Source organism: Diadema antillarum, unplaced genomic scaffold, assembly GCF_040938485.1.
Source record: "Diadema antillarum isolate AM-2024a unplaced genomic scaffold, OU_Dant_1.0 scf00000035, whole genome shotgun sequence".
NCBI lineage: Eukaryota > Metazoa > Echinodermata > Echinoidea > Diadematoida > Diadematidae > Diadema > Diadema antillarum.
In genome coordinates, this window is record NW_027270924.1 from 1,938,953 (window position 1) to 2,011,041 (window position 72,089).

The 72,089-nt window shown below is 39.4% G+C and overlaps 1 protein-coding gene across 2 annotated transcripts; it reads right to left on the reverse strand.

Moving 5' to 3' along the window:
- Positions 1 to 14,205: 14,205 nt before the first annotated feature.
- Positions 14,206 to 56,197, reverse strand: LOC139744147 (protein crumbs-like). 2 transcript variants are annotated; one of them, XM_071654603.1, is made up of 13 exons: positions 55,639 to 56,197; positions 54,938 to 55,060; positions 53,369 to 53,590; positions 51,692 to 52,472; positions 41,005 to 42,359; positions 39,458 to 40,213; positions 36,192 to 37,108; positions 34,676 to 35,015; positions 32,161 to 32,280; positions 22,391 to 22,630; positions 21,269 to 21,490; positions 15,210 to 15,463; positions 14,206 to 14,647 (listed from the first exon to the last, which is right to left on the reverse strand). In XM_071654603.1, the coding sequence occupies exons 1-13, from the start codon at positions 56,057 to 56,059 to the stop codon at positions 14,435 to 14,437; spliced, it is 5,964 nt and encodes a 1,987-aa protein (XP_071510704.1). In that variant the 5' UTR covers positions 56,060 to 56,197; the 3' UTR covers positions 14,206 to 14,434. The 2 variants fall into 2 exon arrangements, with proteins under 2 accessions (XP_071510704.1, XP_071510712.1); XM_071654611.1 differs by lacking the exons at positions 15,210 to 15,463; positions 21,269 to 21,490; positions 22,391 to 22,630; positions 32,161 to 32,280; positions 34,676 to 35,015.
- Between the last annotated feature and the right edge of the window lie 15,892 nt (positions 56,198 to 72,089).

The window sequence follows — 72,089 nt, forward strand, 5'->3', positions numbered from 1 at the left end:
TTGTAAGAGTGCTTTGTTTCCATGCTGTTTCAATCATGTTAACAATCATTCTTTTTTTGCCTGGGAAAATTGATGTATGTCTGATGTGTAGTTTTGTTTGTTTGTTTTTAAAAAAATATCTAGACATTGTTTTCTTCCGCAATGCCATCCGTATGTATAGCATGTTGATTAAAAGCGATGGTTGTAGGAGAAGTGACCACGAATTTGACATTCTTGCCTCTCGCTTTGACGACTGTTGGGTATGTACTGAAAGCTTGGATTCAACGCAAGACAAGACATTCATATTGCTGGGAATAATGATGGTGTACACTTGTTGGTGCATCTTGGACAGTGTCGGTTTGTTTGTATTCCAGCGACATCATGATTTCAACCCAGGTAGAGAGTAAAGTTACTTCTTCACTTCTAAGCTCTTCTCCGATAAAAACCTCAAACTCTTCTGCCAATTAGCATTTAGATGGCTACAGGTACATAGTATGTGCATATCTGGAAGCATTTGATAGAAATTGTTTGATTCAGTCTGATAAAGATCCTCGTGTATGAGCAACACTGCAGAGTATGTTAGCAAAAATAAATGAATGAATGATTAAAAGCCATGTCAGAATGACCAGTCCAGAGTAGCCTTTTGTCAAGGCACTCTCGCTGTATGGTGAAGAGAGCCCAGCCGAGTGGGGTTGCGCGAGGACCTTTTGAGACCTGCTTCGCATCCGTTTGTTAGCCCTCTGAATTACCAACTTCTGCTCCCTGATTTTGGGAGCAAAAGTTGATAAATCTGCATGTCTGTCTGCTTGAGCCTGATTTGCATACAGCAAATGAATGCCACAGACCTCCACTGGTGGTCAGTGATGCATGTGAACATGCCGGACAATGCCAAGATGAAGGATGTGGGGAGCGCGCCATTCCATTGGTCCACCGGAATCCGTTAATATGACTATTCAGTAGGGTTCATATGTGTTGTGAATAATAATGAGTGAAGCAGATCACAAAAGGCCCTCACACTGTTGTACTCGACTGGGCTCTCTTCGTTCACCTGTTATAGCCATTATATAGCGTGAAGGCCATGTCAATAGGCTATTGTCCAGGGGTGCTACAAGTACTTTACATCCATCAGGACTCAAGATGTCATGGGCTAAACCAATTGCCTACCCTCGGCTTAGCAGTAGTTGTAGTGGTAGCAGTAGTAGTAGTTGTTGTTTGGCATGTTTCAAATCATTACTCATATTACTACATCAGAGCACTTGTTAGAAAGTTTTTGATTTGGTAGTCTTCTGTTCATGTCAAGACCCTTGTTATGATTGGAGCGGCAGTGTTTGCGCTCCTCGAGTAAAACTGCCCGTCTTGTTTAGATTGGGATACAATTATTTTTTTATGCTCGGCACATGAAAGTACCTTTGATATTGGCATTTTGTGTCCTGGGCATCCATCATACCACAATACTATTTCACAGGCAGTGGCATTCCCCATTATAGCTTTTGCAAATTGTGTTGATTTAACACATTGCGCATGTGCATTTTATGTAGATACTTTGTAGCATAGATTTTCAATACATACAGTGCAGGGATCGAGCAAAAATGAAACAATATTTAAGAATCACGCTCTGTTTTTCACCGAAACATTTGTTGTATCAATCTCTCTTCAAGAGATTGAAAGTAGAATATTGTATGTTCCATGAACATGCACAAATTATTTGTAGGTGAGCATGTACATGGTCATATTAATCCAGGGATCTGTTGTACATTTATACTGCAGTAGGGCCTATACCCAATTTATTGTTAAATTCTTGGATAATGCAGGGAGTGTTTAGTTAACTGGAATATATGTTGAGAAATTGTTGAGTTAAAGTATGTGTTTAAATTGTATGTTCCTTCATTTACTTTTTATTTTACTATACTTTTTTTGTACGCAAATCTTGTGTGAACTTCAGTATTTATGTTGAATGATACATTGTTCAAGGTACCTGGTATGTCAATCACTTAAAAGTAGGAGTATGTGATTGCAGGCAAGATTACACTTCTTAAATTTAAGGGGGGAAAAAGACCAGAAAATCAATCTGAAATACACTTTTCAGTCAGAGTAATCCTGTCTACAGAGCTGCCAAGTCTCCCTGATTCTGCAGGAGTCTTCATGGAAATGTCAAAATCTGTACATGTTTGAATTAGAGAATATTAAAATCTCCCTGATTTGGGAATTATTTTTTTGCCCCATTGAAATGCTTGTAACACACACACACATCTCCCTGATTGCTGTATGGAATCTCCCTAATTTGGATGTGGGAATGTTGGCAGACCTGTGTCTACGACTGAAAAGCATGTGAAAATTTTATGCATTGTCACACAGTTGTAGCATATATTATTCTTGATAAAATGCTTGTACAAATTCATGTAGTGCGTTAATTTTGACACTCATCACATTTATTCGTCTAAGTTATTCATAATTTGTGCACTCGACACAGCTCAAACTAGAGAAGCACTCTGAGAGCGCAGACCTCCGCCAAGTATGCAGCTCATTTCCACCGTCCCACTGATCTTGTTTTCAATAGTTCTTCCATAGCTATAGTGATTTCCACCCATACGTAGTTATTGTGTGCCGAGAGTCGCCCGATTTCCCAATATATAGAAGCCTTTGTTACGTCATAAACCCTCAGCTGCGCGGCGCGCCTCGCCCTAGCAGAAACTAGAGTACGCACTTTAGTGCGCGCATGCAAACCTCAAGTACGCGCAGCCTGAACTCCCAAGTTCATTAACCCTACCTGCCAAAATATCAAAATCCTTCATAAATTCCCCCAAAATTCTCGGATCACTACCAAAAGTTATCATTTGTTACTCGTGTCATTCTCAACCTTTCCTGCAATTTTCATCCCAATCCGTTAACTACTTTTTGAGTTATTTTGCACACGGACAAACTAACGAACGAACGAACTAAACAAACAAACCAACGGTAACGAAAACATAACCTCCCCCCTTGGCGGAGGTAATAATCATCATATGATTTTACCACGGTGATGTAATTATACATGTATAATGAAAAGGGTCTATAAACCAATTGTCTCTCAATTTCCAAAGGCTAATTACAGGATGCATCGGGTTTGTGGTATAACAGAGGGTTAAGCTCCCAAGTTGCGATGATAACCTTTACCCTACCACATGCCTTTTATCAAGAAGTTTAATTCATGTGGGCTCAGGAGAGGCTGTGTCTGAGTAGTGAATTTATTACCGGGTATACATGTATAACCTCTGTACCTCACCAGCTACACATATTACCTGTCTGTGGAATATACATGTGTTGTACCTTTGTAAATTATTTGAAGTAGCTAGTCTTCATGCAAGACTGATGGGCAGGTATGATGCACAGAGACATGTACACCAACTGTCAAACATATGACAAGTATCAGCTGTGATCTTTAGAACTTCTTGAAATGAGCCTATTGGAGTGAATCAATTTCTGTGACAGGATACTTGTGTTTGCGGAGAAGCCAGCTCTTTAGATCCATAAATTTGCCAGAATGTTAATCAAATGTACTGTAGTCAATGAAATGGCAAGAATATTATTGTGTAGTTGTGTTTTAATTTTCTATGTGTCCATTCCAAATAATCATGATTTCATGTTATGGCAGATTGCAATCGTATCACCTCATTTCTCCCCAACGCTGTGTAGTCCCAACGCTGTGAATCAAATTCTGTGTATGTCGAAATATCCCTGATTGAACAAATGTAGTAGCGTTTGCTCAGCGGTCGGTTCTTGATTGCAAACTTGAAGAATTTCACGTGAAATAAACATTGCCTCGATGCCGACACATTGCTAGCACGCACAGGCTTTGGTCTCATTTGTCGCTATGGTAACAGAAAGAGATTACTGAGAAGTCATTGTCACCATTAACTTTGATATTCTTTTCGGTACCTCTGTAGCTTCATTTGTGTGTGTGTGTGTGTGTGTTTTGTTTTTCTTCAGAAGCCCCTCGGGCCCTGTGGTACAATATAGACTGGGTCACGATACTTCGCCAGACTCTTGTTGAGAGAAGCTCAAAGTACATGTATTAGGTAGCATGGGGGGAAACATGGGCAGTCCGATAGAATTGATCTCCATGCACTGCCCACAATGGTAGACTAAAAACCACTAATGGCACCCGTCAGCTAATTTGCCCATCAAAGTCAGTCAGCCAATCTTCCACCACTGCCCAGTCATAAAACGGGTTGTAGATCACTGGTAGAAACTGATACGACATTGAAAGCTCCTTCACATCATTTAATTTACAACGTCTCTGTATTAAAGGTGATTCCCTTTTTTTGTAAATCAGATCGTATTGAAGGTTTACAGGGATGGTACAGTTATGGTTGAGATGGGGGCTTCAGGTTTCCAACGTTTTTTTAATGATAATTCTTTGATATGATGAGAAACCTCAGGTGCGAGTTTCTTCCTTTCTTCCTTTCAATGAGAAACCTCTTATGAAATATGAAAGAGCATGTAATTCTAACACTCAAGAGGCATTCAAAGCTTATTTGATGAAAATTGCATTTTAAAAGGGCTGAAATATCCAAAACAAAGCAATCCCATTTAAAGGATTAGGATTGCTTTGTTTTTCTTGTTTATTGATATGTCAGCCATTTCAAAATCAATTTTATCAAATATGCCATACAGTCAACACACACCCACACAGGCATACAATAGTAAATACAGTACATGCATACATACACACACACACACACACACACACACACACACACACTCAAATTTACCTTGCCAACAAAGCTCTAACTAGGTTTATCTTCCAACAATCGTACAAACCCTATGCAAACAAACTTCCATACTTCCATCTCTTCAACATGTACACACTCGTTATTGTCATCTTTAGGTGTCTTAGAATTCAAGCATGATAATATATTTGTTGCTGGTTTTCCTTCTGTAAATGAATCAACTATTTCTTTATTCACAGAATTATTATTATGTACAAAATATCTTCTAGGAAATACAATCTTCTGAATACAAACAATCATACCACCAGAATGGCCATATAAATATACTTTAGAATACAGCACTGAAATTGTGACCAATATATGGAGAATAAAAGTACATGTACAGTGTGACAAATGACAATAATACAGGGGGAAAAACAGTTTACACCTATACCATACAAGAAAATACACAGAAAGAGTCAAATCCCTGGAGTACATAGTTTTGTACAAGTATAAATGAAATATAAAATTCTCTCAGGAGACAGATTGGATATGTTCGGCTCAAATGCTGCTTTAGACAAACAGCTATGAGAGTTCAGTCAAGGGTTGTTGTTTGAAATACTTGTAGCCAGATGATGCCATGTTTCACTGCTTTATGAGTGGATGGATATGCACTTCATACACCACGTGCTTTCGAGCACAAAGTTCTTTCACAACAGTGCATCAGGAATGGTGGGTGACCCCTCATGTGGTGGCATACGAAAATGTGTAAGGGGGAAAAAGAAGGAATAAGAAAAGGAGGGGAACAGGAAAGAAGAAGAGGAAGAAGAAGAAGAAGAAGAAGAAGAAGAAGAAGAAGAAGAAGAAGAAGACAAAGACAAAGAGAAGGAGGAGGAAACGAAGGAGAAAGAAGATGAAAAAGAAGATGTCCAAGGGGAGGAAGAAGAAAAGAAGAACAAGATAAAGATGGAGAGAAAGAAGAGGGGAGAAATGACAAAGCATCTCACACAAAATTATTGCAAAACAGATGCTAAACGGATGCTACAATGAGTTTTTCTTTGTTCTATCTTCTTCCCGTTTCCTTCCTGGCATACATGAGGTGAAAATAACATAACAAGAATGAACCACATTTTTGTTTTTCTTCATACATGAGATGCTTGAAATACATGCTTCATTTCAATTCATCAAAAATGGCACTTGATGATGTCATATGTGCAATTTTCTTGGGGGGGGGGGGGTGGGGAAACGCAATTAAAAGCTTATTATCAAGTTTGTGGTCTCCAAACCTGTATAATGATACACACGACATAAAAAAAGGCATTCTTACAATCTTTTCAGTACTGATTGTAGGCACAGCTATTACACATATATTGTATAAACAGGAAAGAAAGAGAAAAAAATGTGAATTTGTGGATGCAATTAAGTATGAGAATGCTGCGATGGAATTCCAATCAGTGCTGACATTTTGAACACTACACATGCTGTCTGTTTTCTGTTTTTCTTTCCCGGAGCAGCAATGCTTTTGGACTGATTCAATGAACATTTACCATGTAGTCTGTAGTCTTATAAGGCATGGTACACAGCAAGAACATTATCACAGTGTACGCTTGATTCCAAACTTAACTTCCAATGTAAAGCATTTCTGTTTCAAAACAGCTAAAAAAATAAAAGGGACACTTGCTTCGATTTCAATTACATTTGTCCACAATGACAGCAATTCAATGAAACAAAAACCAGTACATCACAGTACGAAAACAAAACCAAAAAAAATCCTCTTTTATTTGGAACTGTTCTTTCCCTCTTCCAAAGTCTTAAAGATATTGATGGTGAAATCAAACAAATTACTTAGGATGGGCCAGAGAAAGTCCAATTCATCCTTGTTTTCACATTACAATAAACCTCACGTAAAATTCAACATCACATAAGTTGGAAAATTGCCTTTGTTGACGCAATGAAAAAATCCAGTAGTTACCTTGTTATTTCTCTTTCTTTTTAAATTTGTTGACTCAAAACATTTGCATGAACTCAAGAGATTTTCAACAGTCCTGTGCATGTGGACTTAAATGAATATGCCTAATTTTCTGTGCTTCAGTGTCCACAAATTTCATATACATTGATTATGTTCTCTCTGTACAACCCAAAGGATGATTAGAATGATAACCAATCTCCTGCAATTAATTCAAAACATGCTCAAATTAAGCTGCATTTATTTGGTTGACTGACAGTTGACCTTATACTGACAGTTGTATCTGTTCGAAGCGCATCATAAGAAAACAATGAAATCTTTGGCTCAATATCAGCTGGATCATGCTTTAGACTGATGCATTCATTTAATAGCAGATTTTAGATTTCGGACTGCGGTACAGTAATGCAGGGGATTTTACATTTATTTTAAAAAAAAAGAAGCTTCTGAATACATTCTCAAGCTGTTCACACGCAGAATACACATTTTTTTCGTCAAAGCTGGAACAAAATACATGTACATTGCTATGAACGCCAACAGGACACACATACATGTGTATTTCATTTAATCAAGAAGACATACCGGTATTTTCTTTGGAGATCCAAACTCACATGGACTATACATCGGTCTCTGATCATGCCTGAAATTCATAGTTTTGCATCTTAAAAAAGAATATCATCTTTCTCACATTCTCTTATGACGTATATTCACCCAAGTTCCTTCTACCGTACAACCGTAACAGTAACACAGGTAATAAATATGCCGAAACGTATCATACACATTGAGGATAGAAGTATTAGTATTTCATATTTGTGCTTTATACAATACGAGATATCTATTTACAAGTTTTGATGAATTGGCAAAATCACATTGTAATATTCCTTGGGCGAACGATGGGACGTATTTCTCACGAACCGCGAGAAACAGTCACGACAATAAGCTGGAACTTTCGGGAAAACACTGTGAAGACGTCGTCGAACACCAAAATCCTAGCGATCATGGTGGCTTTTTGCTCTGCGTAGCAAGAACTATGGCAAGTATTAAAAATCAGACAGCACTAGTGTAGCACCTATGTCTACCAACAAACGCATTCACTCATGTCAGACGCAAAATAAGTACCAGTGCCTTGGTATACAGAACAATGTGACCTGAACCTACAGAAAAATAATAATAATGATAGAGTGATAAGAATTTGGAATACTAGGCTGGCGCAAATATCCCATGTTTATATCAAAAACACACACTAACAAACAAGCAAGCAAACAAACAAAAAGCCTGTTTAAACCTGACTTTACGCTGGAGACTAAATGTTGGTACTGACACAATTTTGTTGTCACCTTGACTTATCAAAGGCACTTAAAATACAGTTTTCAATGACATGTAGTCTGCATGAACTCATACAGCTCTGGGCTTCAGCTGGTTACACCTATAAAACATAGGATAAACATAACAAAATCACTTCTATGAGGATAATTCATCTACACATGTTAGAAATTATTTGGTAACTGTCACAACAGGTCAGCAAATTTAAGACTTGACATAAGGTAATATTCAAAATACATAAATGCAATTTTTTTCATCAAGGGGGCTACCAATACTCAAACAACCCAGCACACACAAAGCAAGCTACAAAATGATTTTAACAAGGAACAACGGAAATCCATGTGTTTCACGTAAGGCTACTGCGAAATTTTGCAGTCGTATTTATGCTATGAATTTTAGGTGCCACCTTTGTAGCATAATCTGACTGCTATACAAATTGGGAGTTTTGGCACAGATGTGCATGTACCACATAGATTTGCTACCAGTAACCATAACAATACATACATCATTCCCACATTTTTCATGAAGAGTTGTAGAAGCGTGCATACATGCACAAATGGCCAACATGGATACAAACGAGATGAGATCACCATAAAAAAAAACTATTAAAAATAATTGATTTCTAATCTTGCTCTGACAGCCTAACATCCTTCTACTGAGTTAACAATAAATCAAAATAGATCTAAGGCTCTCCCTGCTTCCATCTTTACAGAGGCATTAAACAACAAAGGCACTTCAAGTACATAAACTGATTTCAAATGGCTTCAGAACAGTTTAATGTGCTTAACACACAAACTACAAAAGAGTTTGTCTCCACAATTCAATCCTTTCCAACCAGTGCCTACAAAACTGTGATGATACACAGCAGGATATCGCTGGTGATCGAAGAAGACACTACAGGGGTCGGTTTCGATTCTCGTGGAATACGAGGAACTCGAACTCCCGGCTCACTATGCCAAGTGCGTAGAGTACTGGATGTCCAACAAGCGTGCATTATTTCAGTTTTTTTCTGTGAATCGATGGCAGAAAGTTGTGACAGTTACAATTTTTAAAGGCAATCACTGGTAAAAATGCTTTCTCGCGTGCTTTCCTAGCAGCAACAAGACAAGAGAGGAGTTTTGCTAGATTGGAGTACAAACTCATTCTGGCCCCTAATTTCCACCTTCAGTCTCTCTTTCTTCTCTTTTCATTTTTCTTTGATGCAGAGTAACAAACAATCAAAATAGGAAACTTTCTGGTAATGGACAGCCTCAAGCATCTGCAAACCCCATATGCCATTTTTGTCAACAGCCTGCATATTGTTGATTAAACTACGGACACTGCACATGTAAACTCATTCATGCCTGCATGAGGACACAGCAAAACAATATTATTGCAACTTCAAACAAAACCTGAATGTCGATGATGCAAGCTATTTTGCTTCTCTGAGTACAATGGAAAACAAATCCAAAAAAAAGTCTGAGTTGTACTACCACAAGAGACAAGGAAACTTCAAATCAAATCTTCATCTGGGCAGTGTCTCATGAAACTTGTCAGTCACTGACAACTGTTATAAGCTACTGAAATCTTTGCATCTGATTGGCTGAGAGCAAATGCCTCATCTAATCTGCAAACAGCGAGCAACCTGTTACCCCAAAAGTGCAAGTGACTCACAAGTATTTCTGAGCAATTCCATCCGTACATATTCAAGGCCATTACCATATGGGGAAACCCATCAAGTCTAAACTAGCATGTACAATCAATCGTGATAACAGCACAGTCTGTAATATCAGTGTATCTAGTCTTCCATGTGCTTACTTTATATGTGCTGGTGGGCATATACCAAGTAATCACTTCTTTTACCGGTTATACAAGCGATGATACATGTATAATCATTGCATCGATCATTATTTGACAAGTACAGTCAGCACCAACATACGTACACTACTGCCAACATTCTTCAATCCCAACCACCTGCTACTTGTACAAACAACATGGATAATATGCAACAGCATGAATATGCAACAGCATGAATATGCAACAGCATGAATATGCAACTACAGCATTACTATGCAAAATCTCTCACCAAACCAGTTGACCTCTGACCCCAGGTCAACACACTTCCATTCTCTTGCCAAAGGTAAGAATGGTTATTGGCTGAAATGGTTTCCTTTTTCTTCAGCTGCATACATGTCTAGCTGGCAATGACATTGACTACACGTATTTCCTGTCATTTTGGCATCAAACTCACACAGAAGGAAAAACAAAATCTCAATCTTTAGCACATTTTATGCAAGATTATTATCTGGAGGAGTAGAGGATGGACTACATACAGTACCATGTGTGGCTGGATGAAAGACTATCTATCACAAAATCGCAAGTTGGAATACATGAAGAGTTCAAATGCAAAAACCCATTTCTCTTAACTTGAGGTATTTGAGATTGAAGCAGGTTAAAAACAAAGAAAATGATCCAAAATATATATTTGATAATGTTAATGATATCTTCAAAACTTTTTCTTGCCATGTAAAGAGTAAAGTATCATTGAAAAGATTATTTTTTTCTATTTGATGAGGACATTACTTAAACATTAAGAAAAAAAGAACATAATGTTTATCAGTTCTTGCATTGAAACATTATATGGTTTTCCCCAATCACTAAAATCTATTTTCAGAATGGAAATAAGGTCATGCACCGGAAGGTTAGACATAAATAGATGGGACGGACATATTTCAGCTCTTTTGGTTCCTTTTTCCTTTAATTTTCTTTTCTTTCTTCTTTTTTTTTATATTGTTTATCATCCTTTAATTTTCCTATCCAAATAAGTGAAATGAAATATTCTTTCAGAGGATGACAGTCTGGGAAGTCCAAGCCTCTCTGGATGGAGAAAAACTTACCATGATGAGTTAATAATGAAATAAGCCAGCTAACAAGATGTGATTTGTGCATGTGCAGAACAAAGGTCAAATGAGAATGTCTGTGAATTTCCCACTGACTTCAAAAATGGAAAGAATCCTCAGGCAAGCTCTATCTCTCTATAGAATGTCTGTGTTTCACACTCGGAATTTGCAGGTGAAACTAATTCATCTACAATGTCGAACAAAAGCTCTCTAGATGCATTTCATTTACAATGCTTACAAAGATGCTTCATAACAAGACCTTTCTATGTTACTTGAAAGTCTGTGGTGCAGGGGTCCTTTGAGACAAAGTACTACCTGTGAATTGGCTTATAGTTGAAATACAAACCTCAGAGTATTGGAAATGACATTGACATGGCCTATTGTATGGAATACTCTCGTAATAAGAATACAGAAGATTCACTATGATACACTAACCAGCCATAGAAAAGTATACATGCTTCTCATTTTCATATACCGTAAAGTTCCGTGTATAAGACGCACTATTTTTTCGTCGGAAAACGTTGAAAATCGGGGGTGCGTCGTATACACGGGTACAGTCGAATCACGGAAAAAAATCCATCATGTACACCCAATTTTATAAGGCCAATTTGGGGCCATGTATGCCCATCGACGTTTGGAAGGTAAGCAGTCACTAAAACTTATGGATAAAAGAGCGATCTTTCAATCTGGACGCACACAAAAGCTGCAAATACGAGATAAACTTACATCGTCCTTGTGCAGTAACGATGTATCAATCTGGCCATAGACAACAGCTGTAACAGCACTGCTGTATGCTACCAATGTCAGTCTACCAAGCCACCAACAGCCAACCTAGTAGCTGGAATACGCGATGTACAGGTATCATTACTAAATTACCGATACCGTAAAACTTATCAATGTACTAGTATCAATATGGCCATAGACAAAAGCTGTAAAATACGGAGTAGGATCGACACTATGTCACCGTAAATATATGAACGATGTGTGAAGCATGCATGCATATCCATGTCGTTCGTTTGCTCTTCATTTCACGAGTGCGAGGCCAGCTAGGATAGCATAGCTACACTGTAGCTAGTAGCTAGCTAGCAAGCCTTTGGCAAAGGCAGCAGCTGCAGAGAGGCTTTTGCAATGGACTCGCGTGCACACAGCGATCGGATCGAAGCGCGCTTGCCCGTTGCGCGCTGTGTGTGCAAGTCCATTGCTCTCTGTGTGCGTGTGCTGAAATTATAGCGAGCTGCCTTTTGCAAAAGGCTAGCACTGTGCATACAAGCATGGTACAAGAGACACACATGTTACTGGTAACAGTGCATGAGTGTAATTACCGTACGCACCGTACGTCTTGCCGTATGATCCCTCTGCTACACTTGTTGATGTTTTTCTTATTTTTCGTAATGAACCTTCCAGTCTGACATGTGTCAATATGCGAGACACCCTCTGCTATGTATGACAGCAAAGATCGTACCGTACACTCATGAGTACGATATGCATGACACATGTACCACGATTGAAAGGCGAAACAATAGCAAGTGAGTACCGAGACAAGTCTCGCATTTTGCGTCTTCCATATTTTGTTGATGTCCGATGAATACCGTTAAAAGAAAATATAAAAGGAAACGAAAAATAAAGCAAATACATGCTGCATTCTAGGGAAATTTTGAGCTGAAATAATATGTATGACACACGCAATATTTGCGGGGACATTTTCGTGTTTTTTTTTTTTTTTTTAATTCTAGGTCCGAAATTAGGGGTGCGTCTTATACACGGGTGCGTCTTATACACGGAACTTTACGGTAGTCATCTACAAGAAGCCTAGTGTGCACACACAGTGGAATGGAATGGCATCTTTTGAATACTAAAATATCTGAATTTGTCTATGAAACAGGATGTGAACAACATTCTAGATACCACTGCGTATGAACAATATGTGCTTTAACACACAAATATATTTTTCTCTCTCTCACACTCTCTCCCTCTCTCTCTCTCTCTCTCTCTCTTTCTTTCTCTCTATTGTGTAGCAATAGGCACAGTTCTACTATTCATACTTTGGTGAAGAAGGAAATAGTATATCAAAACAAGGTGATAACATGGCAGCTGATCACGCGAGAAACCAAAGCATGTAATCCAGCCACAAAATCTAGAGCTTCTTCATCATCCTTCACATATGATGAAAATCAAATCCAGATGAATCAAGGAATTTCATAAATTCTTGGGCAAAGTACTATTGAATACATCATAAGTCTCACTATATCTTTCATAGAACAAAATCCTTCTATCAATTCTCTTCAAAACGAGAAATCTGGGCTCTGTTTTATCAAAAGATATAATCAATTATACATTTCCTTTACCACACAGGCTGCCATAGACTTATGATAGAAGTCAACTATATAATTGATTATAACTCTTCACCGAAATAAAACATGGCCCTGTTGTTATAAACATTTTACACCAACATAGCAGATGAAATGACCAGCTGGTGACAAGAAGAAAATCGATCTCAGTAAAATCTATAATCAAAATTTATATGTTCAGGTTGATGAAATGAATAATCAACCACTGTTATCAAACTTGATACTCACTTCCCACACAGTCAAATTTACTAAGGCAAAGGTGTGGTGACACAGTGGCATTTACAAGTAATCTTCACACAGAGTTGTAAGTTTTGATGGCGCCACTACGTCTTTTCTGATTTTTTTTATCTTGAGAAGAATTGAATACCCAAATTCACTGATTTGAAGTGAATATCAGGAATGCTTGCTGTTTATGGCATCACTGAATATCTACACAGAGCAGCTGCAGTCTAACACATCACATCATATCAGATCCATAGACGTCGAAATCAGGACACTAAAAGTGGTCCAGAGTTTCGGATATCTTGGCTTCTCTCCCACTGCCATCTCGGCCACAGAGGGCGGGCTTTCCTCGGATCAAACGTGGGGGGGGGGGGGGGGGAGTTTCGCCGCAAGTGAGGACTAGCAAGGGAGCAGTCCTCGGGCCATGGTGCTTAGCTGCACACATGCTTATCCTCTGCATCCGCGGTCTCCACGGCAACTACAGATCATCCCACCTCACTCAGTTGTGGTATGTCCTATTAAAAAACATTATCACCATTCCCATATAAACACTGTGAGGCGGAGCCTGCACGAAGGAAAACAACTTTTGGCGCAGCCAATCCTAGTACTATGGTTCTTGCGATGCTGCACCTGCGATGTGCATACCTGAACACACTGGCATCCAATGCAAATATTACACATTTGTCAAAAGTGTTTATAAAACATCACCTCCTGTGTATACTCATATGTTAATCCATCTGGCGTACATTTCACATAGTGCTCCTAAAAGATTGCAAATGCAAAATTACTCTCATACCTCTATTCCGTCTTTGGGTCTTGTCTTGTATCGTTATATTTCTTTTGGTAGCTCGCACAAACTGGAATGCACAAAAAAATCTGCGAAATACAACAGCACGTCCTAGAGCTAGTGACAGCGTATAGCGTTAAGTCCGCTCGCAGGGACGCCTCTGTACGCTGCAGGAAGTACGTCATGGGAGCTGCACGCATATTTAATCGTCTCCACAGAGATTGTTCGGAGTACACTCGCCTCCCTCATATTAGTCTCTCCTCGGGGGGCATCTTGAGGACGTTGTCCATCTCCACGAAGGAGCCGGACATCTCCTGCCGACTGGGGCTGTAGCTGCCCTGCGTCGCCCGCTTCTTCCTCACGGAGCACACGAAGCAGGAGATGAGGATGATGATGATGATGAGGATCACGCCCGCCGCGATGGACGCGCCGATGATGATCCACAGGTTGATAGGCGCCTGGTTCGATTTTGGCAAACGGGAGAGTGAGACAAAATCCATGGTAACACAGCAAGTCATTACAGCAAGCCTTTATTTCTTCAAAAAAAGTAATCACTTCACACTGGTTCACCTGTAACTGCCAAAGTCCTTACCTTCAATTTGGATACCATAGAAGTGATTCTTGAAATGGCAAAAATAACAATCCCAGCAGACCATACTTCTTCTTCTTCTTCTTCTAGGGTATGGCACAATGTGCCTGGTTGATACTGTTTAAGTTTGCAGACTATTGCTAGTACAAGATCATGTATGCAACATCACAAAATTTACAACTTACTATAGAGAATCAAATCAAACTGTAACAAATGATGCCAATGCTACTAAAAACTAGGTTATCATGAACAATATTTTTGAATGAAATGGGTTGCTTGGGTCTGAGGGAGACAGTGAAAGAATGTATATATCAACAATCTCAAGAGTAAGGACAAAGGTCATTGCTTGGTTGTATTCTTCCATCTATGCAATTTCACAAATCCCCCTCTACCCCCACACCCCTGCCTGAACACACCCTGGGGGCACCCACCTCTGTGCAATCCGTGCCACTGTAGCCGTTGACGCAATCGCACTTGTACGTCGAGCCAGCGTTGGAGCACTGGCCCCCGTTCTGGCAGGGGGCGCTGAAGCAGTGGTCCATCTCGTCGCACACCGTCCCGATAAAGCCGTCGGCGCACTCGCACTTAAAGCTGCCCGGCTCCTCTTGACATGTGCCCCCGTTCTGACAGAGCGTGGTGTCGTTACAGTCCGGATAGTCCACTGAGCAGTTTTTACCCAGAAAACCTAGAGATTGCAATGGAGGGGTGAAGGAAAAAAAGCATGTGACAGTTACATGCTTTTTTTGCAAGTGTCAACTAATACAAACTCCATTCATGTGAATTCATCTTCTGGGCCCCATACCACTCCATGTCAAGTTGTCAATACCACAAAAATCCTACCTACTCACTTGGCAATTTTTGTCATCCAGCAGCAAATGATAGAACTAAAAATAAAGAAACTATCAAAGAGGGGGGAAAACCACATCATTACTTTGCCTTGAGCAGATACATTCAATTGGAGACAGCAAATAAAAAATCAAAGGTAATTTATATGTGGTGAGCACTCTAACACAAAAAAAAGCAGTAACACAACTACATGTACATTTGTATTATCACTTCAGATAAGTTTAGTTTGCTGACTTTCGCAACTTTCCCATGAATTTGTAAATCACACAGCACCTGCTTCTTTCTTTTCTCATGCCATTCTCTATTCAATTATCACATTTTGACAGAGCAAGTGGCAGCTGTTCACAATCTACATGAGACAGGTTTAGACATGACACACACACACACACACACACATGATATAATTAGTAACAATTAGTAGCCCAAATCATACAGCGTGATCTGTTGAATGACAAGAAACTATTCTTTTTCTTTCTTTCTTTCTTTTTTCTTCTTTTGTTCAGGCTAAGAGTTACTGGTTGCTTAGAGAGAGTTATGAGTTCTTGCTCTCAATGTCAAAATTGACAACCTGTTTGTGGTGAGTGATGCCATTCTGAGGCCCCTGACTCGGAAAAAGAGACACATAAAATGTCTCTCTGCTCTTATCTTGTTAGCACATCAAATAATACCCTGTGCATAAGCTGCAATGTCAAGGCAAGATGATAGAATCAAATGTTGATAATAGCACGGATGGAAAGTTGATAAAAGTTGATGATAAAGACTGAACAAATTACTGCCAGAGATTATACGCTCGACCATGAAACTATCAAGTAGCAATTATCAAGCATTTTTTGACAAGCACTGTTGGCTTTCAGCTGCTCCCATTACAGTCACACCTGCACAGTTAACATATATGTACATCATTCTTGATTTAAGACTATCACCAAGCAGAGAACAGCAGAGAAGATATGCAACAGAACTTGCTCCGCTCAACTTTATGTCAACTATTAAAGCACAGGCTTCATCTTAGCTATGGATATTTGAATGATAGGAGAGTACAGACTGTTGAGGTCCAATTTGAGGGAGACTAGAGTCAAATCTGTATGAAAATTTGAAATAATAAAGATGTTGCTAAAATAAGATCACAGCAGCTTCAGCAAGATTCTGGCATGCACATTCTTTTCAACTTTCGTACGCCCTTGGCCCAGATGTGAACCAGATCTCGCCCACACCTGAGGAACCATATTACGAGGGGGGGGGGGGGGAGTCGGTCTTCTTAAAAGAGGGGATGTGCACGCCTGTTACAAGAAGCCAGGTGGGTCCTGTGCTAATAAGATTCCATGAGGCCCCCCCGGGTGGGAAGCGTGCTACATCCTGAATGGGTGATGCACTCGGGAGGTAATAACATCCCAGGCAGACTTAATCAAAGAATGGCCAAACACCTTGGCCTACGGCAAAATGACAGCAAGGTCAACACCCCACCCCAGCCCCCTACCCCCCCCCCCCCCCAAAAAAAAAAATCCACCCAAACATGTACAGAAACACATATACACACACACATACATTATACATCCTACTGCTCAAACCCGTAGATACCTACAATATCACTGTATCATCTCAATTCTATTCCAGAGTAAAACAACTTTCCTACTTTTCGGACACTGCAATAGGTACAATGATATGAGTCATATCATGAAATTATACTCAACAAATAAAGGGAAAAAAATAAAGGATGAGTGGCAGCTTTGGGAAGTAACCCAATTGAAGCGTCTTTGTCTTGCATGGTTGCACAAAAATGTCTTTTGATTTACCTCAGCTTGGCACATAGACACATACAAATGAAAGCACGGAGTAACTCACTATTCATGCCACACAGCAGGAAAATATTTCTTTACATCGTTTTTGAAGCACTAGTTCCTTCAGGCTGGAAATCTATGAAAACCAATATCCCATGGATCCCATATACAGTTGTACTTGGACAGACATCTTATCAAATCACTCCTAAATAGCAGTACAATATGGCATGAATGTTCACACAAAACAGACAAATCAAAACTGCCATTCACACATACCCTTGCACTTTAACACAGAAGAGTCAAGCAGTAGTATATATTCTTGTGTGCAAAGAGTTTGTAAAGCAAGCCACAGACATTAAAACATTGGTCAGCATGGCTGGGTCAAAATACTGAGTGCATCCTCAATGGGCCTTCTCTTAACCCACTTGACCGAGAAGTTTGACCCTTTTCTGGAACTGTGGCCATTTCAGTCCGTGAGCAAACATCTGTGGTGGCTCTTATCACTGTAGGGCAGGGAGATCCATGCTTGGTGTGATGTACAATGTATGGCACATTTCATGACAATGTTGCGGCACCTCTCTCAATCCTTATGCCAACAAAATCTTCCGGCCTCCCTCTCCTTACAAAAATCCTCAGTAGAGGCGCAGAACAAGCTACTGACCTTTCAGTGTTGATACTCCTTTGACCTGACAATTTATAGCCTGGGGGTTTTCAGTCCATTCAAATACTGCACAATCTTGATAAGGGCAGTACATTTGTGTGTTATACTTCCAGACCAGACTCTTAAACGGCACAAAATCACTCTTCTACAGCGCTGTGGCACCCTGGTACAGACAAGCATTCACAGATTTTCACAAATACCATGGTGCTTCAACTCCAGTCACCCTCTGACGATGACTCATATTGACAATGAAAACTAAAATCACTCAAACTTCCCCAACCTCTCAAGCCCCTCCCCCCTCCAGAACAAAGCAAAAACAACAACAACAACAACAACAAACAAAACACAAAACACACAAACAAATTAGACAACCGTACTTTTTTCCATACAACTTGTATTCTATATTCCTCAGCTGTGCTGCCTACCTTTTTCCTATGAAGCCTTTTACAGGTGTATGTGGGGTATTGCTCTACAACTGATACACATTAGCATGACAGGTATTTTTATGTGTCATAAATACATAGCTGTAAGAGCAATGAGTCTACCATTGGTATTTGGAAAAGAGCACAAAGTCCATGACGGGTCCAAATATCTCTCTTATGTACACAAAACTGACATTTCTACTTTGGAACGAAAAAATAATTCTCTATAAAATTAACATGTCTACATAGAATACACAAATAAAATTGATATTTCTATGTAGAATTAATGGATAATTTTCAAATTGACATTTTTACGTAGAAGTAACAGATTATTTCAAAAAATAAATAACATTTTTTGTAGAACTGAAACACGTTTCAAGTGGATCAATGCTTATCTGTACGTTTGTTTCCCTTGTTTTGATTTGTCTTGTGTTCAAACAGAGAGACAAATTATTAGAAACTAGCACAGTTAATCATTGCATTTTCCGCACTGCTGCCTCGCCCCAAAATGGCGACAGGATCTAAGACACAGCAAAAAAATACAAAATGAGAGAACCACAATAATTTTGATTCAACTTTCATTTTAAATGTTCAATTTAAGCAGAAAGACAGGGAAACTGACCAACAAGAACATTGCTTGATGGGACTAACACAGAGCTGCAATGATTTAGGCACCGCTGATGGCACATGAAGGGGTGCCACTGGTAGCTATGGGCAGAAAACTACCCTCAAATGTCTCCAATACAGCATAACTCTCCACATACTGTACATAATTTTACCCATACAATGGACACCACAAGAACAGAACAAGGTTCCACAAATGACTCCAAGGTTTCAGGCTTCATACCCAGGTTGCCACAGAAAAAAAACTGCCAGAAACAAACAAGCAAACAAACAAACAAAAAGCAAGCTGAAAATTTTTTCTCTCACCTTATATCCACAGCAAAAAACTTTTACAACTTCACTATGCACAGGTATGAGCCTCATAAAAACGACTATACATTGAGGCAAAATATCACCATGGTAGAGCATATGATTGTGGCCGCTAAATAACACTCCACAGCACTGCAACTCTACTCACACATACCACCCGCAGCATTCACTTCAGCATTATGTTTGTTTGTTGTTGTTTATTTCCTAAATATATAATTGTCATCAATTTTTCCTTTTTTTTTTGCAAAATACCCTTACATTTCAATGGGATGATGGATTCGTCTGCCCTGCAAACACAATGCATGCCTGAGCTCTAATCCTTTGTCACATAATAAATTGACAATAAATAGAATCAGGGCATGCATGGATCACAACGCTCTGAAAGAAACACCCAGGCCTTTCTTTGCCTGTATTCATCAACCTCTTCAGGTATGTCTGTCCGTCCTTCTTTTTTTTTTTCTTTATTAAATCTTTTGATCTCTTTGACAGACATCTTATCTTGTAAATCTTTCTGTCAGCATAATTCCAACACTTTTGTACATGAATGCTCCAAATCTTATTTGTTCAGTTTGATTTTAATTTTTTGTTTGTTTGTTTGTTTGTTTGTTTGTTTGTTTGTTTGTTTGTTTGTTTGTTTGTTTGTTTGTTTGTTTTTGCTCTGACTCATCAACTCACTCCAAGGTCCTCATTTTTTTTTTTGCCTTCCTCCTTTGTCTCACCACCTTCTTTTGCTTTTTTTTTTTCTCTCTTTCAACTGCTCAGCATTTCTTGCTACTCTGTTCCATCTTGCTATTCTCATACTCACTTTATACTTATTGTATTTATCTATCCACCTTTTATTAAATATTATTCATATACCAAAATACCGACCATTCCATCTATATATATCTACCTACCAATCAAACCATCTATCCAGCCATGTATCTATCCATCTATTAACCTACATATCAACATACCTATGAATCTATATCTATCTATTTACATATCTACTTATTAATCAAACCATCCATCAATCCATCTACATATCCATCTAATTATCTATACAACTACCAACATACGTACAAATCCATCTATTTATCTATCTGCACTTCTACCTACCTATAAAATCATCAATCCATCCATCTATCTATCCATCCATCAATCTATCTATTCTCTGTTATCTCCTTTCACTTCTAGGTGCCATCCTCAAGTCCACCCAACAGATGTTGTCTTCCCACAGCACACACACACACATAATTCCATTGATCCTTCAAAGCCGCTCAAAAGGCCGCATTTTGTCCTGCAAATCTTGACCTTGTCAAATTCTTCTAAGGACATCCCTTGCCATGTTCGCACACTTTTGCGTCACTAATATTTTCCGAATAGAATGCATGTGGGGAACGACCCCGATTCCATCTGTCATCAGACATACCGTTGCACAGCTTTTAACAAGCACAGACTTAGTGCTCTTCTGTTGACGCTTTGGCGACTCCAGATCCCCGGTGTGAATACTTCTCCCTTCCAGCCATCAAGGCACTAATTTGATTTGTCTCCATGAAAAGGAAGTGGCTTGTTTCACACTCAAACGAGCATTGAGAATATTCATGGGTTAGCTCAGGCCATAGAATCATTCCACCACCTCGACTGCTGTGGCTCAGAGGATAGATATGTCAACGGACTCATGAGGTTCTGGGTTCAAGTCTCCTAGCTATAGCTCTTGAGCCTAGTCCCACAGAGAGGACCATTAAAACACATTTACCCCCTAGTTGCCTGCTTACAAGCATTCATTGTTGCTCTAGTGGCCAAATGAAAATGTGTACACACACACACACCCACACAAGGAAAAAAATATACATATACATAAAAAAACTTACCAGAATCAGTGCAGTCACAAAAATAGTCGTTCTGCAAGTTCAGGCAGGGAGTATCATTCTCACATGGCTCTGATTCGCACTCGTTTATATCCAGTGTGCAGTTCTTGCCGGTCCAGCCTGGGGCACAGGTGCAGACATAGTCGTAAGGCAGGTCCGTACAGGAGGCTCCATTACCGCAGAACTCACTGTCGCAGTTTGGAAGTTCAATTTCGCACGTGACACCTTTCCATGGAGAGACAAAAACAACAAAAACAACATGATTATATCTTTTGAATCAATCTGTTTTTGAGGTGATAATTAGTTTTTAGGGGAGTTGCCTGTAGCTGCTCAATTATTGATCATGAATTCAATTCGTTTCACTTTTGCAGCATAAGGAAAGAGCACTTGAGATACCTCTTTCAGACAGCAGGGAGAATAATATTCCTAACGATCAATTATAAAACATTTGTCAAACCTTAATCAACAAGGAATGTAGGAGTCAAGTATGGGGTGCCAAGTGTAACATGGTCTCTTTCAACATAAAATCAGTCATTTCATCACTGAACTCACAATTTCATCAACAAAATTAGATTGTTATTTCATCAAAGAAATTGTCATTTCGTCAATGAAATGACCGATTTTGTGACAAAAGAGACCATGCAACACTTGGCACCCATGCTTTTCTCTAAGCTTATATCATTGAAGTTAGCCTATCCTCAAAAATAAGGATCACCTCCCGAACATAACTATCATATCCCGTGAGACATTTCAGCAAACAGATTTTCTGCAATATCAGGGGTCAAGAAATGAACTCGCTGACAACCTCACTGGTAAAAACATTAAAAGCAAAGCAATCCAGCAATCTTGTTGCCCTAATATAACAAGTGGAGAAAAAGTGAACGAATCATTTCATGTTATGATCAACCATTACATTTATATGCGGTACTGAATGTTTTATGGAATTCTTAGTAATTAACTAGATTGCTTCCTACTTTACTACACTTCTCTTGGTCAAATTTGACCTCAATCATTTTACTTTTTGAAAATAAAAAGCCTTGCATACAGTCCCATGATCCACTCAAGCGGAAACATTATTAATTTACAGTCTGGAAGCATGGCTACACATCAGCAATAACACTGTACCTCCATAGCCTGGAGCACAGGCACAGTAGAAGCGCTCCCGATCGGCCGTGCAGTTGCTGCCAGCCTGCTGGCACGGGTTGCTGTCGCACCAGTCGATCTCGTTCTCGCAGTACGTGGCGTTGAAGCCCGTCGGGCAGTCGCACTCGAACGAGAACGATCCGCTAACCAGCTCCTGTGAGCACAAGCCGCCGTTCCGGCAGGGCTCGTTCACGCACGGCCCTCTCAGCTCACAGCGATCGCCTGTTACATGGGGGATGAGGGGAGGAAAAACTATGAATGCATGAGGAGGACTGGAAAAAATATTGACTGGGCCTCATAAATGTACTCCACACAGAGGAATAATGGATTTTTCCATTCGTGGTATACAGAGATCTAATCAGCATATATGCCGAAATGCACTTTAGCTGTAATTTGCACAAAATATGGCAAACAATGACCTCATACCATACGTAACTTACAACAACAAAGAAAATACTAATTCAAAACAGTGCTTAATACTGAAAGCAAAACAACCTACATACTAACAGGTTGCCTTTCATTATACAAATGTATGTAAGCATACACTGTATAATTAGACTTTCGGCAGAAACATTCCTGATGCTCCGGCAGGCATCGCAAAGACAACTTGTCGAATTTTGCGAAGGCGCTTTGTTTACAATTGAAAAGAAGGCAAGAGGGTGACTGGTTGAAACAAGCCTAGGTCCCTTGTTTAGGCCAAAAAGGCTACAAGGCAACTTCTCAAAGCATGCCAATGCATTTTCTTTAAGTCAAGATGGCTATAAAGCAACTACTAGTAGTAGAAATTCCCCTGGGCACCCTGATAAAGACAAAGTAAGACAGCAACTTGATTACTACTCATCTAGGCACTTTGCTCGTGACGAAAAGGCAAGAAGCAACATTTTAAAAGCTCACCAGCAAATGCCTTGATCAAAACAAGAAGATAATATTTAAAGACCAGAAGGTAAAAAGGCAACATGTAAATGAAGCCCACCTACATGTACAGTAGGTGCTGTTTTCTCTGCATGAAAAGGCAAGGGAGCAACTTATTAAAACCAAGGTCCATGTTAAAACCCACCAAGGTACCTTGCTTTGGACTGAAAGGCAGAAGGGCGACCTTTTGTGTCCTTGCCAAGGCGAGTTTCAACAAAGTGCCTTCTTTTCAAACACTTGAGCTTCCGTGACATACATGTACTGCTCTAATTTTGCGCGACCGAAAAGCACATAAAGAAGAGCACACTACATTGGTTGATTGACGGTAACAATTCAATATTGAAAGCAATCCATTTTGTTTTTGTTTTTGTTTTCGGTCCCTCTTTAGGCAGAGAAAAGATGCAGAAACTACATAAAAAATTTAGGCCAGAAAAGCTCTGAAGAGAATCCACACTGAGCATTCTATCCACTCAAAATAGGGGCAGGTTGTTTGATGTCAGATTTCAAGAGTAATTCTATCACTTTCACTCACATGAATGAAGGTACTTCTTAAGGAAACTTAGGGCAATTAGTAATAGGGGATTGACTTGATTACAAAAAACAAGGAAACAGACACACAAACTAATACCACAATGAACATAAGACTTCTGTTACAACACCACAAAACACAACATTACAACACGAAAGATACACTATACATGAATCATAAAAAAATATCCGTGCCTTGTATTTCATCACCCTGTCATTTTGCTACAAGGATAAAAAAAAATGTTACTGAACGAATAAACAAAATTAAATTCTCAAACCTAAGTGCACACTGGTACTAATTATGCACAAGTAAAAAAATGCATAAAAACTACCATACAGAGAATCCTACAGAAATTACCATATCCAAATACAGGAGCTTTAAGAATGTATTACAACAATTGATGTATTTCTGACTTTCATAATTCCATGTATTTGGTAACTGACCAACTTTTCAGGTAAATGATTTTACATAAACCAGCCACACAACACAACAGTCACACCAGTCAATATTATTACTGTGTCTGAGGGTGAATTATTTGAGAACAGCGCACACACATTTCCTCAAAACAACAAAATTATGGTGCCAAGTACAAAAGAAAATGGAAAAAGTAAGCGATGCATCAGTGAGTTCATAACTAAAATAAAAAAGCACGCGTCAGGCTATTAAACTACACACACATTATATTACATCTTCATTATACCTATATAAAACAAGGCAGATTCTATCAGACCCTACTGGTACAGCCAAACTCGTCTAAAGTACACATTCATCAAGAACTGACAGATGGTACTGTGGCTATAAAACAGATTTGTAGTACAGTGGACTCTTCTTCTACGTCAGACCGAGGGCAAAGTTAAGATTCTAATCACAATGATTTCAGAATAATGATAATATCAATAATAATAATAATCCATAATAAAAAAAGTGTGAACAACTGTGGAAAAGATTAACTGCAATTGTAAAGCAAGATATTTTCATGGTAATAAATGTTTGCAAATTGGAGCCAATGGCCCTTGTCGCGGCATGAAATTTTTGTGAGTTGCCTCTAACATTCAATGTATATACATGCAGTGTAGACAAGAACTTTCATGTGCATTTTGATTTCACGAATCTTGGCTCTCGCAAAATTTGCGAAATTAAAATTGCATGTGAACATTCCTCAAAGGCAGAAAGGACCAACCAAGAAGAAGAAGAAAAAAATAGTGGCATCACTGACATACATGTATTCCACACTTTGTCAGTACTTCATTACATTCTGTCACTAACCATTGGCTAATCATCATAAACTGTCATATTTCCTTCACTCTCCCTGTCAAAAGTGAGGGTTAAGTGAGGAATTCTAGTCACAGAACCACTGCCTGAAGTAGATATGATCCCAATCGCACCCATCCCCCCCCCCCAAAAAAAAGAATAATGATGCAACCTTTGTATTTCACACCAACACTGCAGATTTAAATTTCAAATTACCATTTCGCAATGTTACATGAATGTTTTGCTGATGTTCGTTTTCAGCAGTTTGTAAAGATGTACTTTTATATATTACTATGTTAATAATCAGTGTTGATTTCATGACAATCTAAATATATTTTCATTTGTAACTATACAAAATTACGGACATATATTTAAAGGAAGAATTACCCAACTCATGTACATCTACATGTATATTCTATACCCAAAGGCCCAAATTCACGAAGGTGGTACAAATGAAACCATGGTTTAAACCATGGACAAAAACCATGGAGCGCCAAGTGTCGCACGGAATATTTTGTTACGAAATTGGTCATTTTGTCGACAAAATGACCGTTTCGTTAATGAAATTATCATTTCGTGAACGAAATGTTCATTTAGTTACAAAATGTTGTCATTTCGTTACAAAATAATTATTTCATCGATGAAATGACTGATTTCGTAACAAAATATTCCATGCGACACTTGGCGCTCCATGGTTTTTTGTCCATGATTTAAACCATGGTTTCATTTGTACCACCTTCGTGAATTCGGGCCAAAATGTTCAAATATCGTTTTATTTGTCTGCAACATCTCCATTAGAGGTACATCTTTCACCATAAAAGACTAAAACATTGACACACTTTCTCAATACATCGAACGATGTTAGCACACTTTTCTACAAAGAAAGGTAGAAAAAAAAACAGAGTGTGTTATCAAAAGTGTATAGCTGTCTTCAAGTGAATCTAGATATTACAGACTGTACATATCAGGACAATGTGCGCTGATACTTAGGCAGAAATGGGTGTTAATCATCAGAAATGCTATGTCTAATCTTAAAGCTGAACTACACCAGTCACTTGTTAGTGTTACCAGCCATCCAGGTTTAGTGCACTCACTGAAGTCACATAACATTTCATCGGCTGAAGGTCAGAAGGGCGCTAATAATGTGGTCTGAAACCTGCGGAGGAAGCGTCCTTCTGGCTCTCAGCTGTGACGCAACCATTTTCGAAGTTCTGTTTGTACTAACACATTCTGGCGACACATAAACTATACGGCACAGAATTTACGCAAGGATTACACAGAACAATGAACGAAAACACAGATGCATGATAGGCAGAAAACGAGAAGTTGATGATGATGACGACAAAAGAACAAAACAAAAGAATGGGAGAGAGAGAGTGTGTATATATACCTTGGGTAAACTCTACGCAGCTACAGGCCCAACTTGTGTTTCCATTCTCCGTGCGACACTCGCCTCCGTTAAGGCAAACCTCGGCCGTACAACGGGCCTCGGCACACGTAGGCCCCACGTACCCCACTGTGCAGTTGCACTCGAAATCGCCTCTCGCGGGATGGACGCACTCGCCCCCGTTTTGGCAAGGGTAGGAACCACATGGGGCATTCTCACATCGAAGGCCTATCAAATTTTGTTGTTGTTGTTTGTAGTGGGAGTTTGTAGGGGGAGGTGGCACAAGGGAAAATATTCCCACCAGAATTTTCAGAGTGAAACAGGTTGAATGTCACAATAATGTCACATGAGGGCAATATTTCATATTGGGTGTAAATGCAGTTTGAATTGGCAGAGAGTATAGGATTTGCCATCACAAAGAGGGGTCATTGAAGACCAAGAAAGTTGAGAATTGATGGGAGGAGCCAAGTACGAAGTGGGAGGAGTCAAATCAGAAGTGGGAGGGGAGAATAGAAGAAATGATCAAAGAGTTTAGAAACTTTCTGGATACTCGAACAATGCTATGCTAACACAAAATCAATTTGGGGAATCAAATCAACTGAAAATCAGAACTCCTACACAAATATCTAAACCATGCAACACTTGGGGGAAGAAATATGTATGGTTAAATCTTGTGGCTTAGTTAACAAGTGGAAGGAAAAAATACATGGTTCATCTTGGGGCTAAAGGGACAAAAGGTTGACCTCAATTTGCATCACAATACAACTTCCCTCATAACTTGGTTAGTAGGCATGCGCAAGTCAGTGGGTAGCATAAAAGGGTTATAGCAAAGGACAATTTCTTTTCGGGGGGGGGGGGGGGGGGGGGGCATGGCGCATCTCAATTTGCTTTGGATAGCGAAGTGTCGCAGTAAGTTGCTGATACGTCAGACGTGCTGCTATTTCAGGCAAGTGCCATCATTTGCCTGGACTGCCAGCATTGTATTGTAAAAAAATGAATAAATGAAAATATACATGGATGTTTTCCGTAGAATATTCCTTGACACAATATAAATTTATGGTAAATTTAGTTGTATGGGAGTGTGCAAGCATGTGTTTATGTACAAATTTGTGTTCGTGAGCAAATGAATGTCTGCCAATATAAACTAATTATAAAGAATTTTACCAAACTGTGGTGGACAATTTCTTTATGCAGTTTGTTTGTTTGTCATTTTCCATCTGAGAAGATGGCTGGATATCCCATATTCAGTTACGTTAAGCTGGTCTTCCATGGGGTCCAGTTGGATGTGAGGGGGGACCACTTCACCGGGTTAAACACCCTGTTCTTTGCGATGAATGAATGAAGCGGGATCTTTCACATGCATGAGTTGTTACTCTCTCATACACGGGACCTCCATTTTATGTCCTATCCGAGGGACAATGATATTTTGAAAAGTCCACACTTGATTGGTGTATAAGCCAGTTTCTGAGAGACAGAATTGAGTAAAGTATGAGTACATTGGGTTAACTTTCCTTTGCACACATTTGCGATGTTTTCTGTTCAAAGGTCGGTAAATATACATCATATAAAAATATTTACAATCTAGAATAGTCTATCTGGCAGCTTTGTAGCACATAGGGGTTATGGCGGAGGACAAATTTCTATGTTTCTGTTCAGAGTTCTGAATAGGTATACAAAAATATCTAGACAATTTAGATCAGCCAAAAATTGGCCAGCCAAAAGAATATATGCATCTGCCAATATATTTGGATGTGGCATTTGTTTGATGTTTGATGTTTGATATACATCATGTACAGATTGGTGTCAGGTGTCCATGTTTTAATCAATATGTGATGAGCTCTTGGCCTATTTCAATTGAGTACCAAAGGTAATGATGCCAATATTATGGTTTGATGTGAGAGTTTAAAGCTGTGGTCATGCCACACATTCATTTTATGCAGTGTTAAGCATCGCCGGCTGCGGTTGCAAATAACAATGCTGAAATCTTGGAAACAAAAGTTATGATGGTGACAATGAACAATGGATGATAATCATATAATCATGTTGAAAAGAAAAATGACTATATACCGGTAATGAAGAGTAATGGTTGTGCCTGCAGCAATGATGATGATAATGATGATGATTTCTAGCAGTGACAATGATGAGCTTTGTGTGGTAGATGAGATGTTGACTGATGAAGATGATGATGATGAAGATGATGATGATGATGATGATGATGATGATGATGATGATGATGATGATGATGATGACGACAGTGATGTTAAAAGGTATTGATGACAATGATGATGAAATCAAAGGCATGACAAGATGATGGAGATAACTTGACATTGATGTTGGTGATGATAATGATGATAAACTCTTGCCTAAAAGGAACATAAATGCAATGCTCAAAAGAGAATGCAGAGTTTGGAGATTAGTTTAAAGGGAAAATTGGAAAACGGGCAAGAGATACCCGACAGGCAATGAATGAACAAAACATCCATGGGACATTCATACTCACAGCACAAAAACAAACTGGTAGACATTCAGAGTAAACATACAGTAACTCTCCTAGTATTTTCTTTGTTATTAACTATTGTGTGCTTACATAATACACAACAAAACCCTATCTCTTTAAATTAGTCCTCAGCTGGTAAAATCATACCCTTTCCTTCCTGCATCAACAAGAATACTTAAAATGCCATGTATGAAGAACAAAATCAAAAGATAACCTATACTATAACAATAACAGGAAGTAGGCTAGTGTTGAGTGTAGAGACCAGCAGAGATGATTAGAGGTGCACAGATTATACTGTATACGCCATATATTTTGCGAGTCTAAATTTTCGCGAATCGGGACTTCCCGACATTTTCGCGAGTGGTTAAATTCGCGATCGTGGAGTCATGGACTGAACGGAGTAATGTGTACGTGTACGTCACATTCATATCTGCATTAGAGTCAATATTTTCGCATGTTTTTAATTTCGCGAATAGTAGCTGACTCGCGAAATTCGCGAAAATAAAAACCTCGCGAAATATTCGGCGTAGACAGTACCCAAAATGCATAACAAACCGACATCTATGTCCCTGTAGTAATCTTGCCAACCAAAAGTTCTGACAATGTGCTATCCATACACTAGCCATCTAATGCATACAGGCTCTTTGGGAAGTTGCTGCATAGACTTAATTGCTAAATATGAAAACTCCATTTTCTATGGTGAATCTATTTCATCAGAGCATAAGAAAAGCTGGTTGAATACTACCATTCACTGACAGTACATAATTAAAATCCCAGCTTTAATGAAGGCTTACATTTTGCAAAACAATCCCCCCCCCCCCCCTCCCCCCATCCATTCCTCCAGAAATCATTTGGTGCAAGAGCAGTTAATCACAGGGTTAACTGTTATCAAGTGCATTTTCCACTGTTTTGGTTAGACATTCATCAGTGTGCTATATTCATATGTGTTAGGTCGGCCAAAATGACACGGTGAAATAGGGATTTTTAAGACTATAAAAATTTTTGGGAGATTTCATTAGCATGACGAAATGTGAACAAGCTCTCCATCTCTTGGAGAATATTTACCAAGAAATAATGGAAGTGCAAAGTAAAGAGTCTGATGAATTCAAGGCAACGTTTTCAGTTTTGCAGATCTAAATTGACATCCCGTTCACAGTATTACATACATCTCTGACTGCAGACCAGGTAGTGAATAAAAAAAGTGTTATCCATACTTTTGTCTCCCTTGGTTTGCCCCACTTTATTTTAGTTGAATTGGCTTCCACTTTGTATGTGCAGTCTTAACCAATTTGAACAGCTACATTCGATTTTCCATGTCTGAGAAACAGCTACATTCGATTTTCCATGTCTGAGAAACAATCGACAGTGACTATGAGTCACATATTGCATCTGCAAAGAAAGAACACTCTATTGCGTTTTATATGCAAATCCGTTCCTGTTCCTGTGTCATTAAAGAAAAAAAAATTAAAACATTTTTCGAACTTTCAGAGAGTGCACATGCTTCATAATTAAGTGAATTAACTATCATGGGTAAGTCAGCCTTTATTACATATTTATGCTAATTTTCAGCAAAATGTGTGGATGTATGCCAAGTGGAAATTTGGCATAAAACTAATTGACACAATTCAGAACCCAAGAGTAATTTGAGGAAATCAAAAACAGAAAATGAAATCACTCACAAATGCTTTTCTTTCATAACTTCATGAATATATGCATGACAGAACATAATAACTTTAATGTAGCATATGCCTTTGTAGATCAGAATAAATAAAAAAATTCAGAACATCACATTGTAGGCACTAAGTCTCCACACTATAAAAAGAAACATATCAGTTCAACAATGATCACACCTGTCTGAGTACTCTGTTTTCACTCAGTGCAGTGTTATTCAGCAAGTTTTTGTATTCTGAAGGAATTTTTCTTCTTTTTTTCATCAGGAATCTGCACAACATTCACCTGAAGAATTAAAGTGAGCCAGATCTTTTATCTATCTCTCTCCCTCTTTCTCTCTCTCTCTCTCTCTCTTAAAAAAAAAGAAGAAAAGAGGGGGCTGATTTCATCATCAGAACTCTCTGTTTGGCTTGAACAGTTGAAACAAAACCTCTATTTTGTCATTTTGAACTTCTTCTTTTTTTTTACAAAAAAAAAAAAAGTAGCCAGCATGGGCACAGTTCTCACTTCTTGCACACGCCACAAAAACAAATATAAAAAACAAGAAAAGACTAAAAAAAAATATACCAAAATGCTGTTAAGATTTCAATATTAGTACGGAGTGCAGATTAATCATTACTTGTGCATGCCATGCTGGAGAAAAAAAAACAACAAACAAACAAAGATCTATTCATGGAAGACATGCAGGTTGTTATTACATGCAGAACCATCCTATCAGAGTCATTTCTATAACCATTTCAGAGACTCTTACAGCATAGCCTTCATACACTTCAGAAATGATAGGAAACACTGAACAATCATGTCCTTATACTGAACAAGTACAGCACAATTCCCTTTTTCTCTGCAGAGGGCAGCAAACAACAAAGATATGGATATACTCTTTTAATTCAAGATGAAATCTATAGAAAGATATGACAATGAATTGTGATATATTCCTCTGATTCATAAAATTATCACTTTCCGGTGTCCTGCATCAGACATTATAAGCATAAGAAGCACAACACAGAATCACACTTTTAGACATTTAAAAGCCTGACAAAACGCACGATTTGAGAAGAGTGTTTTACCAGAAGAGAAAATCCCTCATAATATAAATCCCTCATTACATATAATCTCAGCATCAAAGCACAAAAATGCAACCAGTCATCAGGAAGGCCCTGATAGAGACACAAACCCTGGAGCTGAGAGGAATGCAAAATAAGGCGATTTCAGCAAAATTTACTACAAAAATTGTAATTTGTTGAAAGATCCATAGTTTCAATCACTTCCTGTCCAAACAAAAAAGCCTTCAGGTGTTTTGTTGAACAACATCTTCCAATTTGTCCAAAGCAGATTCTTTAATTTGTCATAGAGTGGATGTCGTATTGAATGAGATTAAGTCAATGAGAGATGCTGGAAAAACTTATCAATTCACAAAATTACCAAACAAATTTGAAATCTCGATCATTTTGGGTGTTGCCTTGTTTTTTTTTTTTTAATACTCTTTTTTTTTTTTGAATTCCTACCTTCATAGCCTGAGGGGCAGTTACAGCTGAAACCGTTGACCTCGTCATTGCACGTTCCTGCGACACACGGACTGCTGGCGCATTCATCGATGTCGACTGCACAGGTTTGTCCTTCAAAACCTGCAAATATTTAGAGCACGGAAGTAATGCTTGTGCACAGTTTTGGTGGGGAAAACATCTCTTATAGCAAAGAATGACAAATAGCCATGCATACGTATAACAGGAGTAAGGTGAGAGGTGAGATTTATCAAAGATTATCAAGTATATAACATCATTCTCTTTCTGTACACTTACTTGTTGAAACATTTTTCACATCATTGATTGATTGATTGATTGATTGATTGATTGATTGATTGATTGATTGATTGATTGATTGATTGATTGATTGATTGATTGATTGATTGATTGTTTGATTGATTGATCGATCGATCGATCGATCGATTGATTGATTGATTGACTGATCGACTGATCGATTGATCGATCGATTGATTGATTGATTGATTGATTGATTGATTGATTGATTGATTGATTGATTGATTGATTGATCTATTTCTACTTGGCATTTCTTCTATTTCACAGTCACATGAATGAAGGCATCACTTATAATACGAGTATTGAGTAAAAGTCTTAAAGGCAAACACCATCAAAAGACAATATAATATGTACCTTCTCTAGCTCTCTGTGTTAAATACATGAATACTCTTTAGGATCAAATACGATCATACACCATTCGGGCACAGTTTCAAGAAAGTTGTCAGTCTCTGACAATTTCAGAAAAATCCTTGGTTTTGATTGGCTGAGAAGCTCTGGTCATTGATTGTTACTATCAAAACTTGTCAGAGCTGGCAAAATTTTCATGAGATGATACCCAGGTACACATACAGTTTGTACTGCTGTTAGCATGGCATGCCATCAGTAAGCTTCTGTAGCTATGTTTTGTAAATGCTGATTGAGCAGATCCAAGAGTGCAGAACAGGAATTATGCACTTGTACAAGTACCTGTATTTATATCTAGGAAAATAAATTTAGATCTGGAGATTTGACTAACATGTGAATGTAGATATTGGCATTAAAAGAAATTGAAATATTTGAAAAGTAAAGCAATGTCATTTGATTCAGGTATGGCAAGGGCTAACCAAGCAAGCAAATGAAAATTATCTAGGAGAACAGAACAACAAAATGCACACCTCTACACGGGGACAAAATCAAACAACCCTTGATATGCACTTTTGACAATGGTGTTGCCACAACATGCTATCATTGTTTAAATACTCCTAGCAGACATGTCTATTTTGCAGCACTCTTGTAACACACTGGTAAACAGCGGATCAAAAATATGGCTTGGCAAGATAACCAGAAAAGTACAAAGCACTTCTACACTTTCGCAATGTGACTGAAAGCAAGAATATTGGAATGATCATCACAGTAAGACCCCGTTTACAGTGCGGGGCTGGGCCGGGCCGCGCCCGAGCCGCGCCCGAGCCCTACCTCAATTGCGAGGCCGAGCCCCGCAATTTTGTCCGTTTACACTGCCGGGCTCGGCCGCGCTTTTGATTCAAACCTTTCAATATTTTGTCGTAGTGGCGCTCTGCTTGTAAACAAACGCAATTTGGTATTGTCTGGTTTTTCAGACCCTTTACCAACTGAATTCCGTGGCGACGAAGTCGCCGTTCAGGCAAAGTCCTTTGCCGAAGGAAAGAATCCTTTGCAGGACAAAACCACCTTAAACTATACTAGTTTTCGACGTTGAGGGGGTTAATATCCTGAATAGCGAAATAATACAGGTATCTATAGGGGGTTTGGAAGCCAGACTAAAATTGGCCGCTCATTTGGCCCAGTTTGCGTTTACACTGAGAAAAGGCTGGGCTCGGCCGCGGCTTGGCCGCGGCCGAGACCACCTCCAGAGCGAGGCCAAATGCGCGACCAATTTTGGCCTCGCATTTGGCCTTTTGCGCGTTTACACTGAAGCAGGGCTGGGCACGGCCGCGGCTCGGCCGCGGCCGAGCCTCGCACTGTAAACAGGGTCTAAGACTCATCACAGATTTCAATACATTGTATACTGTAAAAGTGGATATTTTCGCAAGAGTATTTTTTCGCACTTGGCTGGATAAGATGAATTTTGCATGTGTTTACTGCATACGCCATATATTTAGAGAGTCTAAATTTTTGCGATGGGGCTTCCCGACGATTTTGCAAGTGGTGAAATTCGCGATCATGGAGTCCAGTACTGAACGGAGGAATTGTATGCACGTACGTCACATTCATATCAGGATTAGAGTCAATATTTTTGTGCGCCTTTAATTCTGTGAAAAACAAAAACCTCATGAAATATTTGGCATATACAGTAATTCCACAGAATCAAGACATTAATCAGTAGGATTTATGACAAGCAATAATATTTGCCAGCTTTTTATTTTCGTGCCAGTTTCTCGTCTCATGAAAATTTCCACACCGCAAAAATTTCCGCTTAAGGACACACGAGAACTACGTGAAAATGATCTTTTTCACCACCCACCTGCTGCACACACACAGTTGTACTCAGCCACCCCGTCCTCACAGGTACCACCGTTCTCACACGTTACCCCCAGGCAGTCGTCGACGTTGGCGTCGCACAGATCTCCCTCGTACCCAGCGAGGCACGTGCAAACGTACGTCAGCTGCTGGTTGTCCGACATGCATGAGGCCCCGTTCTGGCACGTAACGTTCTGGCAGTAGTCGGTCTCGTAGGCGCACCTCGTCCCTTCGAAGCCGTCCACGCAGGCGCACATGAAAGCGTCTGTGCCTGGCTGGGCGCTGGGGTCGTCAGTGCAGGTGCCACCATTGAGGCAGGGATCGCCAGCGCACGTGGCAGACGTCTGGAACGATATAGGCATCGGAAATTTTGTAAAGGACAAGTTCACCTTAATATACGTGTGGATTGAGTGAATGCAGCAATATCAGCAAAACACATCAGTGAATGTTTGGGGAAAATCAGACAATCTTTTCAAAAGTTATGAATTCTTAAAGTTTCTGCGCAGTAATTGTTGGATTTCTAGAAGACTTCTAAGGAGTACGATGTCACATGCATAGAATGAGATAAGGAAAATAGAACAAAAATTCCCACAAAATTTTTTGCAAAAACTACACATTCCCTTGACTTGTAACTGATGATGTGACATTACTTCCCTTCCCTTCTGAAAGAGGCAAGTCGGTGCTCCTCTATCATGCAAGAAAAGTGAAAATATTTTGCATAGTTTCGTTATTTTTTTTCTCTATATTGTTCTATGCATGTAACATCACAAGCTTTTGTATAGTATTCTACTCACCCAGAAATGTTGGCAATGAAATTTCAAAATTCATAACTTGTGATCAGATTGTCCACTTTTCCTCAAACTTTCACTGACATGTTCTACTATTATTGTTGCATTCTCTCATTCCTTATGTATACTAAGGTGAACTTATCCTTTCATGGGCAGCCATCTCCATCAGTGTACCCTCCAAAGTCCGCAAAATTTCCTGTGTCCTTAACTCTTCATATCAACAAAATGGGCACGACATGTCTGCTTGGACAAGAAATGGCAAATTATAGCACTCCTTGAAAGTTTGTCAATTTCTGCCAGTGCATTTCAAACCAAATAGCATTCCCTGGTACAGAGTAGTTTACTTCATATTTTTTCAAACCCATTGATGAATGGACATGACATGACTCATCTCTGTCTTAACCTATCACATGATTTCTCCAAACTTATTGACACCTACACATGGAAGATATATGGGCTACGTATGTGTCAAGATACAAATGTAACTCTGGCTGGAAGTGGTATTAGATGTATTCTTTTCCTCAGCATCATAGAATCAGTGCAAGTGTTTGAAAATACTTGACTAAAAAAAAGAACAAAACATGATGACAAATCCATAATACTGGCAAGAAAGTGATTATCACCATCAAAATTATGCATTACTACAGCTTATTCACTTTTTCAAAATTTTGTTGGGGGAATAATTCTTCATCTTTTTCCTGTTGTGAAGAATTTTCAGGAATGTAGACTCACATTGAATTCACACATTCGTCCTGTGAACTCTGGTGCGCAGGAACAAATGAAACCATTCACGGCATCGTTGCACGTGCCGTCATTCAAGCACGGTGTCGACTCGCACTCGTCGATTTCTATGGAGCAGTTGAATCCTTCGTATCCTGGTAGGCAGGAGCAGTTGTAGCCATTCACCAAGTCATTGCAGGAAGAGCCAAATTGGCAGGGGTTGGAGAGACATTCATCGATCTCCGTCCCGCAGTCAGGGCCAGAGTAACCTGGAGCACACACGCAGCTGTAGGCATTCCAGTCATCGGTGCAGTTGGCACCGTTACGGCACGGGTTAGAATCGCAGACATCGGCACCGTCGGATCCGATGGTGACGCCGACCATCTCCTCCACAATGAACCGCTCTTCGACGGTGACGTTGTACGCCGACTCGTTGAAGAAAGGCAAGAGGAAGGTGCCGATCCGCACGTCGTTCAGGTTGCCTTCAAACGGCGTGTACATGGTGAAGTAGCGATTTTCAGTGAAGTTTGTGTTACCGAGATACACGGGTCCACTACCAGCGCCGACGATTACATCCTTTAGCGAACCCTCCTGCTGAACTGACACGGTATCATTACTGTCATCCAGTATCAAAATCACCTCAGATGACCCTATTTCAATTGTGACATCATGCCAGACACCATCTGCCACCCTGCTTGATGAGGACACATTAGCGGGGGTGCCAAGATCCAGGCGCACGAGGAGTCGAGAGGCGCGAATTTCTAGGGTGAGGAAGCGACCACTCAGGGAGTTGGAGGCGTGCAGCACAAGGCCGTCGCTTTGCCTGGTCCTGAGCATAAAGGATACCGTGTCAAGTTCCCTGGTTGCATTGATGGTGTTGTCATAGGTAATGATGCTTGACGTTCCATCAAACACTGCTGGGGTAACACCTGTACAGGAGGGGAAAAGCAAGACAAGTTTATCTTCAACCCCACATATGGTTCAGGAGGGATATATAACCTGAACAACAACAACAATAATTTTGTCTCTCTATCTGATATGAAAAAAAGATACTCAGTCACCTGAGTATCGCAAGTTCACCTTTCACGCAGTCACTAATCTAAATTATTCACAGCTCTACCAAAATTTGACCAGGTATTCTCAAGTTGAAGATGAAAATGTACAATAAGGGCCCACATTTTTTTAAGATTCCTTAATTTGGGGGGATTGGGGCCCCCTGGGGACCTCTGGGTGGGGCATGGTGCCCATTTTGATAAATTGACATCCTGATCCCCTAGGGATGCTACCTGCCAAGTCTGACGAAAATCCATCATGACGTTTTCAGGAAGAAGATGAAAATGTACAGTTCAGGCCCCCATTTGGACCTTTCTAACCCCCCCCCCCCCCCCCCCCCCTGCCCCCAAGAGGGGCACCCCTGGATCTGCTATGAACAAACTTGAAACTACAGTCATTAATGTACTCACTCATAGTATTACCTTAGCTCTATAACTTCTGATTCCAGAGAAGATTTTGAAAGATTCCTTCATTTTGGGGGTTTGGGCCCCCCTGGGGGCCCCCTGGGTGGGATATGGTGCCCATTTAAACAAATTGGTGGGGCATGGTGCCCATTTTAACAAATTGAGTTTCTATAACCCCCTAGGGATGCTACCTGCCAAGTTTGGTGAAGATGGGTCATGGGGTTCTCAAGAAGAAGATGAAAATGTACAATTTAGGCCCCATTAGGACCCCTCCCCACCCCCTCCCCTGGGTCCCAAGGGGGGCACCCCTGATTCTGCCATGAACAAACTTGAAACTGCAGTCATCAATGTACTAACTCATAGTATTAACTTTTATAGCTCTATCAAGTGCTTCTGGTTCTAGAGAGGAAGATTTTTACAGATTCCTTAATTTGGGGGGGGGGGGGGGGTTGGGCCCCCCTGGGGGCCCCTGGGTGGGGCATGGTGCCCATTTTCACAAATTGAGTTCCTAACCCCCTAGGGATGCTACCTGCCAAGTTTGATGAAAATCGGTCTTGGGGTTTTCAAGAAGAAGATGAAAATGTAAAAAGTTTACGCACGACGCACGACGCACGACAGATGCCGGACGCCGGACGAAGGGCAATCGCAATAGCTCACTTAAACCTTTGGCTCAGGTGAGCTAGAAACAGGAAGATTTAATCCATCCACTACAAAACAAAGAATCACGCCATTTTTTGACCATACTTGATGAAATTCTCTACATATAACAACATTTTGTAAGAACACTCACTTAGACAGCTGCCTACTTACAACACATGTACAGAAAGAACATTAAAAGGCTAATGAGAAATTTGGCAATAAAACATTGGCCAATACCCCTCTCCTTCATATTTTTCTTGAGTGCGTGTTCTCACATTTTTTTCAATACACTATTTTCCACATGTGTGTGATTTACAAGGAGCGATTTCTTCTTTTAACACCACATAAAGTTTGGGCAAGTGCTTCACCATACGCATTACCCTTTTGATCTTGAGAGAAGCAAGCCTTGGATGTAACAAGGGACTCCCCAATCATCCTGTACCTAAATAGAGTCAAACTTTTCACATGTGTAAGGAATTTTTCCACAAGATGCAGCAAATCACAGCATCACACCCTGCCACTGACCCCTGATTTCAAAACCACAAAGATGCGAAAGGACAGCATGACAATTGCCCTGAAGAAGCTGCATGCATGCCCTGCATACTGCCCTGCAAAATCTTTGGCAGAAGCCCAAACATGTTTCCAACAAATATTGATATTATATCCCATCCTGCCCTGTCACCTTCAATGAGTCAAGAAATCATCATAATCTTTTTTTTTTTTTAACTTAGCGTAGAATTGAACATTCACAGCATATCGCATTTGATTAAATTTCATACAATGTTCCTTGAAATACAACTTTTAAAGGTAAAATTTTAGCTGGTGTTAATGAATTTGCTCCCCTCGACACTTGATTTTATAATGAGATAGATCACAATGACAGACATTACAATTCTTGATGTTCTCGGCTACATATTTGCACACTTTTCATAATGAATATTATTTTCCATCCATCCTCACCCTAGCAGGACTCCTCTTTAGAAAAGCTGCAAAGAAAAGACCCCCTTATAGCCCCCTTTCCAGGAGACTTTCATTACGTCTTGCCTAAATAAGATTGTGGCAGTATACAAAATACAAAGAGGTGGACTTTAAATCTAGGTGAAATGATTACGAATAAATGTCGGTCATGTTGAGGAATGCACATTGATGCCTTCCTCTGTGTAATGCCCTTCCTGTCCTTACATTCAAATCCTCCGTCTCTGTCGACGCAAGTTGCCTCCGAGGGGCAGGGATCCGTGGAGCAGACCGTTTCCAGGGAACAGTTCTTCCCCCCGTAACCATTGGGGCAGTCGCACTCAAAGTCATTCCAGGTGATCTGGCACACGCCCCCGTTCTCGCACGGCTCCGGATTGCAGGTGTCGTCGCTGTTGCACATCTCCACCACGCCGGAGGAGCTCATCGCCATGGGGACGGAGTTGACCTCCACTCCCGGCAGGTTGTCTGGCAGTGGAAAGAACTCCAGGGAGTAGTTATTGAACTTCAGGTCCCACAGACAGCCTTTGAAGGGTTCAGAACCCTGGACGATGGCCGGTAGCGAGCCGTCAGTGAAATCGGGCACACCGCCCACAAACATCTCCCCAAAAGAGCCTCCAACTGGCAAGGCCGTCGTCTCGGACGAGGATGAATCCAGAGTGAGAGTGACCGAGCCTAGCGCCCACGTGAGTTCGAGGGTGTGGTACCTGCCATCCGACACCGCCCTGCTGACGCGGAGACTTTGGTTGGTTCCCCCGGAGGACACCTCTGCAAGGGCAGTGCTATTGTCCACGACCAGCGAAATGTAATCCGGGCCCGAGGCAGCAAAGAAGAGCAGTCCAGCTGCCTCCCTGGTGCGAAATATGACTCGTACGATGTGCTCATCCACAGAAACAGAGTAGCCTGAGATGTCAAAAATGGCATAGCTGGTTGTGTTCTCATAGCTGAAGGTGGCTTGAGTAAAACCTGCAAGGGGGAAAAAATAAGCATGTTCCATGTTGAGTACAACTATGTGCTTATCCAATTAAGAATGCATCTTAATTTCAGATTTATTTATTTTCTCTTTTTTTTTTTTGGTCTGCTTCTAGGTGAAATCCCTACATATACAGTAAATTTCAGCACCCCTTTTGGATTGGCTTTAAGAATGAACTTGGTTTTGTATCATGAACTTGTTACCGAACATTCCCTGAATTAAATAAATTGAGCTAATCAATTATTACCATGTAAAGTGTATCTTTTGAGTTTACAGTGTCACAAAAATTTACAAAATTAAAGTAACAAGTATCACCGGTGCTCTGTCTTGTCCAAACTGATAACATCAGCATCTCATCTGTCTAATTGGGTCTACTGACTTGTATATAAACATTTATTGACTTTCCTTTTACAAATGAACTTGAAAACAATGAATTACATTCTCAACTACTAAATAATCAGCAAATTAGCAAAGATGTCTTCTATGGAAGAAGGGGTTTTAATGGCTGGGCTTTAAAGTACAAAAGTGAATTGTATCATTTTGGTTTAAACCATTGGGAGGATTGTAACGTCATGACATCGTCAACTCATTTAATTCACATAGTTATGACTAATAATCACTCTTGCATGAAAACACATGAAAAATGTAAAATGCCAACATTTTTCACTTTAAAACTCATTTTAACCAATAATTTTTCTTTCTGTTCATTTGATTCTGTCTCGTTTGTACTAACGCCCACTTCATCTTGAATAACAGTTCCAATTAAGTTACGCTCAAGACTTACTAGTTTCACAGCTGAAAGCTGTGTATCCCAGTTGGCAGTCACAGGAATAGGTCCACCAGAGATCGGTACAAGAGCCCCTGCCGTTACAAGGATCGGGCTGGCACTGTGCCACCCTGCTGCACCCGACCTCGGGATCATCCCCTGCGCCGTTCGACAACAGCGGATTTCCGCTGTCATCTCCAAGGAAAATGTCCCGCATGCAGCCAGTGAAGGGCATGTTGTCGGAGCCAGCGAGGTCGTTCGATGTAGGGGCATGCCCGAAGTAGACAAAACTGAAAGGCCCGATATCCTCACTGAAAGTCACCATGTCACTGCAGAGACCCGCGTCGCATGATTCAGACGTGACATTCAGGGCCATGTGTGAGCCAGAGGACAAACTTACTTCCACGGTGTGCCACTCACCATCATTCAGGCCGGAACCGATTTCGATGCGATAAGGGGAAGGGGCAGTACTATCTCTGACGCTTAGAGAGAGTCTCCCTTCCAGCAGTTCAAGAACTAAAGTGTCGCCGAATGAACTTCCCAGGAGCAGATGACCGTTGGGGATAGTTGTAGCAAAGGAGAATGTGAACTGGAAAGGAGTATCTGTAGATGAGAATCCATAGCGCAGATACTTGTCTTCTGTCCCTCGGAAACTAGATGCTGTGTTCACGTCACACAGGTTTCCCGTAAATCCCGCCGTGCACAAGCAGGTGAACTCTTGACTGCTCTGAGCCTCATCATAATACGGATCGCAGGTGGCACCGTTCTGGCACTGGGTGTTACCGATGCAGGCAGTCAGTGCCACGTCACACTGGCTGCTACCCCAGCCCTCCGTGCAGTGGCACCGAAAGGCATTGACCAGGTCCTCGCACGTGCCGCCATTCCTGCATGGGTCTGAGGCGCACTCGTTGATGTTGTTTTCGCAAGTCGTGCCGTCATAGCCGGCGGTGCAATTGCAGGTGTAGCCGTTGACACCGTCGATGCACTCGCCGTTCTGGCAGGGCATGGAGGCGCACTCGTTGATGTTGATCTCACAGTTCACACCACTGTAGCCTGCCATGCAGACGCACACAAATCCACTGGCATTTGAATACTGGAACACATCTGGGAGGTACTGCTGATACGGGCTGTCATAGAGCGTCTGGTTGGAAAGTTCAAGGCATGTCCCTCCATTGTCGCAGGGACTCGAGGCACATTCAGGAATATCGATCTCACAGTCCACACCCTCATAGCCATCGAAACAGGAGCAGTTGTAATACTTGATGCCGTCGACACAAGTGGCATTATTTTGGCAGGGGGAGGACGCGCAGTCATCAATGTTGTCGTCACAGAAGAGCCCCTCAAATCCTGTATCTGTGCAGTCGCAGGTGAAACTACAGAGAAAAGACAAAAACAAATCATTTCATTGGATTCACAGTCACAGCTACATACCTCTCATATGTTTCACAAGAAAAAACAGCTACAGCTAACAAACAATAAAATTTCATACTGCCACAATCATATCTACAGTGTACTACCTTTCCACTTTGTGAATTATCAAGGGTGGCAATTTCATATAAAACAGCTTATTACAACAAAACATGAAGAAATGGATAGTTGCATAAACACTGATCAATTCAGTGCTTATTTATGTCGATGTAGGGCAATTTTTAAATCAGTTGCAATAAAAACATGTCTACGAAAGAATTTCATCAATTTTAATAAGGGGATAGTTTATGCTTCTCCCATTTGAACTTGCCTTCTCAGACTATTGACTAAATGCCCTTGTATGAATCTAACCAAATTTCTAATATCATCATAGAAAGCTTTAATTGCAATAGAAAGCTAAAAGTAAGTTCTCAAATATTACAACCCAACACGAAGCAAAATTATTAGTATGGCATTTAGAATCATATGTATACACGTAAAAATATCTCCCGGAGGAGTTGTCAGCTTCAGAAGACAACATGGCCGCTTATCAGTACAAGGGAACTTGGAGAATGGCATAATTATAAAATATACACTATACCTGGGTATATCTAAACATCAGTGCTATCAAAAGGCGATACCTTTGAAATCACACTTGAACATAAAAGCAAATCAACACTGACAGATCTGTGCAAATTTGCAGGGGTAGCAAGAATTTACAGAACAATAAAAAAAACCATGTCCATTACGGGGCCATCCAAAAGGAAAAGAATGGTGCAACCACTTGAAAAGCACAACAGCACTAACACAGCGAGAAGGGGGAGGGTGAAGCAACAGCGCAGATGAAAGGGAATACAAGAAAAAGAGAGCGACCACATCACACAGAAACTTCCAACAACTTAAACTAAAAACTCACATACAAACATGTGCAGACATCTTTGATGGTTTCTGTGGCTGTAGAACTTTGGGTGGTAGAAGGCTTAAGGGTGCACCACGTATAACGGTGCACCACATACAGCATGAATACGTGGTGCACCGTTAAGCCTTCTACTACCGTCCGAACGTATGTACAGTAGCTTGCACAAGTACAGCGTAGAATATCCTTTACTCAACAGTATAAGATCCTGATCATGACATCAAAGGGTGCATACAGGACTGATATGGGGATGGGGGGGGGGGGGATAAAAGGGGAAATAGAGAAGTCCTTACCTATTAAAACTACTAGAAGCAACCCAGTTTGTCTGGACACTAATTGAACATACAGCCGACTTGTTCAAATTTCACACTCACACAAAACAGGCAGAAGCCATAAAAACAGGAAGATTCCAGAAAACCAGGAATGAACTTCCATGTGAGAAAATGTATTGCCTTTGACTCTGACATCACTGTTATACCTTGAAGCAGCTTTCCACTTTTCTTGAGAATACCACAACAGAGCATTCTGATCTCTGATCACCACTTCATGGCTTGAGAGGACAACACTGCTTGGAAAACCCTTCATAACTGTACAGAATAAGCTGATATTTTTGCACACAAGATACAGTAGACTCCCGTTATATAACGAAGTCTTCAGGACCGGCAGTTTTCTTTCGTGACATCGAGATTTCGTTATATCCAAAAAATAAACAGTAAAAATACATAGAGTGGATAATTTTGCCACCTGAATTTTCACTTCATTGTAACAGGAATTTTGTTATAACCATGTTCATTTTAACGGAGTGCACTGTATTTCAAATGAGCAGGTCACGGACATTTCAGAACTTTCTCATGCATTCTTTCATTATGACGAAACTTTCTCTTTCCTGCCTATTCAAACACTTCATTTACCAAAGTTATCATGCATACTGGGAAAGGATTCCCCCCCCCCCCCCCCCCCATTCTACTACAACCTTTGTGGCTTTTTGTTCACCCTAATGGTATGATCCCTTCCCAGACTGGCATACATTTTACATGCAGATTTAGACAGGGAACGCACAGTGCTCCTTTCCTCTCCTTTTCCCACTGGCATACTGTATTTGCAATGCATGGGAATCTCCACACTGTTACAGCCGAATGGATTTGTCTATTTACACAGTATACATAGAGACTGGCCAAGTTGGGGGGGGGGGGAGGGGTAGGGAGGGGGGCTCAGCTGAATGAAAATGAGGCATCTTGGCAAGCTGGAGTTGACCCTAGCCTACAAGAGTCTGCAAGCCCTTAAACTTTGTAGAGGAAGTAACCAGGTTCCCCACAGGCATGGTGTAAACTGTACATGGGCACTCAAGAGGTTAACTTGAGATTCAAGGGCTTTTTTCATCCTTAATAACACAACTGGCAATATTTGCCGACATGCAGAATTTAATACAACCTGCACTACAAGCTGCCACAAGACTGTTTACCACAATCCAGGAAACAGCGCAAACTTTTGGGCTACCAGGAACCTGTGCACTTGCATACTAACTCTCGTGCTACACTGCAGCCATCTTTTTTTTTTTTCGTTCTTTCTTTCTTCTTCTTCTTTGTTTACTTGTGCAATGTACAAACACAGAAAGGAAGAGATTATTGCATTCTCATCAAATATTCCCTGCAGGGGACATTTCGTATACCAGGGTGTACCGCTGGCACAGTCTGCAGTGTTCTGTGTTCGCACAGTACGTCGGAAAAGAAAGTGAGAGGGGCAGTGCATGATGGGAAAAAGGTGACAGCAGAGGGGGTACATGTATCATGGGATATAGCCAGTATTATAAAATGGGTTCAAGAATGTAGCCAATTGGAAGCGCTGAAATGAGTCACGTGTGCGTGCATTATTTTCTTCAGGTAAGCACTAAGAAGAGTCTCTCTTCCACCTCCCTGGCCTGACGTACGTCACAATGTTTTACACTAGCAGTGCGCACTCAATCAGTTGTTACAAGTGCGTCACGCGCTACTATACGCGCTGTCAATCCTGTAAACAACTTCTAGTTCGGGCCGCGGGCTGCCACAACAGCCGGCGGCCTTTCTTGTGCATACGTACGTGGCGTACGTATACTCTTATACGTACGTACAGTACTTATGTGCGGGATTTCCGAGTGCGACGTGCGTAAATGTTTGGGACGAACATCTTCGGACATCTTGACTTTTGAGCGAGTGCTACATGTAGCTGACTGGTATTGACCCACAAAGGTACGTGAATAATGCTGTTAGTTTTCGACCCATTTTATAAAACAAATGATGCACAGGATTATTTCGTGGCGTTAGTGAAGGTGCGGCTCACTCTCGAGTATTGACAACGGTTGCAAACATGCACTCGGCTGCGCCTCGTGCATGTCGCACCATTGTCAATACTCTCGAGCGCGCCGCACCTTCACTAACACACTCTATCCTGTGCATCATTAGTATAGCAGCGGGGGGAATCCTGATGGTATTTTAACTCTTAACGTGCCATGGTCGCCGAACAGCGACCTTAGTCCTGACGTGCCATGGTCGCCGATCGGCGACTAAGAACAGCGAGAAAAGCATTGATCATTTAAGTTCTTGTGGTACCGTAATGTGTTACACCAAGCAACTGCCAATGATATGTACTGGTAGCTGATTATCATAGCAATCGTTTCCACTAAAAATATGAGCATGCTTACATTGGAAAATTTTGAGTAAATACACGATTTTTCAGCTAGATGTATTTTTTTCACATCGGGAAAATCAGCAGCGGGCGCACCCTCTGCGAGATGTGTATGGATCAAAAGTCTCATAGGTAAACCACGCGTGTGTATGCTATTGACTCTGCGTGTATTGTCTATGCGGTTCCACTCGCATTGTTCCGCTTGGACGCTGTCCTGCGGGAAGCTGCTTTGATTTTGTCCCTCAAAGAGGGTCAGCTTTCGTTCGTCGGTCAAGTCTTTCATCCTCTTGTTTTGGTGAACGTCACTAATCGTCCCCACGCTAGCATAGGAATTGCGCGTGGGCAAAGGCCTGCCGATTTCAATAGAGTACGCCCGCCCGCGGTCCGCGTAGACAAAAGGAGGATTAGCTGGTTCTTCCTTCTCAGGTGGACAAAAGACACTATTCCAGGGCCCGGGACAATTACTTTAGTTTCAAATACAGGATCTGGGACTAAAGGACTCAGATTTGGGAATGAATTACTGAGGCAAAAAGAGAAATTGCTAGGACAAAATAAACTGCTAGTATCTTTGGAATCATACAATTCTAGAAGGCAATTTTGTTATCGTTTGAAAGAGGAGATGTTGCTCTAAAACTTTCTCACAGAGTCAAGGGAGCGTTCCATTGAAGAAAAAACAAGACTGACTCTTTTTTTCCATACTACACAAAAATTTCTAATAATTTTTTTGATGTATCAAATATTTCTGCAATATTTCAGATTCAGATAGATATTGTGGCAAACTGACTGCATGACGCGAAAGAGCAAACATTTCTTGATATATCTTCTGTAGAACTCAATTCAAAACAGTCAATAGTTTCAGAGATATGACGGTTTTGAATTTCATTGTCTGTCCAGTTTCGAAACGTTCTGGCGTTAGGTAAAAACCTCTGGCACGTTAGGGGTTTTGGGCCTGGCACATTAAGAGTTAAAGAGAACTCTTTCCATCCTCAGCACAAGGTGTCGACCAGCTATCTTCCTGTGTTAAAAGAAGACACCAATACCATCCCCTTTCTCTTTCTCCCACCGCAACCTGTCAAAGTCTGTCTCACCCTTTTCTCCTGAATCATGCAAAAGTATCTCCTTTTACCACCTTCTACGCAATACCACTTTTTGTGACTCGCTTTTAACCATGAACTACTTTCTTTTGTCTGTTTATTTCTTCACCATGCTGCCCTCTCACTATTCTATTCAGAAGCACTGCACACACAAACAACAGACCACAAACTTAAAGAAAACTTTAGAATTTCTGTGGAAGTAGCAGAAGAGGGTGGCTTAAGAGGGCAAACATTGAGGGACGCAAAGGAAGAATACACACATAGGAAAAACAACAACAACGCAGTCACTTACCCAGAACGAGATCTGCAGCGCAACATTTAAACAGAGGAGGCGAGAAGAATGACAGATGCACAAAATGATATAAAATGATTGGGCAATTGAAGGGTGGAAACTCAGGAGAAGGAGGAAATGGGAAAAAGGGGGAGGCAGAGGTACATATATAGAGAAAAGACTGGAACTTGGACTATGATGGAGGAACAGAAACTTCTTCTTTTTTAAACCATCTGCTTGATCTTGTCTTTGAAAAACCTGGAAATTGCAATATTAGTCAGATCGGGGCTACAGCACACTGTTTCTGTTCCGTCTTTTGCAATTCTTTCAAATCTACAAATGAGTGTGCTTTAATATGAGAAAGCAGCAGAAACAAACCACATTGCAAGAGGCTTTTATTTTTTTTTCTTTCTCTCACTGTATGAACATTGAAGCACATTATCAATTCTCTCTCTTAACTACCGGTAAAGATCACCGCTACAGGCAAATTTGCAGGATAGAATTCAAATATTACTGCACCTGTGGTATTTTTGTTCAGTGACAATACACCAATGAGATGGTGCCATTTCATCCAAATTTTGAAAAAAAGGATCAAGCAAAATATTTTCATTTATACCTATGTAAATCCTCCATGAACGCTTAATGAAATGGATAGATTTCACACGATGCATCATTCATTTGAAATGAAAGCAGTCAGCCTGAAATCATAAAGAGCATTGCACCAAATAGAAAAGAGCACAAATGGCTTCTGCAAATCCCCTTTTGTAAATGAACTGCAAACTCATGTCAAACATAGTATTGTCTATGAATCAAAATGACAGCAATGATGTGAAGAATAGCACATGTGAGAGCAGACAGCTCTCGACAGATAATCGAGAGAGGCATTGCTTTAAAGACAGCTAGTGCTGAGGTTCAAATCACAAACATCTTGAAAATAAATTTGGCACTTCTGAGAAAGAAATCTCTTATTGTTTGGGGAAGGGGTTGTGTGCATGTGTATTTCTATACATGTGTATTAAAGGACAAGTTCACCTTCATAAACATGAGGATTGAGAAAATGCAACAATATTAGTAGAAGTTTGAGGAAAATTGGACAATCGATGCAAAAGTTATGAATTTTTAAAATTTTTGTGTTGGAACTGCTAAATGAGGAGACTACTACAGCTTTTGAGTCATATGCATACAACAGTATAAAGAAAATATAAAAGAAAATTCAACATATTTTCATTTTTTTCGCATAATAAAAGAGCAATTGACTTGCCTCTTTCTAAGGGCAGGGGGAATAATATTACCCATAACATGTATCGGTAACGAGTCAGGGGAATGTGTACTTTTTTCAAAAGATGGAATTTTGTGAAATTCTCTTTAAATTTTCCTTATATTGTTGTACGCATGTGACATCTAAGTTATTCATACAATGCAGTAGTCTTCTCATCCAGCGGGTACTGCACAAAAACTTCAAAAAATCATAACTTTTGAACGGATTGTCTGATTTTCCTCAAACTTTCAATGATGTGTTCTACTAATATTGCTACATTCTCTCAATCCTTATGTTTATGAAGGTGAACTTGTCCTTTAAGAACAGATAGTGTATCAAACTAAAGAGGCCGCCATCCAACTCAAGCTTCAGCTTAAGACGACGGTCTCCTGCATTTTATATCTATTAACTCGATTGAATAATCAACGATTTTCCAATTGATTTTTGTATGATTATAATTTACATATATACAATATTTCATAATTGGTACGTTATGACTGTATTTCTATTCATCTTGTATGGGATATAATATGAATAGTATTGGAAAATTGTTTGTTATGTTGTATATACTTTGTGAAAAATGCAGAAATGAATTAAATCAAATCAAACCAATCTGAAGAATGCACAATGAACAACTCCATTAGAGTCTCAGAAACTTAAAGCGCTCGCCCATATTAAAGGCCTCGATATAACAGACACTAGAAATGTCGCTATGGCGACTGGTATGCCTCCGCCATAATGCATGATTCTCCTAATAGGTCTAGATAGTCCATGTGGACAATGTGTGATTACATTTTCACAAAACTGGCAAAATATTGAAATGACAAGTTTGTCAGAAATGTGTTAAATGTTCACCTTCCTTGAACTTGGTTTAATTGGATGAATAGGAGAGCATGTATTTGGGGATTTAAGGACTTTAACTTGACTTTGACCCATTCATACATTTATGCATTGAGTAATTTTCATGGTACCGGTATGGAGAAAAAGTGCAATTTCTGTACTGAATAGTAAATTGTTACCATGTTCATCTGGCCTTAGACCCTAAAATTCATAAGATAATCACTTTCAGGTAGAACATGCATAGATATGCAGTAGGTTTCACGATAAATTGAGCCACTTCCGAGATATGGAGGAAAAAGTTAGTTCAGCACTTTCACTTGATCTTTGACCTTTTGACCTTTGAGGCAATAAAAAAAGAAAAAAAAACTCTCCAGAGAATTTCTATTAGGTTACACATGCATACACCAAGTGTAAAAAAAAAAATACTAATCCTGCTGGCATTGCATGAACATGAGGGAAATAGTAAAATTTTGAAGTGTTGCACTTGACCTTTGACCCCTGACCTTTGACCCCATGAACCCTACATTCTCTAGATAATCACTGCCAGTCAGTACATGTATATATACTATGTTCCATGAAGATACCTTGAACAATTTTCCAATTTACAGAGAAAAAAAAGAAGTTTTAATACTTTTACTCGACCTTTTGACCTTTGACCTTTGACCTCATGACCCAAACTTTCACCAGAGAATCTAAATTGGGTAATACATGTATACACTAAGTTTCAAGAAAATATCTTCTGGCATTGCATAGATATGGTGGAAATAGTGAAATTTTATGTATTTGACCTTGACCTTTTGACCTTTGACCTTGAGCACATGCACCCAAAAGTTGATAGGCACAACTTCACCCCCTAATACACATACATGCCAAGTTTCATCAGGATACCTCAACAGCTTTTGATAGTTACCTTGTCCACAAAATTCATTACGGACGGACGGAAGGACGGACGGAAGGAAGGACGGACGGACGGACGGACGGACGGAAGGACGGACGGACGGACGGACAACCCGAAAACATAATGCCTCCGGCACCACTTCGTGGCGGAGGCATAAAAAAGAGCCTGCAGTACTCCATCACCAATAAAAGTTCATGCAAACAGTGACGAATGACAAACATCACTGCAATTATCATTTTTATTCATTGCGCATTTGTACGTAAGCTTAACTGTGTGACTGTGCGTACATCTGTATGAGTGGTTGACATTTCTTGGAGTATCACTATCTAACTGCACAGTACACACTAAAAATCAAAACTCATGACAGATAGAGACAGCCAACAAATGGTTTTCTTTGCCTCACTGAGATTCCAACTTACAATTAAAGGTCCTGTTTACCAATGAGAGCAGTGATTTACAAACTGTTCAAGTTATCACACTTGATGCATATGTGTAGGTCAGTTGTATTACAAAACATTCTACCAAATAAAAAATTGCAATAAAGCCTACAATGTAAGGAGACATTACTATTTTTCTCAATAAACCATATGTAACTGTGGATGGTTTATTCTAGAAACAATTAAATTACAACTGTTGCTCATATTTTGGATATATTTAATATTGACTATACTGATTAACATTTTTACATTGGTTGTTTCTATCCCTAACCCACCTCTTAGAACTGTTTTGAAGCACTAAAGGTGGGTTTTGTTTCATCTGCAAATGGTAAATTATGCCTTTAAATATTTTCACATAATGCCAGCCTTACATTTGCAAAAAGATCACCCAATCAAGGAAATACATTGTAAATGTCCCTGATACAAGTAATGTTCCAGGCAGAGACATGAGACACACATGGAGATTGTTTGAGGTTGTTTGCTTCTTTAATACTCCCAATTTATTCATTTATTTATTCTATTTTTTTGGGAGGGAGGGAACTGAGAGGAGCTAAAGGTGACAAAATTTCTAATGTCTAATGATCAAGTTTGGTCTCCAAATGATATCCAATGGCTAATGTGATTGCCTATGAAAGGAGTGGCATGAAAGCTATGAGAATGGGGTGGAGTTGAGGGTGGCTAAAGATGGCACAAAAAAAAATCAGGATGTGTATGATATTTGAAAAGGCATTGTGTTGGTTGGCAAAGTAGGTATGGCAAATGTGAAGTCATGCCACCAGGTTCTTACTATTTCAATTGACAGGCTTTTGAAAGTGGGAAAATATCCACACATGTCTACGGAAGCATAAACAGAAACACTCACTGCAGTCACTGGAAAAAAAAATTCCAGCGGAACTTTGGGTCTAGAAGAAGAGCATCCTTACCCATCAACTTCATCGATGCATTCGCCCCCATTGCTGCAGGGGTTGGAGGCGCACTCGTTGATGTTCTGCTCGCAGTTTGTGCCGTTGAAGCCTGCCGCACACTGACACTCGTAGGAATTTGTCAGGTCCTTGCAGGTGGCGTTGTTGACGCAGGGGGAGGACTCGCACTCGTCGATGTCCGTCCCACAGGTGGCGTCGGTGTAGCCGGGGGCGCAGTCGCACCTGTGGCCCTGTGCGAGATCTACGCACGTCGCTCCATTCTCGCATGTTTTGAACTGGGCGGAGCAAGTGTCCAAGTCAATTTGACATGTTTCACCCTCAAACTCATTGGGACAAAAGCACTCAAATCCGTTCACGCCATCACGGCAGATACCGCCATTCTGACAAGGATTAGGGTCGCACTCATCAATGTTAATTTCACAGAGGTCCCCCTCGAACCCAGCTGCACAGGTACAGTTGATAACCCCCTGCTCCGAGGTGCAAGTGGCGCCGTTCTGGCACGGTGTTGCGTAGGAGCACAGGTTCTCGGTGCAGTCAACGCCGTAGTTACCCGCCGTGCAGTTGCAGTAGTAGCCGCCAAGCGTGTCGGTGCAGACGCCCGAGTTCTGGCAGGGGCTGTTGGAGCATTCGTCATCGGGCTGCTCACACCGCAAGCCAGTGTACCCCGTAGAGGTGCAATCACAGCTGTAGTTATTCACAGCATCCTGGCATGTACCACCATTTAAACATGGATTTACCTCGCAGTCATCAATGTTGGTATCACACGTAGATCCATTATAACCTGAGGGGGCAAGCAGCAGCAAAACATATTGTTTTTTAAATTCTTTTGCTTTTATATCACTGTTTAAATGGCTTTGCTCTGCAACATAACACTGATCTGGTCAACCAATACATTCCCTCCAGATTTCTACAAGTGTACATGTATTTCTCAGGGGGTAGTTTGAGTGTTAGTAGTCTTTGGGAAAGCAGAAGGGGATACAGTTGGCACCTGTGCCACTGAAATCTAAACAATACTCAGTTTTCAACAGCCCCGTTTCTACTCAGCATTAGTTGAACAAAAATCTCTTTTATCAGTTTGAATGGCCAGCAGAAAGAAAGTTAGTGGTGGACTCTGATATACCTGTAGCAAATGCATTACTACTGAGATTGTCTGAAGTCAACATTGGAAAATGCATGGTACTGTACATGTATAATGCTACCACCATTATATGACGTGAAAGCTACTCAGTTACTCTAAACACTCATCTCCACAAGCACTCTCCAAAAACCACTTGAATTATGCTTGTGATGGAGACGACTATGACGGAGAAATAAAACATGTGCCTTGTCAATTTCACAGAAAAACATTCACAATTAGACTTGAGAAGATCATCAATCTGCTCGACATCAATGACTTTAAAATCACTTTTTGTTCTTAAATCCTTCAGACGACACACACACACACACACACACACACTCATTTAAGTTCTGCAATTTCTGTTCTCAAATATCTTTAGGCATAATTAGCATTTAAAAGTTGTGCATTCCATATACGAAATACATGAATGAAGAGAAAGGTGAATAAAGATCCCCTTCTTCATTCTTCCATTCCCCACCCCAACACTAATCCACCACCCTTCAAGAACAATCCACCACCATCGAAAAAAGGGTAAGTGGTCTTGTATCCTCTGTGAGTACCTGCTGCGCAGAAGCACAGGAACCCCGAGCCTGCACCAGAACTGGTCTGACAGGTGCCCCCGTTAGCACAAGGGTCGTTGTCGCAAGCAGTGGAGGCCTCGTCACACAGCGAGCCGCCGAAGCCCGGCTCACATGAGCAGAGGGTTCCGTTGGAGATCCCGTCCTCTGCGCATGTTCCGTTTACGCAGTTCAGCTGGAATTCAGAATCGCTGCATAGTGGACCTATCGTCGTAGACAAAAAAGGACAACATAAGTGCAAGGATCTCGAACATGCAGACTCACAATGATCAGTTCCTGTGCCCATCATTCTAATCCTCACAGTACCACTGCCTAATTGAGATGGCCTGTTTGAGCAAAAAATGGGTGTTTGACAAAAACAGGTAAACACCCATGTCAAACTCAAGTTAACCTTCTGCAGAATCTCAGTACAACATCAAATGAATTCTTGATTCTGATCCCATGTACCCATGTGACAACACATTCACATTACATCTTCCCTGACCCTGGAAAGTACCACACTATCTGTCATAAAACTATTAAAAAAGATTCCTCGTTAATTTTTTCCCCCTTTGGCCAACTTGGACAGCTGTCAATGGCACTGATCCACCCCCTTATTCTCATCATTCTAACAAGTGACAGAACACCTACATGTACTGACAAGAAATCTCAGAATGGCTGGCAGCATCATACTGCCAACACCATATGTTATACAAAACCTAATTAGAATGTAGCTACACGTATCTGTTTGGTCGATTGCCCATCACATGACATTTGGTTAAAAGTTCCATCGCATGCTGTGGCTGTCAGCCGTGTAATTTTGTTTGAGCAAAAATGGATAGCACATGGCTGACATCACCCATTTCCATTGACTCCCGTGCTAAATACACGATTGACTCAAAGTTTTTGGTCCATTGCACGGCTCTGATGTTACAGTTAACAAACATTTGCCGCACTCACTCAACAATTACAAGCACATACTTTTGTCACTCATGTTTGTAAACAACTTCAACCAATCGGCTTCCGCGCATACATATGACGTACACGATGACTGTGACTGCGGCTACTCCTTCGTCTTTCACGGAAAATGGTTGTCATTTCTGTGCTAAATTCAAGAATCTGTGTGGACCACATCATTGACGTTCGAGGTGTTGTATGAAACGAATAGTGTATGGTCTTTACTCGTACAATGGAACAAGATTTCGCAGTCAGTGAAAGATGAGGCACACTATTCAACTCAGCTTCCCTCATTGAATAGAGCGCCTCTGTCTTTCACCTCTTGCAAAATCTTATACCAGCGCAGTCGTGACCATTCACTATTTGTATACTATTCATTAAAACATCCATGGATCTCATCGTCAGCAAGCATGCAGAAATCAGAGCCATCAATACATGAAATAAAAGCATTTATAATACAAATTTTGCATGTACATGTATGAATGAATCAATTAATTCACAAATAGATTAAACATGCAAAACTTGGGAATAGAGTCAATACAACCTCACAATCTGTATCTAGACTCGCAATTCAAGAGAGACAAAAAGAACCGCTTTTGCACTAGCATCACGTACCCAGGTCGTCTTCACAAAGTGTCCCATTGAACCTCGACGGACACTGGCAAACAAAGTCACTCCCCTCCGTCCTACACACCCCGTTGTTCTGACAAGGCTGGCTGCGACATGGGTCCTGTGCACCTGTAGGAGAAGAAAAGGGTCATCCTTATGCATTAATTCCCAATTTTCCTACACGAACAGATTCTTTGGCCCATTAGCATTTATAAGCAGAAAGAGAATGTCGAAGCCCTGCAAAAACTCTTTGCGAGCTTTTTTTTTTTCTTTTTGCATGTTGTCTCTAAAGTGTAAGTACAGTGCATGTAGGATATTTGCATTATTACAATGTACTACATTTGTGCTGTTAACAAATATACATCAGATACTATTTTACATTCTCTAAAATCATTTTAAGACACACCAAGATCAACTCTAGATTGACACTAAGAGCCAACTACCCATATCATATTTTGCAAATTTCATCTTTTAAATATATTACAGAACTACAGCAAGATACGGTAAGCATTTTTCATGAGATTCTTAAACACTGTATGGCACAAAAGACCCTTAACACCTCCTAAATTTAATTGTCACTTCTTATATTTGCTCACAGAACTTATCCCTTGTGTCTTATTTCCTTCTAGGAGAAGGGTGGGGGATTAAAGGGGTCACTGATCTTATCAAAAGGATGCATGCTCGGGTAGATTTTATGAGGTACTTGCCACAGTCATACTGGTTTTCCAGAGCACACTCTCCCCACGTGACGTCATCCCAATTTGTGGCTCCTGCAAGGCCGAGTCCGGATACTTCCTCCAGACATCCGGTGAATCCCGACCCTACGACCAGGTCTGTCCCGGAGAGATCCAGGCCCAACAGGGATGAGTCCCGAATCACCGTGCCGACCTGTGCCGTCTCGTCCCGCACCACCAGCACCAGCGCCTCCCCATTGAAAAAGAACTCCGCCATCGTCCATCGGTTGTCGTTGAAGCCCGCTCCGACCGTGACCGCTTGCTCCCCGCTACCGTCGTTCCACCTGATCGTCATGGCGCCATCTTCACTGCCGATGCTCACCGCGATCGACTGCCCATTTTTCGTCTGCGAGAAGATCTCGCCACCTGTGCAAGTCCTAAATTGGAACACCATCTCTCCACGTGGTCTGAAATACGCAGTCGTCGTTATCTGTCCTGATCCTCCCAAATACACAAGATTTTCCGGAGCCGGTGTCTGACACACGACCAGATGTACATGTAAAAGTCCGGCTGTGGCAGAAATGATCAAAGATAGTTGATAGTGAGTTACAAGTACTTTAAAAAAAAAAAAGACAAACCACTTTGAATAACACAAGCATATTTTTGAGTAATGACTCTACAACATTAAGACTTTTGCATGAATTTTTATAAAAAGTAGAATAACTGTAATAATGGTAAATAATAATGATAGTAAAGTCAAAGTTTGTGTTTGAATTGTTACCAGGAGGTGTACTGCATGGTTGTCACAAATTTCAGGTACCCTTTGCATGAAATATCTACAAGAGTTGTAACCCAAAAGAAAAGGACTGCACACATATTTACAAAGCAGGTCTACTGCTGAATTGAATATCTTCCCTTGCCCCTTTTACCACAAAAACCTTACCTGTGCATACCAATGGTAGTTACCAACTGGCAGAGTTTTTATAAGACATGCAATGTACATGTGTACAGTACACAACTAGGTTCATGTATCAATGCGTTGTTCAGTATCTGTAACGAAATGTACATGTACTTCACGTTGTTACAAATTCCTTCCAGAAAGATTATCAATCAACACATTTTAATCAAACAATGTTGAATTGATCTTTATGTTTTTTTGTTTTGTTTTTTGTTGCGTATTTCTTTTTTTGCATGGAATATCTGCATCACTAAAAAAAAAAATAAATGTGTACTGGTAAAAACGTACATGTATGTGCAGCTACAAGCACGCAGTCTACTAGCTCATTACTCAACCAAAGGGACAATGCATATTTCCAGCTGCATGAATTGTTCTTATTTCATCATTGTATCATCCCTCTGCCTCTAAGGAAAATTCCCCCTCCCCCACCCCCCCCCACAAACTTCCCCCTTGCAGTATCACACATCATGCGATGAATAATTAACCCACATTCAATGCCATGATTGTTTGGATATTGGGCGTGACAGCGAAAAAGGCCACTTCATGAATCACCTGCAGCCGGACCAGAGACCACGTAAACAGACTGGCACGGCCACTTCATTAAATCACCCCGAAGATGGATGACGTAGTATTTAAGCTAACAGCTGGCACTCTACTGTAGTTGTCATTTCATCATATTTTTACTGTAGGAGATCAATCTTTAGATTAGACGGGAACAAACAATGCAATGCACACTAAACAAAGACATACTCATGTTCTTCCAATTCTTCTCTTCTCTTCTCTTCTCATCTCTTTTCTTTTCATATCTCTTCCTCTTCGTCTGTCTAATACCTTTGTGTTGAATCCATCTTTCTCTTATCTTTCTCTCTCTCAATCTCATCAGTGATCACCTTCTTTCTGTCTCTTTCCCTTCTCTCTTTCTCCCTCTCTCTCTCCCTCTGCCCACCAACCCCCCCCCCCCCCTTTTCTCTCACCATCACACAATCATCATGCAAGAATGCATCTTCCAAATCTGCTGATCGTGAGATACCGGTATGAGGTTTCCATTATGATGGATGACAAGTCTGCAGTGTTGATCATCCTCATCTAAAAAGTTCAGCATTACACAGAGGCTCCTGACTTCAGCTGATATAGCAGAACCAATATATGACAAGCTCAATTCCAAATGGAGCTAGATCCATATTTCATCGAAAACAAGATATCTTCATGAAAAGGTTCTTAATTGACTTGAGAATATGATACAATGTAACCTGTAGAGCTAATTGTCATTTTTTGAGGAAAAGTACAAAAAAAATGGGTATTAAACAAATTCATGTTAAATTCCAAATGGCCCTATATCCATAAAAATGTTAATTTGAAATATTTCTTTAAAAAAAATGCAATATCAGGATTTCTTATAATACCAATTCAATGATGTATGATAACATTTCTTCACTGTGTAAAAAGGTCTTGAGGAGTAGAAAAACTGAATGTGGTGAAATAAAAAAAAAAATTGATTTAGTAATACTCAAAAACACCAAAAGTGGATTTCACACCTTTTGGAAAGAAGCTCTTCATAAATGTGCAGTTGAGATTCAATATACTCATCTGGGGAATGAGTTACAGTCTGTACTGAAGCATTTGAATAACACACTGCACATGTGCTGCACGTTTCACATGCAAGCATGAAAAAAAAAAAAGAAGACAAAACTAATGTCCAGTGCAGTACAATGTATCCCTGACTGTTCCTTCCACAGAATAAACTGCAGTCATGAAAAAAATCAGCACCCTTTTAAAGGACAAGTTCACCTTCAGACACATGTGGATTAAGTGAATGCAGCAATATTATTAGAACTCATTAGTGAAAGTTTGGGGAAAATCTGACAATTTGTACAAAAGTTATGAATCTTTAAATTATCTGTGCAGTCGCTGTGGATGAGAAGACTACTACAGTGTATGATGTCACATGCGTACAACGATATAAGGAAAAAATAAAGAGAATTTCAAAGAATTCAATTTTTTGAAAAAAACGCACATTTCATCAACCTGTCACTGATGTATGTTATGGGTAACATTTATATTCCCCCTGCCTTCTGAAAGAGGCAAGTTAAGGGTTCTTTTATTATGTGAGAAAAGTGAAAAAAAAATCTTCATGTTTTCTTTACATCATTGTACACATGTGACATCACAAGCTGTAGTAGTCTTCTCATCTAGCAGTGACTGAGCAGAAACTTCAAAAATTCATAACTTTTGAATGTGCTGTCCAATTTTCCTCAAACTCTCACTGATGTGTTCTACTAATATTGCTGCATTCACTCAACCCACATGTCTATGACAGTGGACTTGTCCTTTAATCTCATTTGTTCTCTTTTCTCGTGATGAATTTACTGCTTTGTCTGGCTCTAGTGTTTACAGTGGCTAGTGCACGCCCCCCCCCCCCCCCCCCCCCCCACCACCACCCCAATGGAGAAACTGAGAGATTACACACCTTTAGCCCAGGGGTGGCAAACTTATTCACACGAAAGTCAATTGCAAATGTTTGTACATGAGCCAGTCTAATTTTACCTCCCTGTTCTTCTTTTTTTTTTTTAAATTAAATGTCATGATTGCTTTTTCGTCTGCCTTTTTTCTGTGTCTGTGTGTGTGTGTGTATGTGTGTGTGTGTGTATGTATGTGTGTGTATGCGTGCATTTTGCTTTTTTGAGTGTGTTTGTACCATCCTCTGTAACATTTTTTTTTCTTTTTCCCAAGGTTTTACTGGTGTATGACTTCGGGTATTGATGTTCACACATATGTTGTACTGTATCAATACACAAAATCCAGATTGTAAGTCTGTACAATTGTATTTTTACGTAAGAATTACAAATTTTGTCGTGTAAGTAGTCTGAGAATATTGTGAAAATGAGAATGCCTTGTTTTTCTGATCAATAAATTCCAGAAATATAACCACAAAAAAAAAACCTGCACATTTTACAGTACCAGGCAAAGATCTGACTAAACAATGAAGAAGCCATACAAAGACAATCTTTCAACTGCGAGATATACAGTGTGTACAACTGACAGAACAGTTTGAGTACTCAATTCGCTCCAATGAGGTCTAAGAAAGAGACTACCATCTGGTGACTGCTAGAAGGATCATCTACATGTACACACCCACTTGCTAAAAGCTCAGATACCACCAGTCAGATATTCATGGTTTTAAGTGAGCGGCATCTACGTGTACATACATACATGATGCAGAACAAGACTTTGAAACCAATCGTGTTCACATACAGCAAGTTTGGAAAGCGCTCACTAACAAATATGAGTGCCCAATCTCCAATGTCAAAGAGTGTAATGGCAATGTGCGTCAGCTACATGTAGCATACGTTTGTGACCTAGTGTTGAGGGTACACAATACAAGGTACATTTACATTGTACAGTAGGCCTAAATAAAATATACTCAAGGAAATACCTGATGCACACCTCACATGGAGGGAGTCCACTAAAAGACCTTCTGACCAAACTCATAAACAATTCCTGAAGTGCATTTTACAATGTACATGGTATAGTGTATGCACAGTAGTCTAACAAGGATATAGCACAGACAAATGTAATCCAGTTGTCCTCATGTTTTTCATTGATACTTGGTACTCCTTCGTCCAACCATGTACATGTATACAGTTGTACATCCACATTCCCTCTAAATCAACACAACCAATGAGGTTCAAGAGAATCGAGTCACAACTGTCTCAATATTTCCTTTGAACCCTGTTCAATGCCACCACTTGAAAATATTTGAAACATGTGTGGATTGTATCAAACCGGATTTGCTGGGCAGAAAGGAAGACAATAGGCCTATACATTGTAAAGCCAGTTCATACACCATACAAACTAGTTCTACTTTGTGCATGAGCAGAAAAAGGTCATTCGTATCAAACACATGATGGTTTTTAAATTCACTAAGATAAACATCTGTCATATAATGATCATTTATGCAATGTTTGTAAATGGTACATTTGCCAATAAATCCACCTGACAGGAAGCATGGATGTGGCAGTATGAATAAAAATATGTCTTAATGCATTCAATACAAAACAATTAAACCCTCGAGGGTTGTTTGAAGGACTGTTTTGGTCACCTGGTCTCGCTATGCAGATTATTCACTGTTTATCACAAATTCCATAAATTGTTACGCCGGGCAAGCGTACCAGTATGCATTATGTTGCTTTGGAAACAACTGAAGTGCCTAACCAACTGAGAAGAAAGAAAGGTCATTTGTACCAACGTACCCATGAGCTAATTACAAACTAGCTTTTAATGACTTGTGTCTCACTGCATATTCACCAGCCACTTTCAAAGGAAGGCACAATAAGTCATAAATGATAATAACTTTTCGCCATCCCTGCTTATAAATGATAGGTAATACAACATAAAATGTAAAGACAACAGGGATGCATGAATAGAAATTGGGCAGAAATATGATGAAATAAAATGACTGGGCATGCCCAGGCACTAATCTGATACATAAAGGTTTATACAATGTACATGTACTTGAAGATTATTCCATACCCAGCTTTATTTGTAGGAATTATGTGATAAAGTGATAAAACCAGAGGGTACAATCAACAAATTGTAAACACTTTCATGATACAGTTCTGATTTTACACTTTCCCATGATATTTCTGGATGGGATTTGACTTTTGTTTTACAGTGTATGCGTTTTATTGAGATAAAGTGAGACTAGTTGGTACAAGTTGTATTGTATACCCTGTGGATCTCCATTTATGGTTACACCATTTTTTTACACACAGCGGTGAAGTGCCATGCATGAACTAATCTTGGCTGCTCCTTGACGCAGGTTAAAATGTCACATTTGATCAAACAATCCCACATTCCAACCAGATTACTCGTCATCTGCCGAAGAAAACGTGAGACAGTCCAGAAAGTTGGGTCAACCAACTGCAGAACTGCAATGTCGAGTGGGCTCCTTCTTCAACACACTGGGCATGACACATCATACAAAATGTATACGTATGTATTGTAGTGTTTGTTCTGTGTATGCATAATGGCATTGCAATGACATAAAATTGCAATGAAAGGCCGGTAAAAATCCACATGGTGATTGAATATAAAGATAACACAGAAGATGTGTACATACACACTTTGTACACAACACAACACTCAACAAGATTCAAGTTAACCCACTGAGGATGGGCTGATATTGTTTCAGTACGCATTTCCGATAGACACCTGCCCGAGTACATACTCGGGACTAGTCTTCAACGGGTTAAAGATAAAAAGGGAGAGAGGAAGACAAAAGAAAAAACTTTTCTTGCTTGTTCTGTTTCATATGCATAAAACTTTGATATAACAGCAAAATTATAATTTCCATGGTGCAAATGGACAGTACAAGGGGACATGAGTACGTTTAATATCATTATCCGGTAAATATTTCAACTTGTCCATATGCAAACTGTAATATCATTTGAATAGTAGTGAAATAAAAGCAATAGGAAACAAGACACCTTACAGTTGCATAAACTACTACTGCAAGTTACAAATGTACTTTTGCAGTTTGAACCTGGGGCCCGTTGCATAAAACTTACCGTTGAATTTCAATGGTAACTACCGTCAAAATTAGGTGTCACAGCCAATCAGCATCAAGGATTATAAAATTTACCGTTAATTTGAAGACTTACCGCTAGAAAGGAGCAGTAAGTCCAGCGGTGAGGGTTTTATGCAACAGGGCCCTGCAGGGACGTTAAATCATGACATACAGTTGTACATGTGTATTATAAAGTGCAACAATAGTTGCTAGTGCTACATACACAATGTATGTGTCTAGTAGCAACCAACCAATGTGGCTATTGCATATTCCCCAACTTGTTAAGATACTGCATGTAAAGAATGCAGTATAAAACAAGGATCGGTGCGCCTTAAGTGCTACAAATTCTAATACCACACCTTTGAGGTGCATTGACAGGGGAAAAAAAACCCCTATAAATTAAATCACATTTCAAGAGAATGAAAAGTGGCATTCTAGCCATCATGTGTGTAACCACAACCTATTTGAAATGAATATGAATGAAACCCAGTAAAGTGATTAAAAATTGGTGGCTGTCACATACACCGTAAGTACATGTATATTAATCAATATTGCAATGTAAGTACCCATATTAAACATGGGCTAGATGCAAAACCGGTGCCTTGGCTATGATAGTGGTACATGTAGGCGTAACTCCTCATCATTAAAATTAGATCACTTTCACCTTTTATATAAAAATGGCCAATGAATGCCCTATTCATACCATTTTTCAGCTTCCCCCCTCTAACTTCCATTCGCAGAGCCTTAGAAGAATACAATACGTAGGCCTACATTGCATATTATGATGAATGAAATTATAATACAGTCTATCAGGCACTCTACAAACTGTATGTCATATAAACTTACGAAATGGTATTATTTCAGACATAATGAAACTGCTGTCATGTACAATACTGGAGATTTTACATCACATCCACATATTACCTCTCTCTGTCAAAACCTTTCGCAAGTTTTTTTTAGAGTGTGTACAAAGTCAATGGCACTGTGACATAACGGTTATGAAGGATTTGACCTCAGTACGCATGACTGACGCATTCCATCAGATTAATCAAGCAAGATCAATACCATGACTCCTTATGGCAGCTACAGCCTCCAGTTCAATCATGGGAGGTGGTCCAACTCAAAACCAGTGCCAGAGTTTCTCCTACACTACAGTATGTATGGAGTGTGTGTGTGTGTGTGTGTGTGTGTGTTGGGGGGTGGAGGAGGGAGGAGTGGGGTCACAAGGGGGTCAGCCCACACCCCCTTTTCCAAAATGACAGCTTGACCTCAGACCCTGTCCAGGCTGATAAACAAGATTCTGAACCTAATACTGAACTTGTCTCAGCCACAGGTGATACACAGCTAGACAACTAAAACTTTCCAACCTCTTACTTTCTTTCAACCACAGCTTCACTGGAGAAAAATACCAAGGAGCTTCAAGCGAAGCTCCTTGAAAATACCTTCCCTTGAAGTCAGCATGGAGAGTGGTACATGTAGAAAGGAATGCATTTAGATCTCTCAAATTTTTGTGGTCACAGACAATGAGAAAAAAATATATATCATGATACTAAAGTGTGTGTATAGGGGTGAATTTGAATTGTCCTTCCATGCATCACATCTGTACCCCAGACACAGAATACCTTAAAATAGATACAGTGTGTGTGTCAGACGTGGTTAGACTTAGATTTGTGTTCAACTACGCAGTACAAGTATTATACAAAATATCTGCCTCTATTATCATTGTCCCCCTCCCCCCCCCCCACACACACTGTTTTCATGTCCTCATCTTTAAAAGTGACCCAAACTGACCTAGCAGAGACAAAAACACTTGTACATGTAAGCAATACTACAAAGTGTGTACATACATTTGTAGCTTAACCTTTCTCTTTCAGAATGCAAAGTTTTTCCATTTGTAGATGCTGAGAAAAGAACTGTCACACTGGTACATCTTCAGTTCGTTATGGTTTTTGTTTTTGTTTTTGTTTTATTTTTTCCACTTAACATCATTATACAATGCCGCAACACCACACACAGCAAAAATGGATCTCATACTTAAAGGTGTTCATGTACATCATAATTCTTTCAACTCCTTGAGCCATTTCAAGACTTTTTAGATGCAGGTACATTTGTAAGCACAACCCTACTCAAACAACCAAAAAATAAAAAAGCAAGGAAATAAAAAATAAACACAGCCAGGCACAAAATTTAAAATGTACAAAAACAAACAGTGTTTTCAATAATGCAACTGATGTGATCTTCTGTATTGGTAACTGACAGGTGTGAGACAAGTTTCATTGAAGTTAATATAGATCAATGAGGATCATCACAAAAAAAGGCATATCAACTTGTGTAGAAATCTTCATTTGACAGGATTACAAACAGACTAGATAATTTTTTTAACTTTCTTTGATTTGTTTGAAGAAATCAAGTTTGATGATGGAAAACTACAATTCCAATGATTCAGGTGAACATCGAAACCTTGTTATACAGCGTAAACTTCCAGATCTGTCACTACATGTACAACTGTATATAACTGGACTTTAACTGTTCTGAATTTATCATGTGTTAAAGTTCATTTGACTATACAAGTTGTAATGTATACAGTGGAGTGCCTTTAATCTTAGAACAGCACCACAACCAACTGCCAAACTCTGCCCTAAACTTGCACTTTACAAAACCCGCCATCCCACTACCCAACTCTTTATTGTTTCATGACATTTCTAAAGGCTCATTAATTCTAATTGGTCCCTCATATGGACGTGACTGATGTGCATTGTACATCATTGTCAGCCACATGGGGTAAGCGAGGACATTTTCACCTACACCTGCTGGTCATACAATGTAGAACACACAGACAATCACACAGACACACATAAACGTAATCATGAAGATAACAATGCAATGAAAAGCATTTGGGATATTAGTACTGTACAAATGTAGGTGACTGCTGGTACAATGTACCTTAACAATCCTGTACTGTAAAAGTGGAAATTTTCACGGAGTTGAAATTTTTCGCGCATTTTGCGCAACCAAAAACTAGCACAAAAATAAAAGTGTGTGAATGTTTTTGCTTTCCATATGCTCCAGCAGTTGATGTCTTGATCCCGTGGAATTAAAAACTGGCAAAACTCTTCTTACCCGGCCAAGCACGAAAATATCCACTTTTACAGTACCTATTATCCCAGTAATGTTGGCAGAGCCTCAATGCAGTCTCACTTGAATAAAAGGTACAAACCACATGCCAGTCCCCTGTTGACTCATACAATCTGTACTTCAAAACTTCAACAATGACCATCTGAAAGCGAGAAGTCAGAAAGCTAAACTGCCAAGAATGATTGATAAACAAGAATGATTGATAAACAACAAACCAGACTTGCAGAGCTATGACATCACCACAGCATTTAAAACTTGTCACACCCTTTTGGACAATATTGATCTTTAACATAACTTATCAAAAGCTAAATAAAGCAGTACCTTTTTTTCAACATATTTTGGACTTCCATTTGCAGACCACTGTCTGTATTTCAAAAGCAAAATATACAGTACATTCTTGGTTAGAACAGGTTAAATTTGTGCATACACTGTAGGTTGACCGACTTTGCAGGGCAATTTCTTTGAAAGACTTAACAGTACAAACAATAAGTTCATTAAAACAAGACATTTAAGAAAGGGCAAAGGGGGGGGGGGGAAGAGTGACTTCACATTACTACTTGTTTGTCTGAAACAAAGACTTCAAAGTTCATGCAGATAATGCAATATTTGCACACTGAAATGTTATTGCACCTACAGTATCTTATGTAAATACAATCATATAGATATCACAAATGTTATCATGACTTAAAAACATTGATTTAACAATACAAATATTTTATACATGGGTAATTCCATGAAGTTGGGGCAGTGTCCATGTAGCATCGTGATATTTGAAAAATACATTTCAGCATAACTCATTATTGATTATGCTATACATTCATTGTTTGTAGGCTTTACATTTGCATTGAGGCCACACATTTTCCTGGAAATTTTGTGCCATTCAGACTCATTTTTGATGAAGTTATTAAACAATATGTAACGGTGTCCTGTAGCATCGTGACGTGTCCATGTAGCATCGTGAAATTTTAACATTTGGTCCTAAGAGACAAATTATGGCAATTAGCTTGACGAAAATTTGATGCAATATGCATATTTACTAGATTAGTCAGATAGCTAAATATCTCAAATTTCTTGTACATAGTTTTAATTTTAAAAGAAAATTACAAAATGTATCACGATGCTACGCGGTGTCCTTTTTTGTTACATTTGGTGGACACCGTGTAGCATAGTGACACATTGTGTAATTTTCTTGTAAAAGTAAAACTGTGGAAAATAGAGTTAAGATATTTAGCTATCTGACTAATCCAGTAATTATGCATATTATATCAAATTTTGGTCAAGCTAATTGCCATAATTTGTCTCTTAGGACCAGATTTTAACTATCACGATGCTACACGGACACGTCACGATGCTACAGGACACCGTTACATTCTTTAAAAATAACTTCATCAAAATTGAGTCTGAATGGCACAAAATTTCCAGGAAAATGTATGGTCTCAATACAAATGTAAAGCCTATAAAGAATATATATGTATAGCATAATTAGTATTGAGTTATGCTAAAATGTAACACTTTGTGCCCCAACTTCACGGAATTACCCACATCTGTATGTTCTCAATGACTCCCAGAGTTAATGGATGACATAAAATGCATTTCAGATTGGTGAGGAGAGAAACACTTCCATTTCCCTATAGTGTACAAAAAGGTTTGATAGCCAGAGATTTAAAGATTTTACCACAATAAAATGTACAGGTACAGTCCTACGTAAACTTAAAGGGGATGGCTAGTAACTGATTAGTGACAGTGGGAATCAGTGGGAATGCTGGGGGATGATTGTTCCAATCCTTGTGGGATTCATTGAAGAGTACATTATACATGTATATCTACATATTGTTGTGTGAAAAATACTTGCTTTAAGTTCAGAATGGTCTCATATTCAAGTAATGTGCAGTTCAATGTTTCCAGGTTAGCATGCGAGGATTGCCCGTACAGTGTCGCTGTATTCAAAATTTATTCAAACATGTGCAAATCAAAAGAAACATCACAGTACATTGTACCTGGCACTTAGATATAATTATTATCCATACAGAGGATTTTTAGAGCCCAAATACATGGGTACAAGTGTTATTTTGTCGACGAACATCATAACTTCTGACCCACTTAGAAAGTTGGTTGAACTCGACCAATATTTTTTTGCCGAGGCGACCAATATTTAAAATATTGGACGGCAAGAGGGGGATTCCCCACAGTTTTTTATAAACTGCACTGTGGATGGCTGAGATCCAATACGAGATGACATGAAATATGAAGGAAAAACGTCTGTGATTGGTCAATCACGAGTTAACTAAAACATCGTTTTTTTCTACAATTCTGTGTTTATACAAACAAATTTCATATATCAATTAGTTGAAATTGTTTTGCATACAATCTTTCAAAATATCACTTTCATACCAGGAAATTAAATTTAGGTTTGATGAAAACAAAGGCGACGATTGATCAGCTCAGCGCTACTGCTAGATACACCCCGCGCGCGATATACAAATACATGTAGCCGGCCACCGCCGCTTGCATTTGCATGCATGTTACGTTATGTGTATGCAACATGTACTATTGTACAGTAGGCCATAGGACTACAGTACAGTGTACGAGTAATTCGATCTTTCACGATCTACGGAAGATGTGGCGTGAATTGTGTCTCAGATCTCGGATACAAGAACATCTAATTCTGGTGTAAATTAGCTAGATCTCGGCCTAACAGTAACATGACTGCTACCATGGATACATAGATCACTGTTTTATCAGGGAATGAAGTAGATTAACTAACACTGAAGAGTGTACCATACCCCATGTCAGGATCAAGTACAGTAGCTAAGTAGGAGACCATACAGCACTCTGAAACAGAAAGGGTATTAAAGTGAAAATATTCTTTGCTAAAATCCTCTGTAGGATAATAATGATAATATTAGACGTCCTATTTTCGATTAATACAAGGAAATATAGGACTCGCTAAGCAAAATATTGGACTCGTCTTTGACTCGTCCAATATTTGTGCACAGCTCGTCCAATATTTCCTTGTATTAATCTCAAGGCCATCCAATATTATATAAATGTCTGCAAAACATAAGAGAGAACAATAAATGTATAGAAAAAGAAAGATAGGCTGGCCATTTTTACAATCAGTGGTGTAAAACACAGTGTTGGCACTAATTGGTGTATAACTTTCTTATACACAGACAGATATGCATTATTTTTTCTCACAAACTTACCACCCACAGTGTCTACCTTGGGTACCTTAATGAACTTTCCTCTCTTTTTCTTTCAGATGTGGCAGGCACTTACATGTACATGCTTGAAATCCAACACTTTTGGTGTACTCATTCTGACATAGTATTTTTGTCAGAGCTAGCATATTAAATTGTGTATTCCTTTTCGTTATTTTTGTTGTTGTTGTGATAGACAGGTATCCAGCATTAAGAACTATTATGTTTACCAGGTTCTGCTTTGTCTTCTTTAAAGACTGAAATTGTCCAAACTTTATGTTTCGGAGGTGACATTTTCCGTTAACAATTAACCCCTCTTTTGAGTTAGCTCTTGTTCACAATTATAAAATTCAACTTTGCTAATTTCCATCAAAACAGAATAGTAATCAATCTGATTTAACTTTGATCCAAAGATTATTTAATTCAAATAGCTTATCATTTTTTGGTGAGCGTTTATAAATTTATGTAACTTTTCCGTTAACATTTCTGTCACCTCCGAGACAATAGATTTATGTATTTGATTTTTTTATTCTTGACATCAGTTATACATTACATTTGCAAAAATGTAACATATCCCCTCACATTATCTCTGAAGGAAGGTAGTAGAAATATAGCCTGTTGTTTTCATTTTGGAGCAATTTACAATTTTCCGTTAACACTTGTCACCTCCGAAACAATTGTCACCTCCGAAACAACAAGCATATTATATTTGATAATTTCTCGAAGACAAAGCAATTTTGTTTGATTCTGTCCAAGTGACAGGAATCTCTTTTGGATGAAAATAGTAATATGGCAACAGGAAGTGAGAATTTTCTAGAGATTAAAAAAAGATCTAATAAAAACTAAGAATTACTGTTTCGGAGGTGACAAAACACTGTTAACAAGATTTTTTGTTCATTTCTGTTGAAGAGAAACCATATCATGTACACCAATGGTTTCATTTATTTTAGTAAAATAAGTTTCAATGTAGAGAAATCAACTAACACACTCTCACTCTTTATTTTATTACTAGACTGTATGTTTTAGGGCAAATTTACATTTTTTCACTTTTTTTAACAATGAGAATGCACAAAATACACCCATCTGTTGTATATAAAATATTGTAATCAAGTTCAAATCTCCTGCTTTAGTTAAGTAAACATATAGATGCTTTCATCTTTAGAAGCTTGATTTCCACAAGCAATTTAGTTGTAAAGATTTACCAATCACAGCTTTCCATGTAGGTTGCTTTTCCTTGTGTTTCGGAGGTGACACTGTTTGTTAACACCATATTGTTATGTGATAGTGAAAGGCAAGACTTCAGTTCCTTGTCACTATCTATTAACATTTTCTAATACATTTAATATAGACTACAAAATCATCACAACAGAAGTGACTTTTGTATACATAGCTCACCAGAATTCCCTTAATACCAAAGTGATACATGTACATGTGGCAGTTCATGCATGCTCTAGTCCACAATCTTTAAAAAAAAAAGAATGTAAAAAAAAAATCATCAAATAATCAAACTCCACAAAAAGGCCACATGCCTATAGCTGGTGCACAACTTGTTCTTGAATTCTTAGTTGTTGTTTTTCCATGTACAATGTGGTAATCATAAACAAAATTATGTGATTTTTTTTAAAATATGACAATAATAATTACATTTTCCAAGTTGAACCAACTGTTTATGACATTGTATTTTTTAAGATTATTGAAGTTCTGTGACAACTAAAGTGAACAGAGGAACAAGTCCCCAGGACTGGAAAGGGAAAGATCCAAAAACAAGATTAGTAGTTCTATCTCAATATAATTTTGATGAGGTGTTTACCTTGTTTTGTTATTATGTTTTATCTTAGAATTTGGCTTTAAGTACTGGAATTTCAAGGAAAAGAAAATGGTTTCTTAAAGGACAAGTCCACCTTCATATACATGTGGATTGAGTGAATGCAACAACATTAGTAGAACACATCATTGAAAGTTTGGGGGAAATTGGACAATCCATTCAAGTTATGGGTTTTTTTTAGGGCTGATTTACAAGAAAAAAATCTTAGAAGAGTGGAGTATGACAAATGCAGTGTCATGCCAACTATTACAAATTGATGAATCATGTAACTGAGATAAATGTTTTGTTCAGCACAGTAATTGTACAAACATACAATAGTTGTATGTTCATACTATATAAATGTTTATGCCCATATCACACAGTAATTTTAATCTTACATGGATGTGTCATGAATATTTTGAATAAAGTTAGAATGAGGCATTTCATCAGTTGTTTAATTATTTCATCCATCCATGGAAATTCTTGGAAAATAATAACAAATGACTATTTTATGTTTCCCAACTCAAGAATTTATGTTTATTAAGAATGATGCTGTGAAGAATGCTTAAAGGGTCTGTACAGTACTGGTTGAGGTAAGGGATTCATGTTTTGAACATTTCTAAGTGAGATAATGAGAAACTGCTTGTGAAATATGAAAGAGCATGCAATTTTAAGAAGGATTCAAGATTTATTTAATGAAAATTGGTTTTGAAATAGCTGAGATATCCAAAAAAGTTATAATAATAAAAGGCGACATGCCACAACTTTATTAGGATCTCTTTGTTTCACCTTGTTTTTGGATATCTCGGCCATTTCAAAACCAATTTTCATCAAATAAACTTTTGATATCCCTTAGAATTGCATGATCTTTGACATCTCATAGAGTAGTTTCTAAATATCTCGCAAAATGTTAAAGCTAAATCCTCACCTCGACCAGAACTTTACATACCCTTTAAAGGCATTATTTACCATGCAAACAAAATCCCAGCTTCCATGCTTCAAAATAGTTCTAAAATGTGATTTAGGGATAGAAGAAACCAATGTAGAAATGTTAATCAGTATAATCAATGTTAAGTATTGTTAGATACAAACTGTGAACAATAGTTCCATTAAATTGTTTTTAGAATAAACTGTATACAGTAATGGCTTATTGTGGAAAATAGTGATATCTCCTTATATTTCTATGTAATAGGCTTTGTTGCAAATTTTTTATATGGCAGTCCAATGTTTTGTGATACAAATGACATGCACAATGTACACATGTGCATCAAATGTGAGAACTCAAATATTTTTTTTTAATTACTGCTCCCAATACCTTTAAGATATGATTAATGTAAATCATATGTTTATTTTTCATGCATTAAATATGGATCATTTGCCAGAGTTCAGACAAAGCATAGCACAGTCTTTCTCAGATACATGGTATTCTACAAGAGCTTTGTTTCTACAGAATGATGCCTCATAGAGCTATTTAACTGTGCTCTGTGAAATTTATTTTCTTGAAATCACTACAGGTGGGTTAAGAAGATGCTGGAATCTTGCCTCATTCTAGCCGAGAGAGAAAGTGGTACACTGACCAGAGTTGAAGCAGACACGTGGAGAAGACTCCTAAAAGTATAAAATTGTTTTCTTTCTTTAATCCCTTCTTCCTCCCCTCTGCTCTCCACCACAGCATCTTCTCCTTGCTTGTTGTTAGCTATGTTTTGCTTGTTTGCTTCTATTTTTACCACGCTGGCATCTCTTCCATCACATGTTATGTCTTTATCAGAAAACCCAGAGTTTTGTCTTTGTCATTTGTATACTTCAATTCATTCTTTCCGT

Bases quoted from the DNA above. Each gene is read 5' to 3' on its own strand.
- LOC139744147 (XM_071654603.1), bottom strand. From the start codon at position 56,059: ATGGTGTTCCAATTTAGGACTTGCACAGGTGGCGAGATCTTCTCGCAG. The intron at 40,214-41,004 runs GTAAGTCTTGAG...TCCCCCTTGCAG, and splicing joins AGCTTTCAGCTGTGAAACTA to GTTTTACTCAAGCCACCTTC. The intron at 37,109-39,457 runs GTAAGGACAGGA...CCTCCTGTACAG, and splicing joins CAGAGACGGAGGATTTGAAT to GTGTTACCCCAGCAGTGTTT.